The sequence below is a fragment of the Hevea brasiliensis genome, chromosome 18 (assembly GCF_030052815.1).
Source record: "Hevea brasiliensis isolate MT/VB/25A 57/8 chromosome 18, ASM3005281v1, whole genome shotgun sequence".
Classification (NCBI taxonomy): Eukaryota; Viridiplantae; Streptophyta; class Magnoliopsida; order Malpighiales; family Euphorbiaceae; genus Hevea; species Hevea brasiliensis.
The window spans coordinates 32,664,283-32,736,371 of record NC_079510.1 but is presented as its reverse complement, the minus strand read 5'-3'; the positions used below and the strand labels follow the sequence as shown (position 1 = coordinate 32,736,371).

Sequence of the window (72,089 nt, the reverse complement as noted above, 5' to 3'; positions counted from 1 at the left end):
TGAGCGTCCGACTCAGAGAGTAAAATATCAATTTTAACCATAATCTCTATAACTATCTGAAACTAATGCACCCTGTAGAGTGAAATGCAACATCAGCAATAAATTCACATCATAACAGCAAAAAGGTAATTTAGAGCACTCACGCACCCAGTAATATCAATCATAATATATATGGGAGCTGATCCCCTATACAGCTCTCTTAATTCCAACTGTGCCAGCGAAGAACTCAGCTTGGACTTCTACTTAATAACCAAATCGGGGTCCCAGCGAAGAACTCAAGCCGTGTCTACCCCGAAGGACCAGGTCCCAGCGAAGATCTCAAGCCGTGTCTACCCGTCCTATCCATAGTCCACACCACATCACACGCACGCCAACGCACGCACACTGCTCCAAATTACCACAACAACATACATGGCACTTTCACAGTTATGAATGCAACATAAATCGTGCCTAAAGTTTATCTACATAGATATATGCATATAAGTGATGCATGGACATGCTTGAACATATAATAATAGTGAAATTACAATTAAAATTAATATTTTACTCACAGACTTGACAACGGTCACTAGGGCCACTGGGCGGAGGAAGAAGGCTGTCCCGGCTCACCTGACAATTACATTACAATTATTTAATACAAATGACTCAATACAAATCAAGAAAAGACCAAATACGTCCTAAGTCGTGTCGAAAATCTGGCAGAGTCTCCCCTATACCTAGGACCTACCCAACCTGCAAAAGGGCTCAAAACACACTTCTATAGTCACAACTCATATATCCACAATTCAATAACATCACACAGCCCCTCCTGGGCCCATCAAATCAGTCATCCATCACAATATGTAAAATTTCAATTTAGTCCTTATAATTGATCGTTTTTGCAAAAACTACCCAAACAAGCTCTAAAAATTTTAAAACTTTGCCCCGCATCCTTAGCAATATTACTAGGCTATTGTAAAAAGAATCATAATTTTCTGAGCTACCACGAATATTTTATGAATTTTTAATCCTATTTAAGCATTAGAAAATTACGAAAAAGCAAGGTTCGAGCTTACCTTTGCCGATTCCGACTTCGAGAACGCGTTCGGGATGTCTGACAATGGGGGGGTAGCCAAAACCTCGGTCCAATTTGGAGACTTTTCCGGTAACGGGTCGGTCTGGCCGAAAATTCACAGACCCGGACAACTGTCGAATATCCGCGGGGGTTAGTACATAAATTTTTCAGAATTTTCTAAGCTCATTTAATGCTCGAAAAAATACTGCGAAGTTCCGTGGGACCCACCAAAAAACGGTGTTGGAAAATTTTGAAATTTATATCCCCGCGAAGCTCTCGACGAGTGGAATGCTTTGGTACTCTCGGTTTTCTCGTGGGGTTCACGGTTTGCGAGAAATCTAGCTCGAAAGTCAAAATGGGCTAAAACTTTCACGGCAAAAATTGGACAAACCGCTCGATGGATTTCGGTGTTCTTGGTGTCTATGAAAAGCTCTCGACGAGTATATGGGTTTAGACACGAGACCCGGTCTGATTGGTGGCCGGATCGGCCTGATTTTGGCCGAGAAGACGAAAGGTCGCGCGCGGGTTGCGCGTTGCTTCTGGAGCCGTTTTCCGGCGTTCCAAGCGGCGGCCGGCAGTGGGGGAGGGCTGAGGTGGCACGCCAGCGAAGTGGGGTGCTAGGGGAGGCGGCGGCGCGGCAAGGAGAGGAGGGAGGAGAGAGAAAAAGGAGAGAGAAGGGGAGAAGGAGAAACGCGCGCGGGAGAGGAAGAAAAGGAAGAAGAAGGCCGGTCCAATTCGACAGGTCCGATCCGATCCGGTTCGATTCAGAATACAAAATTTTGAATTTTTATTCTGCCTCGGGACCGAAAACGAGGTCCAAAAATTCGAAAAAATTCCAGAAAACTCAGAAAAATTCGTAGACTCCAAATATATTTTTAGTTTTGCCACGTGGTCTTTAAATTAATTTTTAAAAATCATCAAAGTTTATATTTTCGGAAAATCGAACTCGATTTTTAAAATCCGAAAAATCTCAAATAATTTCTTAAAATTTAAATAAAATAAAAATATTAATAATACTCATAAAATAATAAAATTTAAAATTTTGGGGTGTTACATTCTTCCCCCCTTACAGAAAATTCGTTCTCGAATTTTACACAAGGCAGAATAAAGTACATGATTACACATTGAACAGATAAGAGTACTTACTACGCATGTCCCATTCTGACTCCCAGGTGCACTCTTCCACTGACTGGCTCCTCCACAAAACCTTAACCATAGGGATCTGTTTTGATCTCAGCTGTCTCACTTGGTGGTCCACTATGGCTACAGGTTGCTCCTCAAATGTCAAGTTTTCCTTTAGCTCTATTACATTCGGCTGTAGTACATGAGAAGGATCTGGAATGTATTTCCTGAGCATGGAGATGTGAAGCACGGGATGAATGTGAGAAAGGTTGGGTGGTAGCTCCAACCGGTAGGCAACTGCTCCAACTCTATCAGTAACCTCAAAAGGTCCAATATACCGAGGTGCCAACTTGCCCTTCTTTCCAAATCTCATCACTCCCTTCATCGGAGAAACCTTCAGGAATACATAGTCGCCTACTGCAAACTCCACATCCCTCCGTCTAGGGTCTGCATAACTCTTCTGCCTACTGAAAGCTGTTTTCAATCGTTCCCTGATTAAGGGAACTATCTTTGAAGTGTACTGCACTAGGTCTACATCATGCACCTTTGCCTCTCCCATTTCCGTCCAACACAGAGGGGACCCACACTCTCTTCCATATAGTGCCTCATAGGGTGCTACTCCTATGCTAGAATGGTAACTATTGTTGTAGGCAAACTCCACCAAAGCTAGCTGATCATTCCATTGACCTCCAAAATCCAAAACACTCATGCAAAGCATGTCTTCCAGTGTTTGGATTGTCCTTTCAGATTGTCCGTCTGTCTGAGGGTGGAAAGCAGTACTAAAGTTCAACTGTGTACCCAGTGCCTCCTGCAACTTTCTCCAAAACTGAGAAGTGAACTGGGGCCCTCTATCAGATATTATGAAAGCCAGAATTCCATGCAATCTGACTATTTCTCGAATGTAGAGTCGGGCGTACTGTGCCACAGAATATGTAGTCTTCACAGGCAAGAAGTGAGCTGATTTGGTTAGACGGTCTACAATTACCCATATCGAATCATATCCTCGCGTGGTACAAGGCAACCCAGTCACAAAATCCATAGTAATCATTTCCCACTTCCATTCTGGGATAGGGAGCTCTTGCAGCTTTCCTGACGGTCTCTGATGTTCAAACTTCAACTTCTGACAAGTCAAGCACTTGGACACAAAGTCTGCTATGTCTCTCTTCATGCCATTCCACCAATAGCTATCCTTCACATCTCTTGGTGGAGCCTGGGTGAACATTGAACAGTGTATAATGTGCCTCTTGCATGATTTCATTTCTGAGATTGTCCATATCGAGCACACATATCCTAGAACCTTGCATAAGGGCGCCATCATTGGCAAACCCGAACTCACCACCTTCACCTTGCTGTACTCTTTCTATGATTTTCATCAATTGTTGGTCTCTGTGCTGGGAAACTCTAACTCTGTCTCGCAAGTCTGGCCTCACTGAAAAATGAGCTAATAATACCCCCTCATCTGAAAGATTTAGGATTAAACCTTGATCCATCAACTCATGTATTGCCTGAATCAACGGTCTCTTCTCTACTGAAATGTGCACCAAACTGCCAAAAGATTTTCTGCTTAAAGCATCTGCTGCCACATTGGCCTTTCCAGGGTGGTACTGGATAGTGTAATCATAGTCTTTCAGAAGCTCCATCCATCTCCTCTGTCTCAAGTTTAAGTTCCTCTGTTGGAAGATGTACTTTAAACTCTTGTGGTCGGTGTATATCTTGCACACTTCACCATATAGGTAGTGTCTCCAGATTTTTAGTGCAAAGACTACAGCCGCCATTTCCAAATCATGGGTGGGATAGTTCTGCTCATGCCTCTTCAGCTGCCTTGAAGCATAAGCCACTACTTTTCCATTCTGCATCAAAACACACCCTAGGCCAACTCTGGAGGCGTCACAATACACGGTGTATCCTTCACCACTCATAGGTAGTGTCAACACAGGGGCGGTGGTTAGACACTCCTTAAGTGTCTGGAAACTCTTCTCACAGTCATCTGTCCAAATGAATGGAACATTCTTCCGTGTTAACTTAGTTAGGGGAGCCGCTATCCTCGAAAAATCTTGCACAAATCACCTATAGTAGCCAGCTAGACCCAGAAAACATCGCACCTCAGTGACTGTTGTAGGCCTAAGCCAATCAGTTACAGCTTCAATTTTCTTGGGATCCACTTGAATACCGTCACTAGAAACCACGTGTCCCAAGAATGAGATGCTTTCTAGCCAAAATTCACATTTTGAAAATTTGGCATATAGCTGGTGCTCCCTCAAAGTCTGCAACACCATCCTCAAGTGCCACACGTGTTCTTCCTCGGTTCGAAAGTATACCAAAATGTCATCTATGAATACGATGACAAAACGGTCCAAAAATGGCTTGAACACCCTGTTCATCAAGTCCATGAAGGCTGCTAGTGCATTAGTGAGTCCAAAAGACATCACCAAGAACTCATAATGACCATATCTTGTCCTGAATGCCGTTTTGGACATGTCCTCATTCATGATTCTCAACTGATGGTAGCCTGATCGTAGGTCTATCTTGGAAAAGAATCTAGCCCCTTGAAGCTGATCAAACAGATCGTCGATCCGAGGAAGTGGATACTTGTTCTTCACAGTCACCTTGTTCAGCTGTCTATAGTCAATGCACAACCTCAATGACCCATCCTTTCTTCTCACAAATAGAACAGGAGTACCCCAGGGTGAAGTGCTCGGACGTATGAAACCTTTGTCCAACAGCTCCTGTAGTTGCTCCTTTAGCTCCTTCAATTCTGCTGGCGCCATCTTGCAAGGTGGCATTGATATGGGATTTGTACCCGGAATAACATCAATGCAGAACTCTATTCCCCTTTCTGGTGGCAACCCTAGAAGCTCTTCAGGGAAGACATCCATGAATTCTCTGACAACAGGAACATTTTCCATGTTGACACCTTCTACAGATGTATCTCTCACCAATGCCAAATACCCTTGGCATCCACGCCTCAACATTTTTCTAGCACTAATTGCTGACACCAAGTTATATGGAGCCACACTCCTATCACCATCAAAGCTAAACTCTTCCACACCCGGTATGTAGAAATGCACCTTTTTGTTCCTGCAGTCTAAAGTGGCATAATGAGTTGCCAACCAGTCCATCCCCAAAATTACATCAAAATCAATCACTGGTAGAGGAACCAAGTCTGCTGGGAGGATCTTTCCATCCACTACTACTGGGCTATCCGGAAAAACCATATCTACATCTATGTTGTCACTAAGTGGGGTAGCTACCGACAAAGGACATTCTAAGGTTATAGGGTTTCTACCCAACCTCATGGCAAACACAGGGGAGACAAATGAGTGCGTAGCACCCGGATCTATCAAAACACAAGCCTCATAGGAACAGACCAGAAGAATACCTGCCACAACTGCATTTGAAGCTTAAGCATCCTAGTGGTTCAGGGTGAAAACCCGAGCTTGACCCTACCGAGTGGCGTAACCACGATCGACTTCTACCTCCCGACCGCCTCCAAATCCACGCCCCCTTGTCCTCGGCCTGTTGGCTCTTGAGCGACTTCTGCCATCTTTGGAAGCACCCGGATACAACTAACGAGGAACATTTGCAACAGAACCCTGTGATCCCAACTGTAGCTCACTGAACACGGGGCATTCCCTAGCAAAGTGACCTGGTTGGCCACACCTGAAGCATACTCCTGAACCCATCATACAAGGTCCTGAATGTCCTCTTCCACACTGTGCACAAGGTGCTAAGGAAGATCTGAACTGGACCAGCCGCTATACCCGAGCGTGACCCTGCTGGATCCGTACCACAGTGCAGACCCTCGGGATTTGTGTCTAAAACCACTTCTCTTATTCCTGCTTCTTCCTCTGTAATTAGTTTGGCCACCACTATCCGTAGTACCCATGTGGGGAACACCTGAAGAACCCTCTACTCTGTTTTTCTTTGCTCTTCCGCTGTCATCCACAGCATAGCTAATCTCTATCTGTCTGGCTCGATCAACCACCACATCAAAAGACTGATCCGACATCATGGCCAGGTTTGCATACCTCCTGTCAAGCCCCTTTAGGAACCTCTTCACCTTCATAGTTTCTGTAGCAACTGCTGTAGGGGCATACCTGCTCAACTCAAGAAATTCTGTAGCATATTCATCTACAGACCTGCCATTCTGTCTTAAGGCCTCAAAGGCCCACTGCTTTTGATCCCTGAAGCTTTCTGGCACAAACCGATTGATGAACAGTTCCACAAACTGAGTCCACGACAAACCCTCCATCCGAGGTAATATGTAGTCATTCATCCATTGTCTAGGCATAGGCCCCATGACATGCTGCATACACTCTATTAGTCTTCTATCAGTCAACTGCAATTCTGTTCCTGCCTGTCTGCAGGAATCCAAAAATCGATATGCATCGTCTGACACATCATAAGTACCAGGCACCAACTTCTTGAAATTTATGATCTGTTTGTAAGGTTCTCCTCTTGGTGCGGTGGACTGCTGCTGCTGTGGAGGGTGGACCATATACTGCGCCATCATATCGATGGTCCTCTGCAAACTAACTAGAGTAGCTGCCATGGAGTCCATGGGACCCTGTGCCATGAAAGACTGATCCTAAACTGTTGGCAGCTGCTCTTCTACTTGAGCAGCTCTAGGCCTCCTACCCTGCCTCCTCGGGGCAGGCGCCTCATCCTGTGCTGACACCTCGTCAGGCACATCTGGTTCTGGTGCAGTGGCAGCTCTCCTGCTTCTACGCATTTTCCTGAAATTCAGCAGCATTAGCCCACAAAATTCAAAATTACTCATTACATAGCTCTATAGACTCATATTTACACACAATATATGAAGCAGAAACTAGAAGCAAAGATGACAATGCAAGACGAATGTGGACCCTATTTTTCCGCATGTGACTCCTAGTAGACTCTCCCCAACACTTAGACAATTTTTCCCTATGAATCTGGAGCTTAAGCTCTGATACCACATTTGTCACGACCCAACCTATGGGCCGGACCGGCACTAGAACCTGGGCCAGCCTAAAGCCCCCGAGGCCCGTAGTAAGCCTACTATTCATTAGCCCAACTCTAAGACCCATTTGGGCCCAATTTTAAGAAATCAACCGGACAGAGTCCGGCCATAAAGTGGACCTTTCAACGGGGAGTTTTTGACTCCCCCGACCTGTAAACAAAATATATCATCAATTGGGGAGCTCAGCTCACCCTCCACATACTCAAATCAACATAAAGATAAATGGGAGCTTAGCTCCCTCATCCAGTCCATCAAACATGCATATAATAATTTTACAGGTCCACATAACAGTTTATATTACAAACCTGAATCATTTAAATATTTCTAACACATGCGGAAATTCTATGAGTAAATAAAATTTCACAAATATTGATAAACAACCTGCGAAGGAGAAAAGCAGGTTAACCACAATAAAATCCTCCTGTAGCCTAAAAAAAATATTGAACAAGAGTGAGCGTTCGACTCAGAGAGTAAAATATCAATTTTAACCATAATCTCTATAACTATATGAAACTAATGCACCCTGTAGAGTGAAATGCAACATCAGCAATAAATTCACATCATAACAGCAAAAAGGTAATTTGGAGCACTCACGCACCCAGTAATATCAATCATAATATATATGGGAGCTGATCCCCTATACAGCTCTCTTAATTCCAACTGTGCCAGCGAAGAACTCAGCTCGGACTTCCACTTAATAACCAAATCGGGGTCCCAGCGAAGAACTCAAGCCGTGTCTACCCCGAAGGACCGGGTCCCAGCGAAGATCTCAAGCCGTGTCTACCCGTCCTATCCATAGTCCACACCACATCACACGCACGCCAACGCACGCACACTGCTCCAAATTACCACAACAACATACATGGCACTTTCACAGTTATGAATGCAACATAAATCGTGCCTAAAGTTTATCTACATAGATATATGCATATAAGTGATGCATAGACATGCTTGAACATATAATAATAGTGAAATTACAATTAAAATTAATATTTTACTCACAGACTTGACAACGGTCACTGGGGCGGCTGGGCGGAGGAAGAAGGCTATCCCGGCTCACCTGACAATTACATTACAATTATTTAATACAAATGACTCAATACAAATCAAGAAAATACCAAACACGTCCTAAGTCGTGCCGAAAATCCGGCAGAGTCTCCCCTATACCTAGGACCTACCCAACCTGCAAAAGGGCTCAAAACACACTTCTATATTCACAACTCATATATCCACAATTCAATAACATCACACAGCCCCTCCTGGGCCCATCAAATCAGTCATCCATCACAATATGTAAAATTTCAATTTAGTCCTTATAATTGATCATTTTTGTAAAAACTACCCAAACAAGCTCTAAAAATTCTAAAACTTTGCCCCGCGGTCCTTAGCAATATTACTATGCTATTGCAAAAAGAATCATAATTTTCTGAGCTACCACGAATATTTTATGAATTTTTAATCCTATTTAAGCACTAGAAAATTATGAAAAAGTAAGGTTCGGGCTTACCTTTGCCGATTCCGACTTCGGGAACACGCTCGGGATGTCTGACAATGGGGGGGAGGTAGCCAAAACCTCGGTCCAATTCAGAGACTTTCCCGGTAACGGGTCGGTCTGGCCGGAAATTCACAGACCCGGACAACTGTCGAATTTCCGCGAATTGAGGATACCTACAAGAAGCCCACAACACGGGGGTTAGTACATAAATTTTTCAGAATTTTCTAAGCTCATTTAATGCTCGGAAAAATACTGCGAAGTTCCGTGGGACCCACCGGAAAACGGTGTTGGAAAATTTTGAAATTTATATCCCCACAAGCTCTCGACGAGTGGAGCGCTTTAGTACTTTTGGTTTTCTCGTGGGGTTCACGGTTTGCGAGAAATCTAGCCCGAAAATCAAAATGGGCTAAAACTTCCCGGGCAAAAATTGGACAAACCGCTTGATGGATTTCAGTGTTTTTGGTGTCTATGGAAAGCTCTCGACGAGTAGATGGGTTTAGACACAAGACCTGGTCCGATTGGTGGCCGGATCGGCCGAATTTTGGCTGGGAAGACAAAAGGTCGTGCGCGCACTGCGCGTCGCTTCTGGAGCCGTTTTCTGGCGTTCCAGGCGGCGGCCGGCCGTGCGGGAGGGCTGAGGCGGCGCGCCGGCGAAGTGGGGTGGCAGGGGAGGCTGTGGCGCGACAAGGGGAGGAGTGAGGAGAGAGGAAAAGGAGAGAGAAGGGGAGGAGGAGAAACGCGCGCGGGAGAGGAAGAAAAGGAAGAAGAAGGCCGGTCTGATTCGACCGGTCTGATCCGGTCCGGTTCGATTAGGCCGGTTTGATTCAGAATACAAAATTTTGAATTTTTACTCTGCCTCGGGACCGAAACTGAGGTCCAAAAATTTCGAAAAAATTTCAGAAAACTCAGAAAAATTCGTAGACTCCAAATATATTTTTAGTTTTGCCACGTGGTCTTTAAATTAATTTTTAAAAATCATCAAAGTTTATATTTTCGAAAAATCGAACCCGATTTTTAAAATCTGAAAAATCTCAAATAATTTCTTAAAATTTAAATAAAATAAAAATATTAATAATACTCATAAAATAATAAAATTTAAAATTTTGGGGTGTTACAACTTTACTTTATAAAACTTTATTTTACTCTACCTCATCCCAAACGGAGGGTAAATTATTGGCTAATCTAATAGAATTACGGACTTAGACTATTTTAACATTTGATTCATTGATCAAATTATTATATACATTCTATTTTTGAATTGGCTTTAGCTAATATTTCTAATTATTCTTGCCTGTATTTAAATTTTCCATGTAATTCTATTTTTCATATATCTTTGACATTTTTCGGTTGCAAAAAAAATATCCTTATTTAACTAAAACAGGAAAATAATCTAATGTAAAAAATCAAATAACAAAGAAATGGGAAAATTAATCCCTTATAGTTGAAATAGTTTAGTCCCAAAAAACCAAATCTAATAGATTCAGTCAATCAAGCCCAGTTCCAAGTTATCATAGGTTTGAACCCAGTACCAGGATTAGTTAGAGGCAATCTCTAATAGGACAGCTATCTCTACAAGTTTGAAATAAAATACACCAATAAGGAGAACGACACCCTTGATTGGAGATCAGAATGACCAGAGATTACGCCGAAAATCACGGTTGAGATCAAACATGAAAATAATGTGCATGCCATTATATGCAAATAAGAGGCAAAGATGCAGCCGAGATTTTTGATAACTTTCCCTCATCTTTACATAAATAGGTTTCACAGGTTAACCCGGATATTCGACACTAACCAAGGATCCATAGTGAGGACTTCAAAGGTAGCTCTCAAGTTTTAGGAAAAATTTACATTAACTATATAAAAAGTTTAGATTGTGTATTTGGATAACTTTATATAGAAAATGTAGATTGACTTTATATTAATTGACTATGATATAACATTAATTTGATTTGATTTATTTTAATTTAATTCACAATTTGTGTCAATTTAGCTCTTTTTTCACAAATAAAAATTAATTTATTTTAATTCTGTTGTACCTAATGGAGTGAGAAAAGTAAAATAAGAAAAAATAATAACAAATTAAGCTATAAAATAATCTTATTATGAGATGTAATGGTATATTTTAAATTATGATTTGATTAGTAATTAATGAGTGAGTTATTGAATTATAAATAAAGAAGGAAAAGCATTAATAATTCAGTTAGAAAAAGAAATGGAGAAATTAATGGAGGCTCGAGGAAAGGAAAACTCAAATAAATAATATTAACATATTTAGTTGATTTTTGTTAATTTAATTCATAATTTGTGTCATTTCAAATCTTTTTAAAAATTAATTTATTTTGATTTTGTTTTCCTTACTTTTACATCCATGGTCAATAGTGGAGTAAGAATAGCAAAATAAAAACTAATAGTAATATAAATAAAGCTACAAAATAAAATTATTATGAGATGTGACCGTATATTTTTAAATTATTATTTAATTAATATTAATGAGCGAGTGATTGAATTATAAACTAAGTAAGAAAAGTATCGTTACTTCAATTATAAATAGAAAAAGAAATGGAGAAATTAGTGGAGGCTAAAGAGAATTAAATAGTACTAGAAAATAGTAGTAATAAAATAGTGGAAAATAAAATATTAGTTTGAGACATGATGATATTGTTTTAAGGATTTTTCTGACACAAGTCACTATTCTTTAAGATTCAGCCAACTCTTCTTACAACAATAACAGAAATATATATAAGATTTGTGAACCAAAATCAATAAACTCTTGAAAGAATCAATAAAAATAATAAAACAAATTAAAAGAAGATATAAGAGTAATTAGATAAAGAGAGAATACTTAGTGATAAGAAGAAGATTTGGTGTATATCAAACGATAGAAGGTATTAACTATTTATAAACAAAGATAGAGAAAATCCATATCAAAATTAATTAGGCTCTTAAATCATTGTTAATTAAACAAAAGTTATTCTTTAATTGATAGAATTTTGATTTTACTATTTAAAATATTAAAACCCTAAAATGTTAGTCATAAATTTTGAGCAAATAATTTAACAATTGGTCTCGAATTAATAGCCTTAATAGATATATATATTTTTTTAAATGCCCATAATTTATTCTTTGTTTATAATAATAATAATAATAAATAAATAAATAAATAAATGTGGTTTTGATTTTTCTTCAAGGTAAACATGGGTCTTAATAATGGATAATAATTATATTTAGTAATTAATAATTTTGTATTATTTAAATTTAAAAGATCAAATTAATTAAGAATTGTATTTAGAAAATTAAATTCTATAATAATTATATATTACAACTGTTTAGAAAATATTAAAAAAATTTTAATAAATTCAATTAAAATTATCATTTGATATAAATATGATAATTTTGTAATACTATATGACAGTATTAGGGAAAATATGTTTGTTTTAATTTAATTTAAAATTATCGCTTGGCATAAATATGATAATTTTAGAATCCTATCTCTCTTTTACTCCTTCTATCTCTCCCTCCCTCCCTCCCCCTCTCTCTCTTGTCTCTTTATCCTTTATTTTTTTTAACCTATTTCTCTTGTTCTTCTTTGCCTCTAAATTGAACACACATTTGAATTTCATTTTCATTGTAAACCTATAACGAAGAACAAAAATTTCAAAGCAATCCCTTAACCAAAAGAACAATACCCAAAAACAAAACAACAAATTGAGAATAAAAAAAAAAAAAAAAAGATAACAATCAAAACAACCTAATTCATAACAATTAGCAGTAATGAGGTCAATGAACAATCAATCAAAATCAACCAACTCTACAAATAAACCTATATAACTTATCTCATAAAAAATTAAAGAAATTAAATATAAAAGGAAAAAGAGGCATGCATCAAAAACCACAAAATCAACAAACCCCCCAAATATTTTTTTTAGAAAAAAGAAGCCCAAAATCAAGAAACTCAAATCCTCCTTTGTTCATCTAAGAGCTCTCTAATGAATAACTTGAGTTGAGTAGCAATGGTGATGACAACAATAACTTATGGCATGTGATAGCAGTATTCATATACCTTAAAAAATTTATTGGTGAGAATGGGATGTCGGCTTGTTGAGAATGGCGTTAAAACTCTGTTGGCTATGAAATGAAAATGTATTCATGCTAAAATTGATGTGTTTATTGATAAGTTATAGTAAAACAATTTGTTTATAAGTTACAATGAAACAAATGAAGTAGTGGATATATAATGAATAAAAAGAAGTAGAAATAATGAGGAAAATCCAAAATGAAATCAATAGCTAAAGTGGAGAGAACCAAAATAAACTTTCCATTGATAAGATAATTCCACAATATAGGATTATTCTAGCAAAATAATCTTGTAGAAGGCTCAAAAAGTAATTACTCTGTTTTGAATTTGCTATGATCCATGACTGAGTATAATGTAATCAATCTATATTGTAAAGTAAGCCAAATTTTCCCTAGAAGTTGTTATGTGGAACTTTTTATGGAGAGCTTGGCTTGCTAATTAACATTATTATATTAATGTTTTAATTTTTTAATCAATTAGGTCAAACTTATAATTTTAAAGAATAAAATAATAAATTTCATTAAATGACTATTGATTTGTAATTTATGGCTATTATTTTATAAAAGTGATAAAAATGTAATTTTATTAAAAAATTAAATTGGATATGTAAATATTAAAAATAAAGTATTAAATGAGAGTATTATAGTTATATGTTATAAATTTTAATGATCAAATTAAAAAAATAAAAATAATTTTAATAAAAAGAAAAATATTGAAATTTAAATTAATGTTATTATATTAATTTTTTAATTTTTTAATCAATTATGTTAAATTTATAATTTTAAAAAATAAATAATAAATTGTACAAATTACCATTGATTGTAATTTATAGCTATTATTTTACAGAAGTGATAAAAAAAATGCAATTTGATTAAAAAATTAAATTGGATATGTAAATATTAAAACCAAAATATTAAATGAGAGTATTATAGTTTTATGTTATAAATTTTAATGATCAAATTAAAAATTATATTGAAAATAAATTTAATAAAAAGTAAAATATTAAAATTTAAATTAAATATAAAAGTTAATTTTTATTAAATTTGTGCATAGCACAGACATTTAGCCAGTTCCTAAATAAACTTGAGCACAAATTAGTAGCAAATGTTCCCGAGGGAACTGTCATGCTCAATAGAAAATAATTAAGACTAATTACATAAACTTTTGCTGAAAAAATATAAAGAAAAACTTAGATAATGTTAATTACAATACAAAATGAATAAAAATATAATGGCTAAATTACTATTTAGTTTCTGCAATTTAACCAAACTAACTATTTTATTCTTATATTTTAAAAATGTACTATTTAGTTCCTATATTTTACTTCTATTAAATTGTTTAGTTCTTCTGTTAATTTTTTCATTAGTGATACCAATTAAATTACTATTTAGTCTCTATATTTTAATTAAACTAATTAGTTAGTCCTTGTATTTTGAAAAACACATTATTCAGTCCCTATAATTTGATTTCATTAACTATTTAGTGCCATTATTATTATTTTTATATATCTAAGCTATCCTAATTCTTTCCCCCTCATTTCCTTTTCTTCATGCTTCTTCTCCTCCGCATCCACACCCTTCTCCTCCTTATTCTCTATATGTTTTCACCTTTTGATAAAAATGGTACAAGTTGTCTACAGGATAAATTTTGACAACCGTCCCTGAACTTATCTATTATAACATTATAGTCGTTCAACTTAAAAATGTAACATAAAACCCCTTCAACTTTCAAATTTTGCACAGTAAAATCCCTCTAACCTCTAATTGTCGGTTTTTCAGTTAGACACTGACCTGAACAATTCTAGCATTGAGCTTAATCAATATTTCTCTTTTCTCTCTCAAGTTATGTGTAAATTGAATCATTTTTCTCACTGTAAGAAAAATAATTTTTCAGGTGCAGAGAGAACAATTTTACAATTTGAATAAGAGAGGAGAGAGAAATGTTAACTAAGGGCCATGTGGGAGCTGTTCACATCAGTTTTCAACTGAAAAATCAGTAATTGAAAGTTAGAGGGATTTTACTGTGCAAAATTTGAAAGTTTACGGGGTTTTATGTTACATTTTAAAGTTTAAGGACTGTAGTGTTACAACCATATAAGTTCAGAGATAGTTATTGAAATTTACCCGTTGTCTACACAAAAAGATTAATTAGTTTCCTTAGATTTCTAAGTAATCAAGGAAAATTATTTGCTAGTAGAGAAAACATAAAAATGATGTCTAAGGAATTAGATGAAAATATTTGAACAATTTAAAAAAAAAAATGTTAATTGAGATTTAGTCTTCACATAGAAAAATTTTCATTTTTATCCAATAATATGTTTTCAAAATATTATTTTTTTAAAATACAGGAACTAACTAATTAATTCTACTAAAATATAAGGACTAAATAGTAGTATTTTTCAAAATACAAGGATCAACTAATTGATTTCTTTAAAACATATGGACTAAATAGTAGTTAAAATAGTATTGACTTATAAAAAATTTGACGGATGATTAAATAGTTTAAATGAAACAAAATACAGAGAGTAAATAGTATATTTTTTGAAATACAAGGACTAAATAAATAGTTTTATTAAAATACAGGGACTAAATAGTAACTTTCTAAAACATAATTCTTGTATCATTTGACAACTTGTACTACTCTTAGGATATATTCATGCCAATCATATTAATTATCACTCTCTTGGTCCTTTTTACTACTTTGCCAATTTGTTGCTTCCTTCATAATTCAAGTTCCTCTTTGTGACATATGGCTTGCCTTCCCACTCCAATCTGAGAGCTTCAAATCCTAAATCAATTGGAGGATTGCCCATTGAGTCTTCTAAAGGAAAAAAATCACAATCTTTCTACTACCTGTTAGAATTGTCTTCTTTGAGTTTGAGCATTGGCTTGCACTTTGTTGACTTTGTGTTAAGTGTTACCATTTCCATCACATGTTACCTTCGTAGAGTTTTAATGGTTGCATATAGATGGTATGATTATTATTATTATTATTATTATTATTATTATCAATGGCAATATCTATGAACTTCTTAAATTTAACTGGTTTAAAATATAATATATATATATATCATTTTTCTTGTGGTCTCTTCATTATGGACCCCTGTTCCTCCTACTAGGGGTGTGCATTAAATGGTTTTAACAAAAGGCTAAATTGAACTGATTTAGTTCAATTTTTCAAATAACTCTGTTTGATTATGAATTTTAGAAAAGTTTGGTTTTAGTTTGATTTAGTTTTTTAGACAAAAAACCAATAATAAATTGAACCGATTAAAAAGGGTTGTTTTTAATCAAACCTCCTCCATTTAAGCCCACATGGAACCTGCATATCCTAAGCTCATGTTTGCCTGAGAGCCTAAGACATAAGCCTAGCCTAACATTTCATTTCAAGAAAAGCTTCAAACTTCAAAGGCTCAAAGCTTCAAACTCAATTGATCAAAGCTTCAAAATTCAAATAGAAATTTAGGGATGCCTTACTACTTGTGCCTTATTCTCCTTCCAACAACATCCCCCTTCCGCCGCCAAACCCCCCCCCCCCCCCCCAACATGCCTGTTCTCTCACCCATCTCACTCTTTCTCGCACCCATCGTATATTCCCCATTCCCTGCTCTTAATTCCTTCTCTCTCACCTAACCCATAACATTGACATTAGCTACAATTGTCTTGTGTCTCCTCTATTGTGCTTGCATGCTTGTTCTTCTCATCAATTCAAGATGATGCTTATTTTAGCGTGCTTTGCTGCAATTGCTTATGCCTCATCATTGATAACTTACTTAAGGTGTGAGTTGACTCACTCACATGGGTCATCGCCTCTGTGACAGAGCATTGACTTGCTTGAGCAATTAGCCTATGCCTCTTCTGTGATTTGCAAATTTGTAGATTATGATTCTGATTTGGTAATTTGTAATGTATTTTCCTTTTTATTTGGTATTTTGAGTTGTGATCCTGTGAAATGTGATTTGGTTTTTAAGTAAATGGACATTTTCCTTTTTATTTGGTGATTTTGTATTTGTTGATGATTTTAGTGATTTGGGGGAAGTATTATTTAGGATTTTGTGGACTTCTACTTTGCAATGGGGACACTTGAGAGAGTGCTCTGAAACCAATCAACTGAACCAAATCGATATTTTTTTTTGTACAGTTTGATACAATTTTACCATTAATTTGGTTTGATTTACAAAATTATACTATTTGGTTATTTAGTTTTTATAGTTTATTTCCATCTACATCATAATCCCTTGGCTTCATGTAGCAATTTCCATTTATACCTTTTGTAGAGCCCTCATTTGATCTCTAAAAAATAAAACATAATTAATTAACAACATTAAACATTCAAATAATAATAATAATAATAATAATAATAATAATAATAATAATAATAATAATAATAAGATTCTTCACAAAAAACCAATAATAATAAAATTGTTCCAATAAAACGCAAGTTATTTGATAATTGTTCTTGCTATATTGGTATGTGGGAGTGGTTGAGAGTTATCTGTACTTGATCCTTAAGTCTATGATCCTTGTGATCCATGAATCTCTGCAGAAGGTTTATTTAAGGATAAAGTTGCTCACTTTGGAGTGGTCTTATTATTGGTACTTTTGCCATGCATTGTTGTGACACAATTGTTGTGTTTGTATTTTGCTCTTAAGGGACTATTGATGGAGGACATTAACTAGATTAGCTTGTTACTTTTCACCCATAGGTTTATCATTTGGAGTTTTTATTGCCATCCACATACAAGTGCTCCAATGACCATCACAAAATGGGTTAACTATGTTGCAGCACCATGAGATAATCCTTGTTCAGTAAATCCTCTCGTTCATCTCAATTAATCTTCATCACACTGCTCGATTGAATTTCACAATTAAGTAAATCATCACTATAAAAAAACAATCAATTTTGCAATTGATTTTTACAACTAACTGAAATCGGTTGCTATTAAGTAAATTAGCAATTGAGTTTGCAAAGCGATTTGTGATTTCTATTTTTTTTAATGTCAAATAGTTAATTGTTAAAAATTTAGGCTAAATCAGTTGTTATTAGCAACCGATTTATAATGGGTTGCTAAATCGGCTGCTAATCCATATTAGAAAAACTTTAAATATATAATTAGTAATCCATTAAAAAATCAACTGCTATTAACAATTGATTTAGAGATTGATTACTAATTAAAGAATTATTTTAAGTGACTCTAAAATTTAGCAACTTATTTGCAATCAATTGCTAAATTTAGAGATTTTTCTTAAAATGCTCTAAATTTATAACTAATTCCTAGTCAGTTACTATTAACAACCGATTTTTGCAATAAATTATAAATTGATTGCTAAATTTTCTTCCAAAAAATTCCCACCCAATGTTTTTAAAATTTTATTTGTAATCGACTTATGAATCATTTGTTAACCGTAATCGATTTTTACAATCGAATGAAATCGTTTACTATTAACAACCGATTTTACAACTGATCAAGAATCATAATTTCTACCAAAAAATTCCCACCCAATTTTTGGTATTTTTTTATTTGTAACTAATTTGCGAATCATTTGCTAACAGTAATTGATTTTTACAAACTAGTTGAAATCGGTTTCTATTAATAATCAATCTTGCAACCAATTGAGAATTGGTTGCAAAAATTTATCCCAACAAATTTTTGCATTTTTTTTTATTTGCAACAAATTTGCGAATTGGTTACTAATAGTCATCAACTTTTGCAACTGATTACAATAGGTTGCAAAATTTTTCTCCAAAAATTCGTATCCAATTTTTAAAAGAAATTAGTAATCGACAATCGGTTGCTAAAATATGTTACTAATTTAGTTTTATAAACTACTAATTATTTTCTTTCCCTACTACTTTTTTTTTTCTTTCTTCTCTTTTCTTTCATTTTATTCATCATCTTTTCCATTCTTATCTATTTTATTTATCATCTTTTTTTTACTAATTTATTTTCTTCATCATTTTTTTCATCTATTTTATTCTTTTCATCTTTTTCTTTTTCATCATCTTTTTCTTTCTCATTTATTTTCTTTTTTACCATCTTTTTTTTTCTCATCTATTTTCTTCATTATCTTTTTCTTTTTCATCTTTTTTTTATTCGTCTTCATCTTTTTTTTCTTATCTTTTTATTCAACCTTTTTCTTTGGATTTTTTTTACAAATATATTTTTTTATTAATAAATTATTTGTAGTATTAATTTTTAGTAATTTTTTTTGTTATAATATGCATATGATAATTTTTTTAGTAATTTGTCATATAAATATCTTTTTATATATAATTTTTGTTAGTATTTTTGTTAATAGTTGTTATTAGTAATTGTTTTATAATATTTTTATAATAATTTTTTAGTACTAATTTTTCATTAATAATTTATTATTTTAGTAGTTTTTTGAAAAATTTATTTATTTGAATTATTTATTTTTTATTTGCAAATTTAATTTTTCATAATTTTTTTAAATTAACTACTAACTTTTTGGTTGCTAAATCAATTGCAAATAGTAACCGATTTATAAAATAGTTGTAAAATTATAAAATTAAATAAACTAAATTTTTTGCTACCAATTAATTATGTTTAGCAACTAATTTTGGTTGCTAAATCAGTTGCTAGTAGAAACCGATAGTATTTTATTAAAAGTTTTATTTTTTAAATTTAATTAATTTAGCAACTGATTAGATTGTTGGTTGCTATTTACAATCAGTCTCATTGCAATCGACTGAATTAGTTGCTAAATTGATTAGCAACCGATTCAGTCCGTTGCTACTCTATTTTTTTTTTAGTGCATAGAAACAAACCACAGAGGAAATGAATAATTTGAAGTTGGGAATTTCTATTTCACTCATAATTTAAATGCTTGTTACACTTTTTGTAGGAAATTCCCTTGTTTTAATTAATTTGTGGGCTAGTGTACGATTCTTAATATGAATGAGAAGTTAATGCTATCACAAATGTGCTAATAAGAAGCATTTTAAAAAATTATAAGTTTCTGTTTAACTATAAATTTATTTTAGGGATTAAATGATTTTTGAACCATACTTAAAAAGATCTTGTGCTATAAAAAAGGCTATTGAATAAAAAACTCGAATGTTTGTGCCAATTTATAATTTTATCCAAACAATTAAATTTTGATTTAATTATCCAAATCTTTCAATTTTAAATAAATTTTAACTAAAATTGAAAATCAAGTGATCAATTGACAACATTATACTTAGGTTATGTTTGGTAGAGTATAATGTAATGTAATATAATTAATTATGTAATAAAATCAAAGTTGTAATGTAATATAATATAATTGTCATTATATTTTCATGTTTGGTTCCAAAATAAAAATATAAGTAGCGTAATATAATAATAATTTTTATTTTAATATTTAATTTATTTATAGTATTATTAATAAGTGATAATGATTATAGTGATTAGTAGTCAAGTGGTAGTAGTAATGGTGGTGGCGATAGCGATAGTTAGATGGTGGTGTGGCGGTGGCAAGGTGAGGCAGTAGTGATGGTAGTGGCCAAGTGGTGTAGAGGTGATAGTGGCTAAATGGTGATAGCGGTGGTCAAGTGGTAGTGATGGTAGTTGTGGTGGTTGTGATAGTAATGGTAGTAATAGGATAATGATGGTGATGGTGGTCGTGGTGGTGGTAGGATGGAAGCTGACCTTTGCAATACTGCTTCATAGACAGATATCGGACGATCATTCCATTTTACTTCTGGTAAAAGATTAAGTCAGCCTCTTTCTAGTACCTTCAGATTGCTAGAGAAACCTCCAAGCCTGAAACCCCCAGCACCAAAACTACTGCTCACTTCTTCCTCATAATCTAAAGATAAGAGACCTATGGAAGACCTCGAGCCTCCTCCTTAAATGGCTTTCTAGCCAACATAAGGAGACTCTTTAGAATCCTCTTCTGACACTAATACCTTTGGCTTAGACTTAGAAGCCGATTTAGCAGATATCACAAATCTACTTATGATGGATTCTACAATGTAACACCCCCGTTTGCATAGCCTGGTAGATTTCACTGTTCCGGTGACCGGTGTCGGTCTGGACAATTAAGGGGATTAGAACCACACTTAAGACAACTAGATAAGCCACAAACACAAATAATTAGTAATGTTCAATTAGTTAAGTATAAATAAGAAAAACAGAACAAAAGAAGTTAAACGAGCCGAGAGTCACAGCGATGGGTGACCTTTTCGGGAATGACTGCGAAGTCGTTTTAAACTCAAATTTCAACCGCAGTAAAAGTGGCCATGGTCCTTAGGACCTTTATGAACACAGTGGAAAAGAGAAAATCATGAAAAAGAACTATTAAGCCAGTCAAATAATTAGGTCAGGGAGCCGAAAGAAATATGGAATTAATTGTAAACTGGGATGAACCGACGAGGGGCAATTTGGTCAATTGACCCCGAGAGATGACTCCTGACTTAACTGTCAAATAAAATCGAAGAAAAAAAAATTTCAGAGTCGAGAATTAAATTAAAGAAGTAATAGAAAAATAAATAGAAAAAAAAAAAGAAAATGGAAAAGTCAAAAGGTGATGACATCATGCATGACCTCATGCATGATGCCATAAAAAAATACTTAAAATATTTATTTAATTAGGATTTTTGAGTCTTCCATAAGGATAAATAAAAGAAAAGAAAAGAAAAAAAAAATCAAAAGTCCTTCTTCTTCTCAAAGGACGTCTCCCATTTCTCTCTCCCTCTCCATTGTTAAAACTCCATGGAAGCTTATTCTCAAGCTTCATATACCACAATTTAACCATAAATTCCCCTAAAATCCTTAAGTAAATCTTACCCCTAGACCTAGATAAACACTTTGGGAGCAAGAAGAAAAAGAAAACTCGGAGAATTGAAGAATTAGGAAATCTACAAATTGAGGTAAGTGCAATTTCAAGTTTAGATTTTTATTGAATTCATGAATTTAAGTTTATGTGTGATGAAATTGCATTAGAAATAAAAGAAATCATGCTTAAATAAGGGAAGAGAAAATGAGGCAGCCATGAAACCTTAAGGTTTTGATGGTATTTAGTTAGGTTAAACATGAAATTTTAGTGAGTAGATGTTAGATATGTGAATTGTGTAATTAGATTACATGAATTGTGAAGATTGGACAAACTCAGGGTTTTGGACATTAGGGTTTGGAGACCAAAAATGTGAAAAACTTGTAAATGGTGTTTTTGACCTAATGTAAAGTGAGAAATGGTCATTTGTGACCTAATTAAATGTGTTAGAAGTGTTGAAATCAAAAGCCAATTCGGATTGGCTATGAAGCATGACCAAAAATGAACTTTGAGGGATCAAAAATGAAATTTTACAAGTCCAATGGATATGGGACCAATTGGGGATGAAAATAGGCACTAAATGACACAATTTTCATTTGGGAAGCCTGCCCAAAAAGTGACTAAAACCTAGTGAACAAAGTGGCCGAAGTCGGAAAATCGCAGGCTGCCTCTGCACAAACTGACCAAATGAACAATGTTTGTTCATTTGGTCATAACTCGAGCTAGGCATGTAAAAATAACCTGAAATTTTACCAGGAGTTAGATGAGATATAGATCTAAAACTTTCATGAAGAACACCAACCCAAATTATGCCATTAACCCAATCAAATTACTGAGCAAAGTTGGTGACCTGAATCTGCAGAGCTGCAGATTGCCATATGAACAGTAAAGTTTCAATGGCTATAACTCTCTCTAGAAAACTCCGATTTAGGCGATTCTTGAACCGATGGAAACCTAAGACATAGTAGAACATTTCATATGAAGAAAATTAGACCAAATTATGGACTTAACTTGATCAAATTACTGAATGAAGTTAGATCAACAAATCTGCAGAACCAAATTCTGCAGCATGAACAGTAATAGTAATTTGCTTATAACTTGAGCTACAAAACTTCAATTGGGGTGATCCAAAAATGAGAATAAACTTAAGACAATAAGGAACATTTTCTATGAAGGAAGTTTTGTCAAATTCCAACAGTAAAATTACCAATAGAATAGTGTAACTAGGAGCACCAAAATTGAAAATTTGACAATTTTGCCAAAAGGACTTAAGCTTTGAGAAAATGACCAAAACCAACAAATTTAATGACCAAAATGTGGTATGTGGGTGAAGTTGGAATTCCCATACCTATTAAGCCTTAGAAAGTCAACAAATTGACTTGAATAGTGTAATGAATAGTAACCCGAAGCACAAAATTTCAAGAACGACGAGTTTAGCACATTAGGGCTAGGTAAAAATGAGGCTAAATTTATTTTGGATTTATGTTAAGTTCTAGTACTGAAACATTGTAAAATTGTGTGTTTCAGTTGAAAAGAATATCGGGAAGGAACCCGAGGAACCGAGTCGAGGCTAAGGGGCGACTCGTCTGAGGTTTGTGCACAACGTATACTTTTTGTAATCATCTTTTACATATTGTTTTGAATAATGTGAAATATTGGATTATGGCATTCTTATGATGTTTTGATTTAAATTGTTAAAAGTTATTATGTATATTGAAATGACAATGTTTAGCAAATTGTTAAGATAAGTTTTGAAACCACAGTGTCATGACCATATATTTGAACACCTCACTAGCACGACTAGTAGGGGTAATTAGTTTCGAATTTTGATTCCTTCTCTGGAGAAGTGTTGAGGTGTGCCAGTAGAAGAGGATGTGAATGGATATCCATGTATTTGAGCTAGCTAGCCTTGTGATGTGATTTCTCTTTAGCCTCTGGCTATTGAGATTCTATTTGTTTCGAATGGCATGATCTAACTGTGGGTTTTATGAAATGTGTTTTGATACTTTGAAATGAACTTGGTTTGCATTTAAAATCTCACAATGCATGATTTGTACTTAATTCTCATGTTCAGCCAAATTTTTGAATAAATGTGATTTAAGTTTTGCATAAAGATTATTTTAGTATGTTGTGCACCACTGAGTCCTAGTACTCAGTGATAGCTATTCTTTGTCGCATGAGATCTGAGAGACTAGAGGAGCAGCAGATTTCTTTGAGGTGTGAGGAGCTATCAGCTTAAAGTCTTCGGGTATAATTTATATCCTAATTGTAAATATTTCTTTTGATGTATATATTGCACATAAATGTATGGACATGTAAAAATGGGTCTTGAGCAGTTGTATAAAATTTATATAAAGTTGTAATATATATATTATAGTTTGAAATTCTCTTAATGTAAATTTTGTAATGATGTATCTAAATTATTTTGTTTCTAATAAAATATGAATGGAACTATTTTATTTAATTTGAATGAAATGGATTGCTAGTATTTTGATGATCATTGGATAGTGGATTTGAAATTTGAAAGTTGATAAATGTGTTGAGAAATTGATTGAGATTGAGTATGAAATTGAAGCAGTTGTTGAGAAAAATTTTTAGAAGTGCTTTTTACAGGTATTTGAAGAACTGGTTTCTCAAAATATAGACAGAACTCTGTCAAAATTTTTATAAAATTTGCGAAAAAATAAAATGGGCCAAAATTTCCAACTAGCTTTCCACTTAATTACATGTTTTAAATACTTATTAGAAATGCTCACCACTTATCAAAAATAAGAAAATTGTTTTAAAATCCCTTGTAGGGTACTTAATGAGTTATCGGTAAGTGAAGTTCGGTAGTTCATTAGGTATTCTACGGGATCATGTTATGCCTTACAGAGGGGTAAGGTGTGACACACAGGGACTACTCAGTTTGGTTAACTTAAGACTCTAATTTGGGTCAACCATTTTCTTTAGCCACATTCCAGCCTACCACAATAACAAAGATAGAAGAACCTGCTACTGAAGTTGAGATTATCCACCTAACTTGTAGCGAACCCTGGTTTACCCTTGATGATATCCCTCCTTCTCAATGGAGAGACAAGATACATCAGTTTGGCACCTGGATTGACACACAACAAATAAAAGAGGGCATGACTATGCCTTTAGTTCTTAGAGAATTTGTGACATGATTCAAAGGAACTCTTCATGCTTGGTTTACATCTTTGAGTGACTACCAGAAAGCCTGTTTCCTTTCTCATACAACAACCCAAGAAGTTCTTGGTGTCCTCCACATAGAATTTCTTAGAAATGTAGGCAACATTATGACAGACTGGAGGAGAGAATTTCATGAAAGAAAATGTTGAACGACATTATCAGAGGATGGCTTATCTCTTTCATATGCTTTGTGGCAGAGAAGATGTCAACCTTAAAACAAATTACATTTCTTCTCTACCAAAAGTGTTGATCCCTGAAATTAATGAGAAGACAAAAGGATGAGACTTTACTCAGGTTACTCTTGGAGAAATTTTATCAGTTCTTCTTAACTGCACTAGAAAAGCTTTGTGATTAAAAGTAAAATTGGAAATGTTTATGACCAATTCAAAGAAGCTTAGCAAGATGTGTAACAAATCACATTTGCAAATCAAGTGCAAAGAAAAGAATTGTGTTTGCAAGAATAAGAAGCAGCTTCATTAGGTACAAGTATAATAAAAGTAGTAAAAAGAAGAAAAGAAAATATCAATTTTTTTAAGAAATAATCCAAAACTAACAAACCATCCAAATTAGATAGATGTTACATTTGTGGAAAGAAAATAAATTTTGTAAAAAATTGTCCTCAAAATCCTAAGAAGGCTGCTAAATTAATTTAGCAGATATGTCAAAGCTCCCACATTGACCTGGAAGGTGTTGATATTAAATCATTATTTTCAGAAAAAAGTGAAGTAAACTAGGACACAGTCTTTACTTTTGAAGATTTTCCCCCTACAAATGATGTTAGCTCTGATTCAACCAGCACAGATGAAGAAGATGAACTACACTTCTTTAGCATCAATGCCTTGCAATTGTGCTCTTCAGTTCAACCTACAATTCCTAGCCCTCTTGTTCAGCTGCATGTTTTACCATCAAAATACGAAAGACTAGTCTCAGTAATTAGCTTCATGGATACTGTAGCACATCATAGTATGATGAATCCATCCATTCTTCCTAAAGAAGATTGGATCCCTCATCCTAAATATTTCAGAGCTGTAGATAGAAAAGTCTTCCGAACTGATCTGATTACCAGATGACATATTGAAATTCAGTTTTTTCCAGATTGTATTATTTGGACAAAAGTTATTGGCACTAATTTGCATGGCAAAGACCTCTTGATTGGTTTTGATGTCTATTAACAAGCTCAGAAGTTAAAAATCCTCCCAACTGGTCTCAAATTCAAGAGATTATTCAAACCCTATATAACCATTCCAAAGTTGTTTTCCCTATCAGAGGCTTCTAAGATTTTCAGAGATATAAAGATCTTCTCATGCCCTCGTGTGTTAACTCACATGCAGATTTTTAGCACCCTAAGCCATTATGGAAAAACCAAGATTTCTTTATTAAGCTTCCCTTTAAGCTTAATGAAGATATTAATCCTACAAAGGCCACCTATCTGGGCATGACTCCTTCAGACCTTCACCTGGCACAGTAAGAATGTCAACAACTCCTCCGATAAGGTCTCATTTAGCCTACTAATTCTGAATGAGCTTGCTAAGCCTTCTATGTAAAAAAGAGATTAGAAAGAATCCATGGAAAAAGGAGGTTCATAATTGACTATAAGCTTTTAAATTATTTTTTGAGGGATGATAAATTTCCATTATTAAATATTGGTTCTCTGTTCACCCATGTCCAAAAAGCCCACATCTTCTCTAAGTTTGATCTAAAAGTAAGATTTTGGCAATTAGGTATTGATCCAACAGATCGATACAAAACAACATTCTATATTCCAAATGCCCAATATCAGTGGACTTGCCTTTTGGCCTCAAAGTCGCTCCATCACTATTCTAAAAGGCCATGATCTAAATCTTTGAGCCTCTTCTACATTTAGTCCTAATCTACATAGATGACATCTTAAAAGATGTTGAAGCCCATAAATAATTGTTAGCCCAATTTCATTTCTTGGTCGAACAATATGGAATAATGCTTTCAGAAAAAAAGAGACACTTGGGTCAATCAGATATTGAATTTCTTGGGATGCAATTCAAGGATGGAAAGTACCAACCAGTTCACACATTGCTCAAGAATTGCTCAGGTTTCCTGACGAGAGTCTTACTATTAAGCAAATCTAACAATTCTTAGATATCATTAATTACCTGAGAAATTTCATCCCACATGTGTCCAAGTGCACTAGTCAACTGTCTAAGATGCTAAAAGAGCAGGCCCCTACTTGAGGCAATGCCTAGATAACAGTTGTTAGGACCTTAAAGCAAATCGCTTAGAATCCTCCACCACTCAAGATCTCCAGTACAGGAAAAAGGATTCTAAAGATAGATGCCAGTGATGAATTTTGAGGTTCAGTGTTGATAGAAGACCTAGATGGCTAAAAACACATCTGCGGACATGCAAGTGGACAATTCAAAGAATCTGAAAAGCAATACCACACAATCTACAAAGAGATTTTGGCCATCAAATATGGAATCAAAAAATGTGAATTCCACCTTGTTGGCCACTACTTTTTAATTATAATGGATAATTCGTCCTTTCCGAAGGTACTTGAATTTAGAAACAAGACTCTACCAGAACCACAACTTTTAATACTGAAGAGTTGGTTTGATAAGTATGACTACATTGTCCAGCATATAAAAGGAGACCAAAACCTTATCCCTAATCTCCTCACGAGACCCCAAACCTATCATTTAATTTTTCATAATCTCTCAATCCCACTTATTCTCATGGTAAGCTCCTTCAAACCATCAAGTTCCTAACCTCCTCAGTTATTTATTCCTAGACATGAGACTTTTCCTTTAGGGTGCACTCCTTCCATGACCTTATCACAAATTGTGACTTATGCCAAAAATCACCTCTTTCATTTCCAAAATCTTTTCAATGTTCTTCAACCAAAAGCGATAATTACATCTATTTCTAGCTTGATACCCCTTTCCTTATAGTTTTCTATCTAGATCCTAAGGAGGATATACTCCTTGAAGATAAGTGGTTCCTTTGATGCATAATCACTCTATATGCCACTACCATTGAAATTCCTATAGTGACAATGCACAATTTCCTAGAGGATAAAAATAACCAAAGACTCTTATCTGGAACTTCCTTGAATGGTTCCAATCCCTATCTCAATGGCATCAAGATCTCAAAAAAATCATGAATGACTACTGTCTCTAGCAGAGAATGCTCCAACAAGTAAAGGACGTCTATTCTATGTTCATTCCTCATTGACCTTTCTTTAGAAATTCAGAAGGGATGCTATGGACTCAGAATACAGTATATGAATGGAGGACTTATTCACAGACTATTAAGTCCAAGCCCATTAACTCATCATTCAGGAAATAAGTCTTTGCATACTTGTGTAAGCTCAACACTTACCAGCCCAACGCTCAAATGACAAACACCATTTCTGTCAGCCTAAAAACAAAGCCCAAAATAGTTCCTGATTATGATATCATGCGGCAAGATTTCCAAGACCCATATGCTCTGGAGAACTTTGAAGACTCGATAGATGTTCCTAAGTTTGAGGACCCAGATGACATCAACATGAGCCCTAGTCATGAGCCTATTATAAAGTAAAACACTATTCTAAAAGGAGTTGATAGTAAGAGCATCTGATGCTCTTCTGTGTGTCTTTATTTAAAATGTCACTATTTATATATTGAATAAATAGGTATCCAATGTCCATCATGTGTAATGTCTATACTAGACTAATATGCTGTTAACTTTACTTTTGTAAAAAAGTGATTCCTTCGTGAATCACGTGAGTCCTTTGTAAGTATAGTGACTGTACTAGACTAATAAGCAGTCGATTTTACTTTTGTAAAAGTGATTCCTTTGTGAATCACGTGTGTCCTTTGTATCCTTGCTCCATCTCTATATACCACTAATTATTAAGAATATAAATAAATTAAATATTAAAATCAAAATTATTATTTCATTACACTACTTATATTTTTATTTTGCAACCAAACATAGGAATGTAATGACAATTATATTGTATTACATTATGACTTTAATTGCATTACATTACGCTTTACCAAACATAACTTTGTTTTGACATATTTGATATGTAATGTTTGGTATGGTGTAATCAAAATTATAATATAATTATGATTACACTACATATTTGATTATATTATTTAGTAACATAAAAAAAATTAATGTAATGAAATAACTATTACATAATATATTCAATTATATTTTAACATAATGATCGTTACATACAAAAATGGATGTAATCATAATTACTTATTTTCATTTTTTTATTTATCATCAATACTACACTGCTACTACCCTTTTGAGCTCTGCATCCTTTTGAACAAATTTTTGACTAAAATTCTTCTATTGAATTAATTCATGGATACGTTTGTCAAGCTACTCAATTTTAAGGTAAAGGTTGGTATAAATTCTATTATTTTGCTCTTCAAGGGTATTGATTTTGAAATCCGTCTGCTGCATTTTATGGACTACAACATCAACTTTCCTATCAATATTTCTTAGAATGGAATTTTGAGCTTAAGCATTAAGAGTATGCTAATTGAGAACTTCTTCTGCCTGAGTGGGGGCTTTAGGCTGGCTATCAAGTTCAACTGCCAGAGTCTAGATAAATGGCTTGGAAGACATATTCTTTGTTGGATTAATACTATGTCTTAAAGGAGAAAAATCTTCATCATATTAGTTTTCAAAGGCTTGAGAAAGCATCATACAAGGTTGGACAAGAGGAACGGCTGGAGGAGGAACAGTCGGAAGAGACTAAGCCTATCTGCACCCTCTTTTTTATCATTTTTTTTTAAGATTTCTAAAGCCATCTCATAAATTGGTAAAGGATTCATTTTTTGAGTTTCTTTTCTATTGCCAATCCAAGGACCAGATTCTAGAGAATAATCTTAGATAAAGTGCCCATTGATCTTATCTATATAGACAGGTATTCCTTATTGTTGAAAGCAACAATAGGGATCTTCTTATAGGGCCCTAGTGCTGGTGAAATCATAATGGTTTAGAAGATGGGAGGAGTACTGGTAGAATTTATGGGAGGATTAAAAATGGTTTGGATAGTGCCATCAGCTTGTTTTTGGAAAGTTGGATCAGATGATTGGATGGGACAAGAATTATTGTGAAGCCTCTCATAATTTGTAATCCACACCCTTGGGATGATTCCTCAAGTTCATCTCTAGGGATTTTTTGAGGAATCTGAACAATGGTGGGAGTGGTATCAGTATCTGCTAGTATAAGTAGGGCCTCATTGGAAATACTAGGCTGGGAGAGATCAATAGCATGATCTTGTAGCCTATAGATTATCTGATGGTGCAGGGTGGCTACCATGGAGGATGTAGTCTGTTTGACTTCGGTAATTTGCACTTGGACTTTTAATGTTGTTGGCAAATCTGGATCTTACAAAGACATATTGTAATTTAGGAAAAAGGTAAGAACCACAATCCCAACATGGAGAGTGGTTATATAGGTTTCAATTGCAGCATGTTCATAGTGCAGAAACTAGGTGTCCAGTAAAGAGAGTCTAGCAGTGACTAGAAGTCCTCTCTTACCATGAAGAGTGAGAGTTATTCTGATGGCTCGAAAGTGAAAATGAGAGTATTCTTGTCTTCTCCAAATGGGAATCAAGGATGGAGGAACTTCTAGAGTTACATATTATTCTGCAGTTATAGATCTTAGGGTACATTGATCCCTTTAAGAGGTTTGGACATATTCTTTTGGTAGAGATCTTCTTGATGAAATGATAGATTGGATATTCCTGGTGAAAGATCCAGATCTTCAATAAATGTTATAAGGGTTAAGTAAAGGAAGAAGAGATCTTCAACCTGAGCTCCATTAGGGATATGGAAATTTTCCATAAGGTTTTCTATTTTATAGGATAAGGTTCTTTTACAAGAAGAGGATAGGGAAAGGGATGAGGTAAGATTTACTAGATCAGAGGGTACCGATTCAATAACTGTTACAGAGGCAGGTGTGGGTGTTTGGCAGCTCATGATGAAAATGTCTCTCTACTTCTCCTTGATTATATCATATTCATACTCCCTTCTTTGAAAAACTTTTGGCTCTGATACCATCGCTAGTTGGGAGCCCCTTAATCTAACTTTAACACCATAATGCTCATACAATTCTAAGGTCATAAAACGCCATCCATGGTTAACAACAGACCTCAGGTGGTGCCCTTTTGCATTATGATATTAAAATTAAATTAAGAGGATCATAGCACAATGAATCTTTGAACTTAATATTTTCTGATGCACAGGATCCTCTGTAAGAGGTAAGTGTAGAGTATACTCATGTCTTAGTAGAGGATTATCTGAACATGATATAAACGAGGATTTTCAAGAGAAGACAAAGGGTTTAGAAAGCCATAGAGATATATGAAGATCTGATAGTTTATTGAGTTCTGTTCAAACATTACAAACTAGCTCCTTATATATGGTTGCAGTGATTGATTGTCGAGAAGTAATGATGGCTAAGTGGTGGTAGTGGTGTGGTGGCAACAGTGGTTAAGAGGTGGTGATTGTGGCAAGGTGAGGTAGTGTTGATGGTAGTGGCCAGATGGAGGCAGAGATAGCAATGGCTAAATGGTGATAGCGGTAGTCAAGTAGTGGTAGTGGTGATAGTAATAGTGGCAATAGAATGGTGATGGTGGTGATAGCGGTGGTGGTGATAGTAGTGGCAACAAGGTGAGATAGTAGTGGTGGTAGTAGTGGTGACTAGGTAATGGTGGCAGTAGTCATAACAAAAAATAAAAAAAAATTAAAATAAATAATTATGCTTACATCTATTTTTGTATATAATAATTATTATGTTACTTTAAGAATGATTAATTATATTATGTAATTATCATTTTACTACATTAAATTTTTTTATATTACTAAACAATATAATTAAATATGTAATATAATTATAATTACACTACAACTTTGATTATATCATATCAAATATAGCCAAGTCATATGTTTAGAAATGCTTAACAAATACTTTTGGATATTATTTCACAAAATTTTATGTACAAAATTAATTTTTCCTAAATTAAAATTTAATTTTAGCTTTTTTTTTTTTAAATTGAAGGATTTAGATAATTTATTAAAATTAAAACGTTTGATTATAATCATAAGTTAATAAAAACATTTAGCATTTTTATCTAAAAAGCTTAAAAATAAAAAGGCAGAAACAACCATAAACTGATATGGGCCCAAATTTCAAATAGCCCATAGCCAGACCTTTTTGTTTTTGTCTTTTTCTTACAAGCATAGCCGGAGTCACCGCCGACGACATAACCGAGCAAATAAAAACTACTCTAAACCCTAAACCCTCGGCCAGAGCTCCTTCTTTCTCTTTGTCCCCCTCCTTTGGCACAGTTTCAATGGCGAAGACAGCGAAAGGAGCCGGCAGTGACAAGAAAGCCAAGAAGAAGAACAAGAAGAACAAAAAGTCTGGTCCAAGCACCGTGGCAATGAAGCTCAAGACTCCAAAAGACAACCCTTTCGAGACCATTTGGTCCCGCCGCAAATTCGATATCCTCGGCAAGAAAAGGGGCAAGGGCGAAGAACGCCGTATCGGCCTCGCACGATCCCTCGCTATCGACAAGGTACCTCTCTCTCACCCTCTCAAATTCCACAAATGTTGTATTTTGCTTGTATAAGTAAGCATAATGTTGATGTTTGGTGGTGGCAGAGGAAAAAGACGCTGCTGAAGGAGTTCGAGCAAAGCGGGAAGTCGTCGGTGTTCGTCGACAAACGAATCGGGGAGAAGAATGATGAGCTCGGAGAGTTTGATAAGGCAATTATGCGGTCCCAGCGCGAGCGTCAGGTTTGCCTTTGTTTTTCCATGCTTGTTTATTGGAAAGAGTGAAGGAATAATGGTGAATAAACTTTTCATTAATAAGACTTTTCTTTTTGGTGTATCTGAAAAATAATTGAGCGAGGCAATTGGGTAGCTCCCTCAATAGAGATCCCAAGCCCTTATGGTTGTGGGACTTTTGTAGGAAATCATTGTCAACTATAACCTTGCATTTCTATGGTTGTGGAACTACAAATGATTTTTATATATCTTCTTTGTTATACGTGTTCTTCTCTGGGCTTTAGAAATTCACAAGGTTAATTTTTGGAAACAATTTAGTTGCTGTTTTGTACAAGTCTATATATATATATGAATCAAAAGGGGGGAGGTTATGTATTACGGATTTCACCTCTACAAGTTATTATCTCTCTCTCTCTCTCTCTCTCTCTCTTGTTAATTGTATTTTTTTGTATTTCATTTTTTGTAGTTGAAATTAAGCAAGAAGAGCAAGTATAACTTATCAGACGGGGAAGAAGAGGATTTAGAAATTCAGGGCTTTGGTCCCCTTCTAGAGCGGGATGATTTTGACGATGAAATGCTGTCTGATGATGATAAAGATGATGCAGAAGCAGATGAAACAAGAAGTATGAGCTTCAATTTTTTTTTTTTTTAATTTTACAAAATTTTCTTTGTTTATCTAATAATGCTAGTGGCAAGCTGACTTTGGTTTAGCTTTTTGGTTCCTACTATTGATCATATGAACTAAAACCACAGGCACATTTTTTTTTCCTTATTTTTGTTTTGAGTGAACTTCCTGGGGGTGGATTCTGATTCAAATGGGGGGATACAAATTGTGAACCAGATGGCTTAGCTTCATGAGCATTAATTTTGCTTGATAAACTATTTTTCTGTTCTAAAATGTCTTTGTATCATTATCTAAATTAATTAGCTACTTTCTTCTGCTGCTTTGGTGAGGTTGTATACCGAAATTCTTGTTTTCTTTGCCATGTTGTGTGCTTTCTAAATGTTATAAGTTATGATTTCTCCATATTTTAGCATGCCTATGGATGCAAAGTTTTCATCTTTGGCTTTTGACATCTGCAGACCACAGCAGAATGTGTTAACTGTTCTAAATTTGGAAAAAACATGTCCCTTGATACTTTCCAATTTTCTCTCTATAAATGCCATCTCTTTATTGTTTTTGCTGCCTTCTTTTACTGTTTACGTATCTTAAAGGGTTTCATATTTGTTTTTCTCCTCTTTTTGTCTGCTAAACCATAGTTTCTCCTGCACTATATGTGTAATTTCGTTTGGTTGACATTTGATTCCTTTCTTTCTTTCTTCTTCTTCTTCTTCTTCTTTTAATAGACATCATACAGTTTGCTGCAATTTGTTTATGCGATGACTTTGATGCTTATCAGTCTAGTAGTCTCGTGACATGTGGTTAAACAATCATGCACTCTATTACTGGTTGTTATGGTATTATTTCAGACTTTTTATTTCATGAATAGCTTTGAGTTTCATTCATGACTTAAACCTCATTTTTCTTTTTCTTTGCAGGGAAGTCAGCCAACTTAAAGCAACTTAATGACCATGATACACCAAATCAAGTAGAGCAGGGCATGGTGGAAGGGGAAGAAAATGTGAGACCTACCCTGTTACTTCAGTTTTGGGTCTTCAATCATCATGTTCAAATTTGAGAAATTATATATTATTCCTATTACTAAAATTTTTGGCCTTAGAATTCAATGAGATATTTCTGCAAGTCTGTTTAACATAATTGTATTTAGCTGTTCTATTCAATTAAAATTTTGGTGGGAATGCCAAATGATGCCTTGTCCCTGATTTAATGTCCCTGATTTAAGGTATGAGTGTATGACTTTCCAATTGCAGAAGCACAAAACCAAGAAGGAAGTAATGGAGGAGGTTATTTTGAAGAGCAAGTTCTTCAAGGTGCAGAACTCTTTGTCTCACTGAAACTGCTTACAAAATGAGACTGTCTTTGTTCTGATGTTGTTACGTAATTTTTTTTTGGACATATTGTGCCAGGCTCAAAAAGCAAAAGACAAGGAAGAAAATGAAAAGTTGATGGAAGAATTGGATAAAAGCTTCACATCTTTAGTACAGTCTAAGGTCTTGTTATCTTTGACTGAACCTGGCAAGATGAATGCCTTGAAGGCGCTTGTGAATCAGAGCATTCCTAATGAGCATTTGAAGAAGGATGATTTATTAGTTACTCAAAAACCAGAAGCTTTTAGTCAGGTGTGGTTTGATGGTTTTGGGCTCTGAGTTTGCTACTTTTACCAGTCCTATTTTTATGTTCTAAAAGTTCCTGGATTTTTTTTTTCTATTGTTTAGATTTCAAGTGTGGCCAAATTATAGATATATTATCATGTGAAGACCTTTAATCCCCATTTTATTGAAGGGGATGGTTTCTATAACTTTGTCACCCTAGGAACTGCTATTCTTTGTTCATTTTATAAATGAGCTGAAGCTCTAAACTTAACGAATAAGAATTCCTGCCTAGTTTACCTAATTCTAAGCATGGAAATTTAGCCTGTTTGCTGTTTTCAGCAGGGAAAACCTGATTCTTATGATAAACTTGTCAAAGAGATGTCATTGGATATTCGTGCTTATCCATCAGACAGGACAAAGACACCAGAGGAGATTGCCCAGGAGGAGAGAGAACGACTAGAGCGATTAGAGGTATGTTTCTGCTATGTTGAAGCTAAGTGTTTCTAGTGCAGTGCTGCAGATATAAATATAGCTTACTAACTTGTATGGCTCGCCAGTTTCTGGTATAAACTACTTTTATTTTCCTTTTTTTATTGATCATAACTGTGAATCTATCTTTTGATCTACTGTTGCCTGCAGATTTAAACTTTTCTCACTAACTTGTATGGAAAACCACTTTTCAGGAAGAGCGACAGAAACGGATGCTTGCAACTAATGATTCAAGTGATGAGGAGAATGATGATATTGAAATGCCATTGACCCAGAGGCCAAGGTCAATATCTGGGGATGATCTAGGTGATTCCTTTTCTTTCCATGAAGAGCCTAAGGCTAGAAAGGGCTGGGTTGATGAGATTCTTGAACGAAGGGATGTGGATGGCTCTGACAACGAGGATGATAATTCTTCTGAAGATTCAGAAAGTGCTGAAGATGATGGTGATAATGAAGGATCTGATGAAAGTGATAATAGTGAAGACAAGGATGAAAGTGATAAAACTCTGTCGTTGAAGGACTGGGAGCAGAGTGATGATGATAATCTTGGAACAGATTTGGAAGGTGATGAAGAAGAGTACAATGACAAGCTTGATGATGAAGATGAAGCAATAGAGCCCAGAGGCTACAAGAAGTCAAAGAAAAATGACAATGTTGAGACTAGAGAAGGAAACGGCGAATCTTTGGCTGCAAAGAACATAAAGCAGTGTTCAACTGAAAAAGAAATTCCCTTTTTAATTGAAGCCCCAAAGAGCTTTGAAGAACTGTGTGCATTATTGGATAATTGTTCTAATGCTAATGTTATGGTAGTAATCAATCGAATTCGGGCAAGCAATGCTATAAAACTTGCTGCTGAAAATCGGAAGAAAATGCAAGTATGGAAGTTTTCTTCCACCTTTATTTGCCTTGTCTCTTATTCATTTATTTATTTATTTTTGCTGTCGGAGATAGACACATTCTGCATATCTTTACCAATCCAAGTGCTCCCTTAACTGACGGACATTTAATTAATTTATTTAAAACACTAGTTCTCAAGTTCATGTATTGGCATGACAACTGTCGGTTCCGCATCTAATTTATAATAGGATAATGAGCAAGGTTTGAGTGTTCTAGTAGAGTAGTTATGTTCTGGAAGTGCCATGGATGTTTTGTTTTTCCTATGTTGATTATGTGCTCCTAAAGTAATCAGTATAAATGTTATGGCTGTATCGCCATGGATGAGATTTGCTAGTTACCATAATGGTGATTTTGGTTAATATGCTTATCAGATTTATATTCATTATTTGTTGATTTCTTTTTCTGACCTTTTTCAGCATGTATATTTTATAAAATTTTATCAGATTATTCATTATTAAAAATGTTATCTGATTACTAATCAATATTTTGCTTACTTAAGCCATCCTGAGGATATTTATCAGAACACCTAAGGATAGTTTCTTAAACTATTGTTTGAGTCTCAATTCTCATGCATGATATGGTTATGCATTTGCAGGTATTTTATGGTGTATTATTGCAGTATTTTGCTGTCTTAGCAAATAGAAAGCCATTGAACTTTGAGTTGTTAAATTTTCTGGTTAAGCCACTGATAGAGATGAGCATGGAGATTCCATACTTTTCTGCAATATGTGCTCGTCAGCGGATCTTGCATACTCGAACACAATTTTGTGAATCTCTTAAGAATTCAGGTAGCTTCTAATAGAATGAGGGAGTTATTGGTTTTTCCAATTTGTTCTGAGTTTCTTAGTCCTCTGCAGCTTGCAAACAAAATAATCTAGCTTTTTTTTTTTTTATCTTAATGCAGAGAATGGTTGTTGGCCTTCCATGAAAACATTGTGTCTCTTGAGGTTGTGGTCAATGATTTTTCCATGCTCTGACTTACGTCATGTTGTCATGACCCCAGCAATATTATTGATGTGTGAATATCTGATGCGTTGCCCCATCATGTCGGGTCGTGATATTGCAGTTGGTTCTTTCTTATGCTCTATGGTTCTCTCTGTACGTACACTCTGGTCCAAAAATTTTCCCTCCATTTTTTTTCTAATGAACCTTGTGCAAAATGCTTCATTTTATTTTAACCTTGGGCACCTCTTCTTTAGGCCACAGGTTTTTTCATCTTGCAGTTGGTTTTGGGCACACTTAACAGTCATGACATCCGTGTCCTCCTCCTGCATTTATCTCTATGTTATTTCTTATTTAATATGAAGTATAAACTTTTCACTTTCAAGCATCCTGCTATCGTGATGCTTAATGTCATACAATTTTAGCTTGCATTATACTGTCTACTCAGCCATAATGACAGCAGCTTGGTTAAAATCATATGTTAGTACCACTTGCATGACCTTTTTTTCCCATTCTTGCAGTTTTAAGCTATTAATGTGATCCATTTGTTGCAGGTCGTTAAACAATCTAAGAAATTCTGTCCTGAAGCCATAATGTTTCTCCAATCACTGCTAATGGCAGCTATTGAAAGAAAACAAGCATCTTATCATGAATCTCAGGTATACGACATAATAATGGTTTGTTTCATGGTGTGGCTTACATTGTAGCATGGTTTTTGCTGTCTTATTTTCTTGTTTTCATTCAGCAAATGATTATCATCCAATCCCAACCCAAATGTAAATGGAAGGGCTAATAGGTTCATATATCAGAATTTTCTGTTTTATCCAATTCTTCTAATTTTATCAATTGTATATATACTAGACTTTATAATTGGTAGCAATTGAATTTTGGGTAGAAATCATACCTCAAAATATGTCCACTCAGAGCCACAGAATTGACATGCCAAAAGGCCAAAACAGTTGCTTTAACTGAATATGATTTCAACTGTTGACTATGGCCTACTTGAGCCTCTCTAACCCTGTCAATCCTCTGTTTTCTTTCTCTCTCTAGTAAGACGTAGCTTTTTTGATGGTTACACAACTTAAGAGTTAGATTCCTGTCAAATATTTCAAGTCAAACTCAGCCTGCTTAGCCTTGTTAACATATGAATCCAGCCTCTATTGCGATGATTGCTACCACTGAATATGTTTGCTACCAATTATCAAGAATGACTGAATGAGATAAAATTGATAATCGGAGTTGAAATTCTCATAAAGTTCAAGGTTTATGGCCATCAGCCCTAAAGGAAAATACAACTGATCATTGTAATTTTCAGTTGTGCGCTTGCTTTTGAACTGTGCCTTATGAAGGCCACACTACTTCAGTAGGTTAAAGAAATGACTGTTGATTATTCTTATTCTGGCAGTTTTATCATCTTGTGGAACTAAAAGCACTTGGGCCCGTGCTATTTATTCGCCATTGTGTAAATGAGATTAGTCCTCTGAATTTCTTTATGATAATGGACATGCCAGAGGACTCTGCCTTTTTAAGTTCAGATAATTTCAGGTAAGAGATTTTGTTTGTCTTTATTGATGCATAAGTCTTGTCATGTAGGACAACTTTGTTAGCTTCATTTGAAATCTATAAAAGCTTTTTTAGGTTCATTCGAAATCTGTAAAAGTTAAGTGTGTATGCAGAAAAATACGATATCCAAAGTTGAATAATTTGAGATAAACATAAGGTGAGAAATCTAGGTCTAGGGCTATTTTTCAGATGCAGGTCGGCATCATAAACTGTATCAGTGAGCAGTATTTCAGGGATTATATTTGAGAACAGATGCTAATTTATGTGATTTACAGTTGGGATTTTCAGTGCAAGATTCAGAAAGTTTGATGGAATGAAAATAGAGTCTGAATAGGAGTGGCATTACTTGCAGAACAAAGAAAAGAAAAGGGAAAAATTATTAGCATTACACCTAAAATTCCTTAAGCGCATAACATGTAAGATCTCACTGGCATCATAGTTAATGTTAGAACTGCATCACTCAATCCTAAAGAAGTACTACTGCTAGAGATCCTGGAGAGTAGTTCCCTAATTGATTGGTAAATGGAAGGTATATTACATGAATGAATGTATATATAGAGGTTTCAATTGTTATTAATCCAACTAGAACTTGGGCTCTAAATATATATATATATATATAATTCTGATCTATAAATAAGGGCCCAATAAAAATAGTATTCTCAAAAAATGAGACTCGAAATGCTATAGCACAGCCCATTCCAGCAAACCATCTTGTGAGCCAATGTGAAACATGTAAATATTTAAAATTTTGCTTGTTGCATCCAGTGTCATCTTGTCTTCATTTTTTTCATTCCTTTATTAGGATTTTATGAGGGTATCTTTTTCCCTTGGCCCCCAAAATTGCCCCCATGTAGTTAATTGTTTGTTTCCAAATGTGCTGCAATCCCTAGAACTGTAAGTTTTGTGGATTAAAGATTTACCTTGCTTTTTGATCATATGGTAAGGTTTCATCAAGATGCCATTCAGAATTACCTCACAATGATTGATGTTTTATTATATTGTGGCAATCGAACAGTAATTGGGACTCATCTTGGTACTATCTGCATATCAATGCCATTATTTCCCCTTTTGTGCTAATTACAAAAAATGAATTTCCATATGCAGGGCTAGTGTGCTAGTTACTGTGATAGAAACTCTACAGGGATACGTTGATGTTTATGAAGGGCTGAATTCCTTCCCTGAAATATTCTTGCCAATTTCGACATTGTTACTTCAAGTGGCAAAACAGGAACACTTGCCAGCAGCATTACAAGATAAATATAAAAATGTTGCTGAACTTATTAAGAAGAAAGCTGAACAATATACACAGCGGCTACCACTTCAAATGCGGAAGAAGAAGCCACTGCCCATCAAACTACTTACTCCAAAATTTGAGGAGAAGTAAATAACCATTTGCCTCACTTCTCCTTTCTTTCTTTTCTTCTTCTTTGATGTGTGTGTGCGTTGCATTTGTGATGGAGTGAGATGGATTTAACATTTACAATATTGTTCTGCAGCTTTGTTAAGGGTAGAGATTATGATCCAGATCGTGAACGGGCTGAAGGAAGAAAGTTAAAGAAACAACTAAAAAGAGAAGCTAAAGGGGCAGCTCGCGAACTGCGAAAGGACAATTATTTCTTATATGAAGTGAAGGAAAAAGAAAAAGCTTTAATGGAAGAAGAAAGAGCAGAGAAGTATGGACAGAGCAGGGCTTTCCTCCAAGAGCAAGAACATGCTTTCAAATCTGGACAGCTAGGAAAAGGCAGTAAGAGAAGAAGATGATTTTATATGTTTGTCCTACTTGCTTGTTTCCTTTGTAGTTTTTCTTATTACTGAAATCATATTTCCCACATGTTTTTTTTTTTTTTAGAATAGTCTCTGATCTATGACATAGTAGTTTATTGAGGACGGTTCTTGAAATAATGGTTGCTGCTTTGCTATGTATTTATCCTTTATTTTTTTTTGGTGCAAGGCAGTAATCTAGTCATAAAAAATTTGCCATGTGAAATATTTATGTATTTTCAAAATCAAAATTTTCATTCATTAGACGCTTAATTGGACTTGAATGCTCAATTACAATCCATCATTTTATTATTATTATTTTCAAATTCACAAGTTATTGGCTATCATGTATACATTCTGAATCCAAGCAAGTCACTCTGGGAAGCCAAAGCATTCCACAACCAGTTTGAGCTTCAATCATGCGTGGGGTTTTGACTTTGGGATTTAAACTGACAATTGTTGGCAGAAAAGCTTATGGAGAAATGGCAGTAACTTAGAATGATACCATTTCAAAGACAAAAATGTTTTTCTTATACAAGTTAAACTCGAACGGTCGATCGGATCCATTTATTAGGTTCGGTTTTATTTACTTGTATATCCTAATTTTATAAACTCATTATGAATCAATACGTACTGATTGGGATTAGACTGGTGATATATAGATATATACACACACACACGAAAGCTGCTTTTCTTAACATAAATGATATGATATTAAATATTAAATGACAATTACTATGAGACGATTTTAAATAAGTATGAAGGAGTTTTTGTTTTTCTTCGCTACTTTCTAATTTGATTAATTAATGATTTTAACAATTAATGTTTTTTGTGCAAACATGAATTACTAAATTATATATTTTTCTATCTTGTAAATTTTTGTATAAAAAAAAAATCTATTTATTGTTTTATAAATCTTTAATATATTAAATTTATTTTTCATCGGTATGAGTAAATTTATTAGAATGTAGAATTCTAACAAATATTTACATATTAAAATTTAATTAATTTTTTTTAATTAATAATTATTTACGAAATATATCAAATTATTTTTTTAAACAATTATAATATATTTAATAATAAATCGATTAAATTTAAATTAAATTTAAAATTTTAATTTTTTTTAATTATCTGTTGACTACAGAATTAAAATTATAATTATAAAAACATTTTTGAAATTCATAGTAAATTAGGGTTGGACTAGAACCCATCTCTTTGGCCAGACGCCGGTCACTGTTATCTAACAATTTTATTTTATTTTATTTTATTTTTTTATTGAGAAGTTGAATGCCTTATTTAATTAGCAAAAAGTGAGTCATGAAATTTCAAGTTATCAAGAAAGTAAAAAAATTTAATCCGTCTAGTCGTTTCTTTATTCGTAGTACTCAGTGTTCAAATTAGTGGGCCCTTGCCCTGTTTCTTTTTTTTCTTATCCAACAAGTGTTGAGTATAGAAATTAGATTTACTATTGAGCAGCCACAGTCTAGTTTCAAATTAGAATCGAATTAGAATCGGTTTAATCAAAATGAGATTAAATCAGACCGAAATTATTTTTTTATTATTTGATTTAAGTTTATATTTTTTAAAAATTATAAATCAGTAATTTCAAATTAGATTGAATGAATAGTTCTGAATCAAAGCAAATCAATAATTAAAATACAAAATAGCTCAACAAATACTTCACCTCACTTTTAATATATTTATATAAATCTCAAATTATCCTAACAATTATTTTCTATACTCTCTTTAATTTTTAATACTCATTCAATTTCTCTAAAATTCTTTAAATAATTATTTTCTATACTTTTTTTAATTTTCAATACTCTCTCAATTTTTCTACATTATTATTTTATAAATTCATTAAAATTCTCAATACTATCTCAATTACTCTATTATTATTTAATATATTCAATAAAATTATATTCAGTAAAATTTTCACTATCCTTTGTTATTATTTTCAATTATCAAATTTTACCATATGATTTTTAGAAGAAGGACAAGTAACAGAAATGAAAATTTTGATTTCTCTAATTATACACATTTTTAAATTTCTTTAAAAAAAATTAATTTTAACTCTAATTTTTAATCAAATCTAAGTTTATAATGTCCTAAATTATCTTCTAAATCATTTTAAATTATTATTTTTAAAATCACCCTTTAAATTATTTGAGACCAAAACTTAAATCAGAATTGATAATTTAAAAATTATCTTTAAAATCATCTTAGAATAATTCAATTTAAGTTCATAATTTTACTAAACTTAAATCAGTGATTTAAAAATCTAATCAGTAATTTTTAAATTGGAGCTATTCCTGCTTATGACGCTTTTAAAAAGAGAATTTAAATTTCAATCATTAAAAAAAAAAAATATTAAGATAATCAATACAAACCCTTAAAAAATTAATCTTTTATACATCGGGAAACGGATTTAAAGAATTCCCTGTCGTATTATATGTGTGAATGTGTGCGTTGTGTGGGTCGAGAATTGGAAGCCATAATCACATCACAGACCAAATCAATGATCTTACCGGTGACAATGACAACACTATATAAATATAAAGTAATGATTGGTCTATTAAAATTTTAAATACGTTCGAAAACATAAGGGGCTTTTTAAAGTAAGACTTTCAAAATTTTTTTTAAATATTTGTTAATTTATTAAATTAATCAATTATTAATATATATATTTTTAAATTTTTGCATATTTTTTTAAAAAATTTTCACTCTGAAACAATAAAATATTACAAAAATTAAAAAATGTAAAAAATTTTAACTTTAAAAGTGTAACAGCAATTAAAATATGAAATAGTACTTTCAATTATTGTGGAAGATGTTATTACGTGAGTCGGGATTTTGAAATTACATATAAGTTGAGTTAATTACACATTTAACGCTTTAACTAAAAAAAAATAATATTAAGGTATTTAAATTTTTTAAATTTTATTTATAATAAAAATTTCTTAATTTTTAATTTAAATAATATAAATTCTTTTTATAACTTTTAGCAGTAAATTTTCAAGTTATTTATATTAATGTAACATTTATCAAAATAAAAAAAAATTATATTTTTTTAAATTGATAATTTCGAGTAAACAAGTTTTGGATTGTTGTAACATCGATTTGTGCAATTTTGATCGTCAGGGCTATGAATAGAGAGAGTGAAGAAACCAAAGAGAAATAATTAGAAAATATTATTTTTAATTAAATTTTTTCTTGACAAATGTGAAATTAATAAAAAGAAATATAATTTTTTTTTTTAATTTAACAAGTGCCACATTAAAAAAAAAACCTAAAAATTGACTATTGATGCCATAACTTGATTTCATGGGGACTGGCATTAGAACTTGAGGTAGCTTAAAGCCTCTGAAATCCATAACAAGTCTCTCCTTTCCCAAACCCATAATCAGGCCCAACCTACAGAACAAGATAAAATAAAATAAATGGGCAAAGTATACTTTAGCATCTTATACTTTTGCCTTTTTAGCATTGAGGGGTATGTACTTTGTTTTGTGCCAATTAAGGATAGGAACTTGGCTCTATTTTTACCCAAAGGATAAATTGATAATGGTGTTAAATGATGCTAACGTGGCACCAATGTATAACATTGCATTGAGGTGGCATGATGACGTGGTGCCATGCATGATGCGGTGATACATGGCATGCCACGTCAGCATCGCGTCATACATTGGTGCTACGTTAGCATCATTTTTTATGCTATAATTCATTTTATCACCTAAGTGTAAAAATATGAAACTACATGTCCTAAATTATAAAAATATGAAAGTACAAGTCATAAATTATATATATATATAAAAAGCAAAACTCAAGCCCTAAATGCTAAAAGCGTAAAAATTTTGAAAGTACATAAAAAAATAAGGAGAGAGAGACAGAGAGAGAAAGGGAGAGAGAGAGAGAGAGAGAATGAAAGATAATGAGAGAGAAATAGGAAGAAAAAGAGGCATGGGGAAGAGAGAGAGAGAGAGAGAGAGAGAGAGAGAGAGAGAGAGAGAGAGAGAGATGGGGAGAGATAGAGATAGATTGACTCTCCCATGTCTCTCTCTTCATCTCTCCCTCTCCCTCTTTCTCTCACTATATCTCCCTTCTCTCTCTCTCTCTCTCTCTCTCTCTCTCTCCCCTTTTTTTTCATGTATGTTTAAAACCACAAAAGTTTTAAATAGAGAGAGAGAGAGAGAGAGAGAGAGAGAGAGAATGGGAGAGATATGAGAGAGAGTGAGACACAATAAGAGAAAGAGGGAGAGGGAGAGACGAAGAGAGACATATGGGAGAGTCATTCTGTCTTTATCTCTCTCCATATCTTTCATTCTCTCTCTCTCTCCTTATTTTTTCATGTACTTTTATCATTTAGGGCTTGAACTTTGCTCTTTTTTTTTTTTTCAATTTAGGACTTGTACTTTCACATTTTTATAATTTAAGACACGTACTCTCACCTTTTTACACTTAGGTGACCAAATGAATTATGGCATAAAATTTGATGATGTGGCATGCTAATGTGGCACCCATGTATGATGTGGCATAGACGAGGTATACCACATCATTCATGGAGCCACGTCATAGATAGGTGCCACATCAATGTCATTTAACACGGTTAGCAATTTGTCCTTATAGTGAAAATGAAGCCAAAGTTCTGCCCGTAATTAACACAAAACAAAATACATGCCCTCAGACCAAAGTATAGGGTAAAGTGTACTTTGCCTAAAATTAATATATTATAAGTCAATTTGAGCCAACTCAACCTAATAACTATCTGAAATACATAGATAGGAGAGTCCAGCTCAACCTTGATGCCCAACACGCATAACCACGTAATACCATTAATTTCCATTAATGTGTATGTGTGTGTGTATATATATATATATATATATATATATATATATATATATATATAAAATAGTGTCACAATAGAGTTCTAAGAATTAAATAAATAATTAAATAAACTAATAAATAAATAAAAAGTTCTAATTAACTATATTGTATCCTGCAGGAAAAAGTGCAAGTTAGATTCTAAAAAAAATTACTCCTCCTGCAACCTAGGGAAAAATTATTGAATAGGAGTGAGCGTTTGACTCAGTGAGTTTAGATGTTGATTACAGATGCAATTTCTACAACTACCTAAAACTAATGCAATTCTATCATGAAATGCACATTCAACACATATAACAAACAATTCACCCAATATTTGCATGATAAAATAATTTAGAGCTACTCATGCACCCAGCGTATCACATTAAGGCATAAATATAGAAGTTGATCTCTATAGAGGTCTCCAATCCAAATCCCGCCAGTGAGCTCAACTCAAGTCAGACTTACGCTTAAATCCAAGTGCAGGGACCAGCAAGGTCAACTTAAAGCTATGCCTCACCCCAACTTTCCATATCCATAAGGACAAGTTTCTGCAAGACTAGGGCGATTACCCATCCAATCCATATCCATCATATGCCATATATAGCACACACATAGCTCCAAATTATCCTTAGGGCGGTAAACGCAAGTATTTATCAACAAATAAATATGCAACAATAAGAATGCCCTTAATTTATTTAACTAAGTATGTAAATATATTTATAAAATGTATGAGCATGCCAAAAATATAAATAATATTAAAATTACAAAAATAATCAATATTCAACTCACAGACTGATTGATTCGATTGTAGCTAGTATGGCTAGAAGGATTGGGCAGCCGGCCTGATCACCTATGCAGACATACTGACCTTTATCAATTGACTGATAGAATTAATCAATTAATTTAAACTATAGAAGCAATAATTAATCTTAAGATCTTATCGAAATTTCGGCAGAGTCTCCCTTATAACCAGACATAATTCCTTGCAAGAAAAACTCAACCAAACATAGCATACAGAGCCTCAGGCCCATAACAACAATCACAATGCCTATTCGGGGCCTACAAAAAATATAATCTAGGTCCAATCGTCCAAACTTCAGCTCAGGTCCCTAACTCCTCTACAGTCCAAATAATTATTCCTAGCACTTTAAAAATTAAAAAAAAAAAAAAATTCTTGGAGGTCCTCTACATTGTCCTTATATTAATTAAATTCATTTTACTTAATTTTACTAAGTCAGGAATATTTTACAGATTATTCAACTAGCTTGACCAAGGTAAAAATTATACAACTTGATTTCAGAATTACTTTTGCAAATTTTGCTATCTGGAATGCATCCTTGAAAATACTGTAAACAACTATAAATATGACCGCCTTTTGGGTTGGCCCGTCGGGTATCTAAACCGGGCAAAAAACTTGGTTTCGAGCACTGATGAGCTATTGTTAATCCGATCACATCTAAATAAAGCCCAAATAATTTTTTAATTGTCATTTAATTATTTTTAATTTACGAAAATAAAAAAGGCTAAAAAATGTCACCAAGTGATCTAGATCGTCTAATGATTGCCTTTTCCAAATGATGTCCGATCTGAGAGGAGTTGGTCCCATCTCAAAGATTTCAGCCCGCTGAGTTAAACGGTGGTCTTAGATTGCTAGTTCAATGTCCGAATCATAGGGAAAATGGCAAAAAAAGCCACTACTTTCTCTCTCTTCTACCTCATTGGAAACACCACCATTCTAGGCATGGTTGGTTAGAAAAGAAAGATTGGAGGGAAAGGAATCGAGCACCGGTTTTTGATTTGCCATTCGATGTGTAGATCATCGAAAAAAAAGACACCAAAAGTCTCTCTCTCTCTCTCTCTCTCTTTCTCTCTCTCTTCAAAATCGCTGGAAAACACTAGCTTTTGCTGCCAACCCTGCCCCTACTGCATCGCTGGTCAGTGTTGAGCAGCTTGGGTTTTGTCTGTCTTCGTTAAATGGGAGGGTGGTCGTTGAAAAAAGGAAAAGAAAGGGAGAGAAGGGGGGTGGCGAAAATGGCGATAAAGGTTGGGGAGGGGGAGGGGGAGGGGGCTAGCTGGGTTTAAAAAAAAAAAATCTTTTTTCTTTTTACTTACTTATTAATCCCTAAACTTTTATAGTCCTTTCACTTAGGTTATTTTCTTCATCTTCAATTAGGTCCAAGCCTACCTTAATATATTTAAATTAAATAATAATAATAATAATAATAATAATAATAATAATAATAATAATAATAATAATAATAATAATATACTAAGGAAATTTAATTATATTTATATAATATAACTTAGTTTTAAAAAACTATAATTGAATTTAATAATAAAAATAATACAAATAATAATAATAATAATAAATTTCAAGGTTCTAAAACTAAATTTAAGGATTTAAAATAATCTCATAAAATTTTTTTAAACAATAAAATAATATTAGAATGATATTAGAATTATTTTATTTGAAAAATAATTGGGTTGTTACAACTGAATGTCAGATGGTTTTTTTTCTACTTAAATTAAATATTAGAGATTTTGTGTTATATATTAAAGTTTATATACTTTACTATTATATACTACTAAATTAAGATACTGTCTATATAATTTACCCCATATAAACTCCTATAATTTCTCTAATAATAGAACATGATGTTCCTTTTCAATCTCAAATCAATCCTCTTATACATATTTTTGCTTTGTTAAACAAATTTTCCTTACTATTTTTACTTTTTGAAGATTCATGATGATATGTATTTATGTTGTATTTAGATTAAATGAGTATGAAAGTCATTTCATTTCTAAATGAATATAAATATAATACTTATTTCCAAACTCAATTAGTTATAACTGATTTGAAGCCATGTTAAATTTAAATCTTATTAATTCAGAGTTGAGTAAGATTTGATTAAAGTGTAGTTAATTTCACAAAATTAATAATGTAAAATTTCAAATGAATTTTTTTACAAATTAAATAGTTTTTACAAAATTTGTTCATATCTGTTTGCACCAAAATAATTATTTCTAGCTCGTTAATTATTTTTAGGCATATGATTAATTAAATTAATTTTTTTGGAAGTTAATTAACTAATTTTGTTATATTAATTTAATTATGAGAAATGAATATTAAATGTTTATTAATTATTTTAAAGATAATAATTGGTGGGAAGTTATCTACTGGTGGCAGGTTGCCGAAATATCCGTTAGTGGGAAGTTAACAGGAAATGTAGGTGAGGAATGGTAACTACTTGTTATTTTTTATGTGGCTTGAATTTTGGATATGTCTTCATGAACTCAAATTGTGACCCGACATGAAAACTTCACGTTGCGACTCAATTGGGATAAAAAGTGTGATCTATGGTGGTAGTAGAGGGCACGGACCAGAGTTGTGATATATTTAAGAAACACAATAGGGTTAAGGTTTAAGAGTTCTGAGTGATTGTATCTTACTCTTTTCCATCATAGAGGGACTTTTTCTTTTGTCTTGCCCATGGACGTAGACCTTACGGTTGAACCACATTAAATCCTATTTTATTATTCTTCTTTTTTATACTGTGTGGTTGTGCGATTTGTGTGTGTGCCTTAGATTTGTGTGCCTATTAAAACAAACTAGTATCAGAGCTTTGTACATGAAATCTAGGGTTTACAAATGGCGTTGTCTTCAACGAAGTATGATTGTTGGTGAAAGCTCAACATCTGTAGCATGGAAGAAATTGGAGGAGTTGTGCTCTGTCAAATCGCTGACCAACTGCCTGTATTTGAAGAAAAGACTTTACAATGTGAGAATGAGCGATGGTACGCCCATTAAAGAATATCCGAATGAATTTAATTTAATCATTATGGACTTAAAGGATATTAATATTAATATTGACATTGACAGTGAGGATCGGTCCCTTATTATGCAATGTTCTTTGTGACCCTCCTATGAGGCTTTTGTTAATACTAGGTTGTATGGGAAAGATAGTATTTCACTAGACGATGTTAGTAATTCTCTAAAATTGAAGGAGTTGAAAAAGAAATTTCCAGATAATAGAGAAAAATTTGAGGGAGAATGTTTTGTGAGTAGGTGAAGAACACATTTAAGGGAGGGTTCTTCTAGCAGGAAGAAATCTAAGGCCAGATCTAAGTCAAGAATGAAAAAGGCTAATTGTTTTGAGTGTGGGGAGTAAGGTCACTGCAGGAGAGACTATCCCAAGTTGAAAAATAAAAAGGGAAAGCAACCAGAAAGTTCTATGAATGTGGTTAATAGGTTTATCGATGCTAATGGTGATGACAATGCTGGGCAAATTTTATCTGTGAGTTCAAATCATGGACAAAATTCTTGGAATCTTAATACTAGTGCTACTTATAACATATGTCCACACAGAAACTAGTTTGTCACTTACAAATAGATGAGTGGTAACGTGTTTTTGGGTAATGATCTTGCATTACCTGTGGAAAGAATTAGTAACATCAGATTGAGGATGTGTGATGGCATTGTCAAAACTATAGAGTGTTGGCATGTTCCAAGACTGAAGAGGAACTTGATTTCTCTTGGGATACTTGACTCTCATGGATTCAAATACCATATAGAGAATGGAGTTCTCAAAGTGTGCAAGGGCTCTATGGCACTCATGAAGATCAGTTTGGTTTTAGGATTGTATTTTCTTTAGGGCAGTACAATTTCAAGGAAAGCTGCAGTAGCATTCAGAAGCAATAATAAGAATCAGGCTCAATTGTGGCATCTGCATTTTGGTCATATGAGTGAAAGAGGATTAATCTGTGTTGAGCAAGCGGGATTTATTAGAAGGGCAGAAAATAAAATCTGTGGACTTTTGTGAATACTTTGTGTTCGGTAAATAGACCAGGGTGAAGTTCAATAAAAAGGCAGCTCACAAGACTAAAGGAATGGTGGATTATATCCACTCAAATCTATGGGGTCCTAACAAATCCCTTTCAAGAGCAGTGTTAGGTACTTCATGACTTTGATTGATAATTACTCTCAGATGGTGTGGGTGTATTTTCTAAAAACAAAAAATGAGGCATTTTCAACCTTTGTAAAATGGAAGATGATGATTGATAAGCAGACATAAAAAAAAGGTCAAGCATCTTAGAACTAATAACAGGTTAGAATTTTGCAATCGTGAGTTCGATGCATTCTGTAGTAATGAAGGTATAGTGAGACATCGCACTTATATAAGGACACCACAACAGATGGTATTGCAGAATACATGAATAGAATGCTTTGTGACAGAGCACAAATCATGCTCTCACATTCAGGATTGGGAAAGGATTTTTGGGTTAAAGTAATTAATACAGCCTGTTTCTTGGTTAATAGATCTCCATCTATAGCTATTGAGTGTAAAAATCCTTTTGAGATCTGGTTTGGTTCACATGCTGATTACTCTCAACTAAGAGTGTTTGGTTGCCTTGCTTATGCTCATGTGAGAGATGGTAAGCTTGAGCCGAGGGAAAGAAAATGCATATTTCTAGGGTATGCATCTAGAGTGAAAGGCTACAACTTGTGGTGCAATGATTCAAAGTCTCCAGGATTAATTATTAGCAGAGATGTGACATTTAATGAGTCTGCATCATTGGATAGTCAGAGAAAGAAGTCAATAGCAGAAGCAGATCATGGTGTCAGATAACAGGTGGAGCTTGAGATTGATACTTTAGTAGTTCAGTCCAGTGATTCAGAGGATGAGGTACAAGATCCTAATCAATAAGAGGATGCACTTGAGCAATAGTAATAGGAACCATATAGCATTACAACTCGTAGAGAGAGAAGACAGATTAGGCCTCCATAAGATATGCATATGCAAATTTAGTTGCATTTGCCTTATTAGTTACTGAGATAGTTGATGTGCATGAACTTAGCAATTATGGAGAAGCTATTTCTTGCTTAAATATAGATCAATAGGTCAGTGCTATAGGTGAAGAAATTGAATCTCATCACAAGAATTAGACTTAGGAGCTTGTAACATTGCCTAAGGGATAGAAAGTGATAGGCTGCAAATGGGTGTTTAAGAAAAAAGAAGGCACTCCAGGGGTTGAAGCACCTCGATATAAAACACGACTGGTAGCAAAAGGCTTTACTCAAAGGGAGGGAATTGACTTTAATAAATTGTTTTCTCTAATTGTGAAGCACAGTTTTATCAGGGTTTTACTTGCTATGGTTGCTTTTCATGATCTAGAGCCTGAGCAATTAGATGTGACGATAACATTTTTGCATGGTGAGCTAGAGGAGAAAATTTATATGAGTCAACCTAAGGGATTTGTCATTCCAAGTATGGAAAACCATGTTTGCTTGCTTAAGAAGTCTTTATATGGTTTGAAACAGTCCCCTAGGGAGTGGTACAAAAGATTTGATACAATCATAGTTCTTAATGGCTTTATTCATAGTTCAAATGATAGTTGTGAGTATCATAGGAAGCTTTTAGATGATTCTTTTGTTTATTTACTATTGTATATGGATGACATGCTTATTGCTACTAAAAGCATGTCACAAATTAACATTCTGAATAAGCAATTGAGTGATGAGTTTGAGATGAAGGATTTAGGTGCTGTAAAGAAAATTTTGGGAATGGAAATTACTAGGGATAGAAGTGTTGGGAAGCTTTTCTTGTCTCAGTAGGCCGTGTTGAGAAAGTGCTTAAGCATTTCAACATAAATAATGTTAAGCCAATGATTGTTCCATTCGCTGCCCATTTCAAGTTATCTGCATACATGTCACCAAAAACAGATGAGGATATGGAGCACATGTCCAGTGTTCCCTATTTGAGTGCTATTGGTAGCATCATGTATGCTATGGTTTGCACCCGACATAACATTTCACATGCAGTTAGTGTTGTGAGTAGATGCATGGCATGTCTTGGGAAAGAGCATTGGCAAGCAGTGAAATGGATTCTAAGGTATTTGAAGGGTACTACAGATATTGGTCTGACATTCGATAGGGCTAAGATGAGTCATTCAATTGTTGGCTATGTGGATTCAGATTTTGTAGGAGACTTAGACAAGAGGAGATCTCTAACAGGTTATTGGTTTAGTCTCTTTGAAAGTGCTATCAGTTAGAAGGCAATATTGTAAGCTACAGTTGCTTTGTCTACCATAGAGGTTGAATATATGGCTTTAGTAGAGGCAGTAAAGGAAGCTTTATGGTTACAAGGTTTGGTGGGTAATCTTGGGTTGATATAAAACAGTCAACAGTGTTTTGTAACAGCCAGAGTAAAATACATCTCATAAAGAATCAGATGTACCATGAGCGAACTAAGCACACTAATGTTAAATATCACTTCATTTAGGACATTATATCTCAGGGGATTGTAGTTGTGCAGAAAGTCTCTACACATGGTAATCCAGCATATATGATGACCAAAGGAGTCCCAGTTAGTAAGTTTAGGCATTACCTAGACTTGGTTGGTGTTTGAAGTACTCAGTAGTGCCTCTGTGATGGCATATGACAAGACAGAGTGTTTGTGGCTATTTTTGTTGATGATAGAGGAAATTCAAATCAAGAAGAAGAATTGTTATTTTTTATGTGGCTTGAATTTTGGATATGTCTTTATAGACCAAAATTGTGACCTAACCCAAAAGCTTCATGTTGTGACCCTACTGGGATAAAAAGTGAGATATGTGGTGGTAACGGAGGGCATGAGCTAGAGTTGTGAGATATTCAAGAAACACCTACGGTTAGGGTTTGAGAGTTCTGAGTGATTGTATTTTGCTCTTTTTCATCATAGTGAAACTTTTTCTTTTATCTTACTCGTAGATGTAGACCTTACAGTCAACCCACGTTAAATCTTGTATTATTATTTTTCTTTTTTATACTGTGTGATTGTGTGATTTATGTATATGCTTTAAATTTTCGTGCCTATTATAGCACTGCTAGACTTGCAGGAAGTGGAAATGTGCTAATTCCATATGCTTCTAGGTTCTACTAGGTGCAACTATAGATACTCATTGCAATGGTATGGGAAAACCCCAACCAATCCAACTAATCAATAAATGAAGAACAATCCAAAGACTCTAGCAGTCCAATCATTCCAAAAGTCCAGTAGTAATTTTCACTTTTCAAGTATTATCCATTCAATTTCTATTACAATTTCAATTTTCATTGTATATACTTTGAATAAAGCAATACACTTTCAATTCTAATTCCAATTCCAATTCCAATTTTAGAGAGACAACCTCTCAGTTTTTTTTCAATTTACTTTGCAATTAAAGGCAAAGCTATGTTGAGTGTAGCTGGTTCTTACAATCATCCGATTCAAAAGTTAGAAGCGTCTTTTAGTTGATACACTTAATATCTAACAGCTTCGCATTTTCAATCTATTTGCTAGTTAAATTATTTTTATAGTAAACAATGTCAAATAGTTTGTTTTCTTTATTAAATTCACACTTTTTTTCCCACTCCATGAAATGTAATGAAGTATATCCTTAAGCCAACGTTACTAGATCCTTATCTCCAATTTATAGTATATATTTTTGAGAAAATAAGAGAGTTTGCATTAAATGGAGACAATATACAAATTTAAAACACAAAATTTCATACAACTATAGTTTTACATAAGAACATTTAAGATAAAATACTTATACAAAAAAAATAATTATTATTATTTTGATTTCAATAAACTAATTGTATTATCAGAGCATTTGAGTTGACTATTTGATGGAAAACATATTCCACTAAGTGGTAATTGACTACTGTTCCAAGGCTTTTTTATGAGCCCAATCTGGTAACCATTACACTTTAATCAACCATTAGAGAGAAAATATGTATCTCATATCATTGCACTCCTACCTAAATAGTAAAGTATTACACTTAATAACTCCACAATATGGAAAAATAATAGATTATCATAAGGGAGGAAAGAACAAATCCTTACAAGGGAGGAAACAACTGATCCTCACAAAAGAAGAAACAAAAAACTCAAGGTATATCAATAAGAATATATCTGATTACAAATACAGATTTAGTTTAAAAGGATAATGATATGAAGATTATGAAAAACACAATATAAAATATTAAAAAATAATTAAAAAATGAAATAAAGAAAAAGTGGATAGTTAACCATAACTATTGCCTCAATCGTCCTAAAATGATTATTAAGTGTGTTTATTTATTTATTATTGCATATATATAAAAATATAGTTTCGCTAATATCCTTATTATCATTTATTGAGGCTAAGTGAATGACATATTTGCATTAAGGAAATAATCGTGAACCTATTTCATTTGATTTATATTCTCACTCAGTATTGAGAGTAGCTGTTTCACTGCTCATAGGTATGCTGGAAGAAGTCAAAGAAATTAACTTCTATATTTTTTTCACATTTTGGGTGCTTATAAGAGAGAAGAATCATTAAATAGAAAATATGATTTTATTTTGTTAGACTTGTAAAATAATATTTAATATATCATAATAATCATAAACATAATATGAATTATAAATATAAGATTTAACTATCACTCAAATAAAGGATCTTGAATAAATAAATTCTTGCAGATCTTGAAAGCATACTTCATACAGAGTTTAATTGAGCCATAGTAATAATTGAGAGAGACTTTTTGATTCAGTAAACTGATTTCTCTCTCTGAACCTTTCTTGATTCACATACAAAATTTTAGTGATGAAAGACTTTCTTGGGATGATCATAATATCTCAGACTTTATAAAAGAGAATGTGTGTAACCTTATGGGTAGAGAAATGACAAGCTTATATATATAATTTAATAAATAATGAATAATAGAAAAAAATATATAATATAAATAAAATATAAATATAAATAAATATAATATAATAAATAAAATTTATTAATATAATAAAATATATTAATATATTAAAAATATTTGATTGTCTTACTTTATAAAAGGTTCATTTATATATAATAATTGCATCGTAGTGGGTGTAGTTTAGTGGCAAAAGTGTGATTCATTATAAGAAATAGGATTTTGCTTGTTTATTTTATATTTCAATATAAATATATAATTTATTTTTTATTTAATTTAAATATATTAAATATATTAATTAGAAATTAAATATAAAAATTTAACACATATATAAATTAACATATTATATATTAAATATTAAATTAATATATCATTTATTTATATAATTTCTTTATTTATCCTTTATTTATATATTAATTTTATTTATATATTAATATAAAGACTTAATATGATACGTCCATCAAGTACCCTTATACAATTAGAATTAGGATTTGTTTTAATTAAATTAAATATCAATTAATATCTTAAAAAAATTGATTTTGGTCCATTTAATTTTTTTAAAGTCACGGGCAAAATCTTACATTCTCCCATTTAGCACGATAATTAAGTGATATAAACTTTAATAGTATAAATATTATGCACGCATAAAATAATAAATCTTTTTCATAATGTACTTCATAATTGCCTTCCTATAATAAATTACTAAGTGTGGATTGTGGTGGTTGTACATTATTTAATCACATACTCCTTTCCATATACTACAACACTATCAACTTACCATAGTAGGTTCATAATAGATATATGTACATCACATCATGGTACATAATAATGTCTTGAAAAGACTTTTTCTGTTATCATTCACTTAAAATATTATGTGTACACAATCACGAGAAATAAGAAATACTTTAATGTATATCAGAAAACATTGATGAGCTCAGAGTGTCAAAGTCAATATATTATACGTTAATACAATCAAGACTCATTATAAGAAAATGTTCTTTAAATATTTTAGGTTATGAACCCTTAATTAACGAATCTACTATCATGATATCAATACTATTATGCTCAATAGACACTCTTCATTTCTGAACTTCCTCCTTAATGATAAAATACTTTAATTTCATATGCTTAGTACCTTTGACGTATTTATCATTTATGGAGAAAATATTGCTATGAAATTATCACAATGAATTCTCAGCAGCCTGTTAATGATGCCGACTACTTCAAGTCCTAAGATAAAATTCCACATTCATAATGCATGAATTGTAATTTCAAAACATGCCATAAATTCTGCTTTCGTAATGGATGAAGCAAATGACAGATTATTTTTGATATTGTTCCATGATACTATTCCTTTAGTTAATAGGAATAGGTAGCTGAAATAAACTTTTACTGTCAATATATCTAGCAAAATCTAAATCTCAGTATCTAATCACTTCTAAATGATTAGATCTCCTATAAGTGAATATGAAATCTTTAGTTCACTGCAGGTACAATGAAACTTTTTTTGCAGCTTTCTAGTAATCAATTATAATATAAGGAATTGTACAGGTTTGAGAATAAATCAAATTGTCCATAACTAAAGAATAAGAAATTGATTCCATTTCTTAATATTCCACATCATTCTTTAGACATTGATTAGGACTAAATTTATCCCCTTTCTGTATGGAAACAATTCCTGCTGAACATTTACGCATAGTAAATCTCTTTAGAATTCTATCAATATAGGCTTTATGGGATAATCTTAACAGTCCTTATGATATCCCCTTTCTTCAAGTTCTCCATTTCAAAAGGTTGTTTTTACATCCATTTAGTATAACTCTAAATCATAATAAGCCACCAATGCCTTAATAATTCTTAATGAGTCCACTTCTTTAAAACTGTTGAGAAAGCCCCCTTATAGTTAACACCATACTTCTGAGTATAACCCTTAGTAACAAGTCTTACTTTATATCATTCGATTTTACCATTTGAGTTATGCTTGGTCTTAAAAACCCATTTACACCCAACTAGTTTAGATACTTTAGGCAATTCGATGAGATCTCATACTTTATTTTATTCCATGGATTTTAACTCATTTTTCATGGCTTTTAACCAATAGACTCTGTCTTTCTATGGCTTGTGAAAATGAAACTAGATCTTTATTGATTCCAATGTCAAAAATCTAGCTCTTATATGTAAATCACATAATCATGATTAATTGCCACTCTCTTTTCTCTTAAAGATCTTTTTAATGGCATTTCTTATGATTCACCTTCATAGGCTCTTTATAGGTTAGCTTATTTAGGGTGTGTTTCATCATTATATTGTGCATCATTATTAGGACTTTCAACAACTACTAGAACAACATATGGAGTAGGGGTGGATATAGGAACATTAATAGGCACAAGAAAACTAACTTTAATTTCCTGTATATCCACATTTTGTCTCTCAACACTCCTTTTAACTTCATCATTCTTTAAGGAAATTAGCACTGCTAGTTTCAACAATTCTCGAACTATGTTTTGGAACATAAAATCTATACCATTTTAGATTTCTCTGGATAACCAATAAAGTATTTATTTATCATTTGAAAATCTAATTAATTTCTTTTCATCTGGATTATAAATTATTGCTTTCGCTCAATAACCCAAACATACAGGTGCCTTAAACTAGGTTTCCTTCTAATCCACAATTCATAAGGTGTTTTTAAAACTAACTTACTAGGAACCCTATTTAACAAGTATAAAATGGTTTTTAGTACATACATCCACAAAGGTATAGGTAAAGAAGAGTTACTCATCATACTCCTAACCATATACATTAAAGTCCAATTTCGCCTCTTAGCCAGCTCATTTCATTGAGGAATACTTGGTATTATATATTGTACATATATGCTACGACTTTTTAAGAACTTTATAAATGGACTAAGACATATTGTCCCAATTCATTATGTTTCTGTAACGGTCGAGCTCCAACCACTAGAGAAATTGTCCGCTTTGGCCATAAGCCTCACGGTTTTGTCCCATAGGTAGAATGGAGAACTTCCCAGGAAGTCATCCATCCTAGGATTTCTCTCAAGAGAGCACGTTTAACCCTAGAGTTCTTCCAACTCTCCAGGCCATTCCACCAAAAGGCGCCTCTTGTGATTAGTTTCTCCATTTTATATATCATTACTTTTTGAACCCAATACCATCTCCGTGCTTTACCGATGTGGGATTTGCCTAAGGGACCTTTCTCCCCCCCTTTCGAGACTTAGCGTCCTCACTGAGGTTTGCCCCACCATCACCCAAAAGGACACGCGAGTGGCTCTGATACCAATTATAACGGTCGGGCTCCAACCACTAGAGGAATTGTCCGCTTTGGCCGTAAGCCTCACGGTTTTATCCCATAGGTGGAATGGAGAACTTTCCAGGAGGTCACCCATTTTAGGATTTCTCTCAAGTGAGCACACTTAACCCTGGAGTTCTTCCAACTCTCCAGGCCATTCCACCAAAAGGCTCCTCTTGTGATTAGTTCCTCTATTTTATATATCATTACTTTTTGAACCTAAGATCATCTCTATGCTTTGCCGATGTGAGATTAAGGTCCCTTGGGCAAATCCCACATTGGCAAAGGACGGGAGAGATCCTAGACTTAAATTGGGTGGTCTTGGAATACTGGTTAGCGCCCTTTTGGGTGTAAAAGCCCAAGGGATAAATCTATAAGGCCTAGTATGAGTTAGGCCAAAGCGGACAATACTAGCCGGTGGGCCTGGCTGTAACACCCCCGTTTGCATAGCCTGATAGATTTCACTGTTCCGGTGACCGGTGTTGGTCCAGACAATTAAGGAGATTAGAACCACACTTAAGACAACTAGAGAAGCCATAAACACAAATAATTAGTAATGTTTAATTAGTTAAGTATAAATAAGAAAAACAGAACAGAAGAAGTTAAACGAGCCGAGAGTCACAGCGATGGGTGACCTTCTCGGGAATGACTGCGAAGTCATTTTAAACTCAAATTTCGAACTGTAAAAAGTGACGCTGCAGTCCTTAGGACCCTTATGAACACAGTGGAAAAGAGAAAATCACGAAAAAAAAACTGTTAAGCCAGTCAAATAATTAGGTCAGGGAGCCGGAAGAAATATTGGAATATTTACAAACTGGGATGAACCGGCGAGGGGCAATTTGGTCAATTGACCCCGAGAGCTGACTCCTGACCTAACTGTCAAATAAAATCAGAGAAAAGAAAATTTCGGGATCAAGAATTAAATTAAAGAACTATTGAAGAATTAAAGAAAAAAGAAAAAGAATAAAAATGATACTTATTACATCATGATGATGACATCATACAAGATGTCAAAATTAATTTTAATTTTCCAACCTTTTTTGATCAAGTCAATTATGGGCATAAAAACAAAAATTGAAAAACCAAATTTTATCTCTTCTTCTTCTTCTTCTTCTTTTTTTTTTTCTCTCTTTCCCGTAGCTCCTCATCCCTCCCCCTTTTCTCACTAAATTCTCCATGGCTACTTAATTTCAAGCTTTTAAAGCTTGAATCAACCCCATAAATCCCATAATTTTCCTAAATAAAACTTGTTCTTAGATCTTGGCAAGCCTATTCAGAAGGAAATTTGAAGGAAAATAAAAGGGAAATTGAAGCTTGGGGAAACTTCACAAGAGGTTAGTGACAAATTCTTCAAATTGTCTATTGAATTTTTGTTTAAGTAATTGATATAAGTTAGAAATTAACTTTAAATGGAAAGAAAACAATTATTGAGGGATTATATATGAGTTCAACCAGCTAGGGTTTATGTTTGAAATGGGTGATTTGATGCAAATTAGAAAGTAGTTAAGTGAGAATAAGTGAATGAGAACTAAATATGCATTTATAATTCAATAAATGAACTAAACATGGAAGTTAGGGTTTTGCACTTAAGGTTTGTGAACCAAAATGCAAGAAATGAGTAAATGGCATGTTTGACCTATTGTGAAGTGAAAAATGGTCAATAATGACCAAAGGAGATGTGTGGGAATTGTTAGAATGGAAGTCAAATTCGTAGGTTGAATGGTCATGCTGCCAGCAGCATGACCAAGCCAACTTTGAAGGACCAAAACGGAAATTTTACAAGTCCAATTTATATGCCACCAATTGGGGATGAAAATAGACATAAAATGACACAATTTTCATTAAGGAACCATGCCCAAAAAGTGACCAAAACTTAGTGAACCAATTGACCAAAGTTGGTTAAGAGCAATCTGCCACTGCGCAAACTGACCAAATGAACAGTATTTGTTCATTTGGTCATAACTGGAGCTAGGAAGGTCAAAATGACCTGAAATTTTACCAGTAATTAGATAAGATATAGATCTAAAACTTTCATGAAGAACACCAACCCAAATTATGCCATTAACCTAATTAAATTATTGATCAAAGTTGAGTTACTGAACCTGCAAAACTGCAGAATTGCCATTTGAACAGTAAAGTTTCAATGGCTATAACTCTCTCTAGAAAACTCCGATTTTGGTGAATCTTGAACCGATGGAAACCTAAGACATAGTAGAACATTTCGTATGAAGGAAATTAGACCAAATTATGGACCTAACTTGATCAAATTATTGAATGAAGTTGGATCAAAAATCTACTAGAACCAAAATCTGCAGCATGAACAGTGCACATGAACAGTAACTATATTTTGGCTATAACTTGAGCTACAAAACTCCAATTGGGGTGATTCAAAAATGAGAATAAACTTAAGACAATAAGGAACATTTTCTATGAAGAAAGTTTTGCCAAATTCCAACAATAAAGTGACTAATGGAACAGTGCAACTTAGGACTCCAAAACTGAAATTTACCAAATTTGCCTAAAACACTTAGGATTTGAGTAAACAACCAAAACCAACAAGTTTAGTGACCAAAATGTGGTATGTGGGTGAAGTTGGAGTTCCCATACCTATTAAGCCTTAGAAAGTCAACTATTTGACTTGAATAGTATAATGAATAGTAACCCGAGACACAAAATTTCAATAACGTCGAATTTAGCACGTTAGAACTAGGTAAAAGTGAAGCTAAATTTATTTTGGATTTATATTAAGTTCTAGTACTGAAACATTGTAAAATTGTGTATTTCAGTTGAAAAGAATACCGGGAAAAAACCCGAGGAACTGAGTCAAGGCCAAGAGGCGACTCGCTTGAGGTTTGTGCACAACGTATACTTTTTGTAATCATCATTTGTATACTGTTTTGAATAATGTGAAATATTGAATTATGGCATTCTTATGATGTTTGATTTAAATTGTGAAAGTTATTGTGTATATTTGAAATGAAAATGTTTAGCAAATTGTTAAGATAAGTTTTGAAACCACAGTATCATGACCATATATTTGAACACCTCACTAGCACGACTAGTGGAGGTAATTAGTTTCGAATTTTGATTCCTTCTCTGGAGAAGTGTTGAGGTGTGCCAGTAGAAGAGGATGTGAATGGATATCCATATATTTGAGCTAGCTAACATTGTGATGTGATTTCTCTTTAGCCTCTGGCTATTGAGATTCTATTTGTTTCGAATGACATGATCTAACTATGGGTTTTATGAAATGTGTTTTAATACTTTGAAATGAACTTGGTTTGCATTTAAAATCTCATAATGCATGATTTGTACTTAATTCTCATGTTCAGCCAAATTTTTAAATAAATGTGATTTAAGTTTTGCATAAAGATTATTTTAGTATGTTATGCACCACTGAGTCCTAGTACTCAGTGATGGCTTCTATTGCTGTCGCAGATACAGAGACTAGAGGAGCAGCAGACTGAGCTGCTGGGGTGTGAGGAGTTAATTTATACCCTAATTGTAAATATTTCTTTTGATGTATGTATTGCACATAAATGTATGGACATGTGAAAATGGGTCTTGAGCAGCTTATACAAATTTTGTATAAATTTTGTAATAAATTTTAGTTTGGATTTCCTTAATGTAAATTTTGTAAAAATGTATCTAAATTGTTTTGTCTTTAATGAAATATGAATGGAACTATTTTATTTAATTTGAATGAAATGGATTGCTAGTATTTTGATGATCATTGGATAGTGGACTTGAAATTTTAAAGTTGATAAATGTGTTGAGAAATTGATTGAGATTGACTATGAAATTGAAGCAGTTGTTGAGAAAAATTTTTAGAAGTGCTTTTTACAGGTATTTGAAGAACTGGTTTCTCAAAATACAGAGGGAACTCTGTCAAAATTTTTATAAAATTTGCGTAAAAATAAAATAGGCCAAAAATATTAACTAGTTTTAATTTTAACTAAATGTTTTAAGTACTTATTAGAAAATGCTCACCACTTGTCAAAAATAAGAAAATTGTTTTAAAATCCCTTGTAGGGTACTTAATGAGTTATCGGTAGGTGAAGTTCGGTAGTTCATTAGGTATTCTACGGGATCAAATTATGCCTTACAGAGAGGTAAGGTGTGACACTGGCTGCTACAATTGGTATCAGAGCACTTTGCATGGCTTCTTAAGCGATGGTAGGGCAAACCTTAGCAAGAACACTGAGTTCCAAAAGCGGGGAGAAAGGTCCCTTAGGCAAATCCCATATCGGCAAAGCACGGGAAAGATCCTAGACTTAAATTGGGTGGTCTTGGAACACTGGTTAGCGCGCTTTTGGGTGTAAAAGCCCAAGGGACAAATCCATGAGGCCTAGTGTGGGCTGGGCCAAAGCGGACAATACTAGCCAGTGGGCCAGGCCGTTACAGTTTCTCATAGTATTCACCACCTTTATCTAAACTTACTATTTTTGCCTTTCTATCTAATTATCTTTCAACCTCATTAATATACATTTCAAGTGCATCTATTGATTGAGATTTTTCATTAAATATATCCATAACATGAAAAATCATCAATAAAGGTTATAAAGAAATTTTTTCCACCAAAAGATGGAGCATCAAAAGGCCCTTATATATTAATGTGTATTATTTCAAAAAGCTGACTGCTTCTTGTGGCTCCTTTCTTATTGTGTTTAGCTTGCTTTCCTTTAATGCGATCCACACATATATTAAGATTAGTAAAATCTAGACTTCATAGAATCTCATTCTTTATTGACCTTTTTAATATTTCTTTGGAGATGTGATCCAAATGCTTATGCCCTAAGAAAATAGAATTCTCATTCGGCCTACTATACTTAATTCTAATATTGTTATAAGTGACAGGCAAGGATTCAACGAAATTATCATCAAGTTTTAGTTTATACAAACTATCAGTAAGAATTCCAGAACCAATAATGAAATTATTATTTATTATTATATAAACTGAAACATTCATATTCAAACTTAACATTAAACCTAGATTCATCAAGTTTTTCAAATAAAATGACATTCTTAGAAATTGAAGGGACATAGAGGTTTGTAATAAGTCTAAGTGATAGTCATTAAGTCCTTATACCTTAAATTAGAGCCTTCATATAGTTCCCTATAGGAAGTCTTAGTTGGGTTTGCGGTTTGGATTGTAAGGAATCCTTTTATCACATTGGATATAAAAATTGTAGTACTAAAATCAAAGCATCAAGTATTATTAAAAACTTCAAATAGTTTTATTTGAAACATACATAAGCATAAAGATTGCCTTTCTTTTCAAACCAAGCTTTATCTTTCAAGTAATCTTTCTGATAGTTTCCTACTTTCGTACAGAAGCAATACTTATTTACCATTTGTTCATTTTTCTCAGCTTAAGTAACATTTAAAGATCCTTTCTTTTTCTTCTTAAACTTGTAGGCTTTAACTTTAAGTCCTTTTTCAGCTTTTTGACCCATAATGTTGATGGAACAAGTCCCTTGATTTTTCAGTCTTGTTTCCTCCTATACTAACTTACTGGCCAATTCATTACTATTCCACTTATCCTTAATAGTGTTGTAGTTAATTTGAAATTATCCATATTCGGGAAGTAATGAGTTCAGAATGAACTACAGTAAGAAGGAATCATCAACCATCATCCTTAAGATTTCTAGTTTTGATGCAATATCACTCGTTCCAATAATGTGCTCTTGCATACTCTTTGACCCATCATATTTCATGGTCGTGAGTTATGCCATTAGAGTACTAGTGAGTAACTTAACCTCAAAATGGAACATATCTTTAATAAGTTTAAAGTATTATTTTGCACATTTAGTTTGGAGAATTGTAATCCTAACGTTGTTGGCAATATTCATTTGCAAAATATAAAGCTTAATCTATTTAATCATTCCCATTGCTTATAGTATAACTTTTCTTCCTTACTGCTTGTATCCATAATAGCAGCAAGTTAGTCTTCCAATAATGCAAAGTCCAGGTCCAAGACACCTAAATGAAACTTAATTTGCTCACACCATTCAAAGAAGTTTAACCCATTAAAACAATAACAGATTATGCTTGTGAATGAATAGAACTAGGTGCAATATGATATTCATATGCTCAAAATAGATTTAGGTAACTTTAAATAATTAGAGTATACTACAGTTCTCCTTTGGGTAGATATTATAATATACTTTTCAAAATTAAATGCCTTTAAACTTAATTGGACAATAATTAACTTGTATCAAATACACATGTTGTCTTTGGACATTCAATATATATTTGATAAAGTATTATTGTCCTCATAATTCTCAGTATTCATAGAATAATTGATTTATTTTTGGGTAAAATCATTAAGTTCTAAATACTAGTGGGTATCAATTAATCTATATTTCATCATAGATATCTATTAGTATGGATAATTGATAATTTTTATACGCATGTAAACATCATTCATAGTTTAGCCACTTTAGCGACTAACAAACTCTTAATTTTATTTTAGTTTGGCCATTTTGGTGACTAATAAACCAAAATAAATAACATAAGTCGTGCATATAAATTTTATATATTAATAAACCTAATATTTGTTTAATCATTAGGTTTAATTACAAATCTTAATTAGATTTAGTAGAAAATATAATTTTAATTTTTTCCTCGCTTTCAGGAGAACATGTTCCCAAAAAATCTTCTTTCTAATACGTTTTCTTTATCGTATTGAACTTTTATAGCCTAATTAAATTTGGGCCAAAACTTTAGTTTATTAAGTAATTTATTTATTTATTTTAAACATCTTCCATCATAAATACATTTTCACGTATTTTGAAATTTATGGCCGAAACAATTCAACCACTTGGATATATTTATTTTTATTTTTTTATTTCTTTTTAATTTATTTCTTTTGAGAGAACTTGATCCTAAACTTAAATATCTGTATAACACGATTTTTTATCGTGTTAATAAACCTCATGCCTAGAACTTAATTTGGTTAAATTTTTTTATTATTATTTTAATAATTAACCTTAATCATTAAACTTTCATGATCTACACTTTAATTCTATTCGGATTTAATGACAAGCTAGAACATCAAAATCATATTCATCATCATAAATTTAATGAAAAAATTTTATTGTTCAAAACCTAGGGCTCTGATATTACATGTAAAATAATACTTAATAGATCATAACAATCATAAACATAATGTAAATCATAAATATAAGATTCAACTATTGCCCAAAAATGGATCTTGAATAAATAAATTCTCAAAGATTTAGAAAGTGTACCTGATGCGGAGTTTAATTAAGCCATGATAATAATTGAGAGAGACCCTTTGATTCAATAAACTGATTTTTTCTCTTAACCTTTCTTGATTCACACACAAGAGTTTAGTGATGGAAGACACTCTAATATCTCCAACTTTATAAAAGAGAATGTGTGCAACTTTATGGATAGAGAGATGACAAGTTATATATATATATATATATATATATATATATATATATATATATATATCAAAATCTTCATCTGATACATTCATCAAGTATTCTTATATAATTAAATTAGGATTTATTTTAATTAAAGTAAATATCTTAATATTAGGCCACATTAAAGGAATTGATTTTGGCCCATTTAATTTTTTTAAAGTCACAGGCAAAATCTTACAGGACTCGGGTCATGTATATGAGATAAGCATATGTTATAGATACATTATGTAATTCTTTTGAATTATTTTATGTTGTCAATAATAAAATTAAATTAGCCGATGTATAAGTCTCAAGTTTTCTACTGTCTCATGAATATTCAAAGATTAAATTTAGAACATTGAACTAAAGGAATTGTGTTGAATGATTGAGTTGATTATTGATATTATCCACTAAGTCTATTTCTATAAATGTGGGAACATAGTAAGTTGATGGCGATGACCAATTTGATGGGAAATTGCAAAGTATTGAATGGAGATAATTAAATAGGAGTAACCACAGAATACTAATAAGGAACTTGATTAAGTAATGGTGAGGAAGCCTATGGTGGAGGTATATATGATTAGATAGGTTTTGCAAGTTATCTTAGAAAGATGACTATTTTAGGAAAAATTCTAAAATACAACTGTTATATGTATAATAGTATATTTATGATTATTAATCATGGTTGAACTAAAGGAATTGTGTTGAATGATTGAGTTAATTATGATATTATCCACCAAGTCTATTTCTATAAATGTGGGAACATAGTAAGTTGATGGCGATGACCAATTTGATGTGAAATTGTAAAGTATTGAATGCTTAATGAGATAATTAAATAGAAGTAACCACAGAATACTAATAAGGAACTTGATTAAGTAATGGTGAGGAAGCCTATGGTGGAGGTATATATGATTAGAGAGGTATATATGACAAAATATCCAAAAGTAGCACAACAGTCCTTAGCAGCTTACTTAGCTACTCTACCAGTCTCTTTACCTGCGACAGCAATAAAAAGCTATCGCTGAGTACTATGACTCAGTGATGCACAACATACTAAAATAACATTTTATGCATAAATCAAATCACATTTATTCAAATATGGTACTGAACATGAAAAACAAATATAAAACATAATTTATAAATTTTTAGTCCAAACAGTCTCATTTAGGAAGTCTCAAAACAAATTTCATAAAAACACACAGTTATATCATGCCATCAGAACAATGTTAATCTCAATAGCAGGAGGCTTATGAGGAATCTCAAGGCTAGCTAGCTCAAACTATGGGTACCCATTCAAATCTTCCTCTACTGGCACACACCTCAATATTTCAGCCAGAGAGGGAATTCAAAATTCAAAACTAATTCCTCCCACTAGTCATTCTAGTGAGGCATTCAAATATATGGTCATGACACTGTGGTTTAAAAACTATCTTAATAATTTACCAAACATTTACTGACAATTAAAACACATACCATTAAATTTCCAACAATTTAGATCAAAAGCATAGTGTACATTTCAATCACCATTTTGCAATATAAATAAATCACAATTCATTTCATGTACTTTGCAAAAAGAAATTTAAAGAACATTTTATGTTGTGCACAAACCTCATACGAGTTGCCTCTAGGCCTTGACTCGGTGATTCAGATTCTTTCCCAGTATTCTTTTCAACTGAAACACACAATTTTACAGTGTTTCAGTATCATAAATTATAATAAATCCAATAAATAAATTTACGTCTCTCTAATATGCTTAATTTGTTAATTTTGGTTGCCCCCTTCAATTTTTTTTAGGTCTCCTAGGCACAATTTCAAATTTTCAGTTTTAATGTCCTATTTTGCACTCTTCCATTGGTCATGTTACTGTGGGAATTTGGCTAAGTGTTCTTCATGGAAGTTGTTCCTTATTGTCTTAGCTTTAATACCCTTTTTGAATCACTCCATTCAGAATTTTGTAGCCCAAGATATGGCCATTTGAACATAGCTGCCCAAATTGGTCTAACCCAGATTTCTGAGCACCTAATTTGGTTCTGGTAGTTTTGGACCATTAATTTTAGGTGGCAAAATGACTGGGTTATGGGCAGCATTTGGGTTGGTGTTCTTCATGAAAGTTGTAGTGCTATATCATACCTTTCCAATGCCACAAAAATCAGGTCATTTGGAAATGTATAGCCCAAGTTATGGCCAAATGAACAAATACTATTCATTTAGTCATTTTGGTACTGTGCCAGTGCACTACACCTGGCTTTGACCTAATTGTTCACTATTCTAATGTCATTTTCTGGGCATGGTATCTAAATGAAAAATGTGTTTTTATGTGTCTAATTTCATTCCCAATTTTCCTCACACCAATTGGGTTAGTAAATTTTCAATTTTAGTCCCTGAAAAGGACCTAGGTCAAGCTGCCAGAATATAAACCCTAACCAATCCGAATTGAAATCTCATTCTACCAATTCACACACACTACAAATGGTCCCAATTGACCATTTTCAACCTCCATTAAGGCCATTTATATCATTTGACCATTTTCTCAAATTTTCTCAATTTTCAAGAGGTTAAGAACCCTAATTTCTCAATTCCTTTAAAAATTACAATTTAAGTTCATAATCAATCTTTATGCACCTAATTCAACTTAACTACCACTTCACTTCCATCAAATTCATGCAATTTATCCACCCTCATAAGCTGGCCAAAATCATAACTAATCCCCCAACAATTGTTTTTGTTAGAATTTAAGTTAAAATCTAAGTTAAATTAACTCAAAACATATATTTTAAAACTAAAAATTTCAATTTAAATTCTTACCTCAACTTTAGAGTTCACTCAACCAATTTCTTCTCTCTTTATTCTTTCTTTCTTCTTTAATCTCCTTCTTAAGTTGAGATAATAAGCTTTTATGAAGTAATTAGGGGAAAAATTAAGGTTAAGTGAGGGATTTCAAGCTTGAGTTCAAGCTTTCATGGAGGTTGGCAATAGAGAAGTTATGGGAAAGGGTTCAGCCGAAGTCAGTGGGGAGAGAAGATAGGTGATTTTTTGTTTCTTTTTTGTTATTTTATATGTAATTAACTTTAATTAACTTGGTCAAAAAATGTGGAAAAATTAAAATGAGTTTTGACATCATGATGATGCAATAATTCACTTTTCATTTCTTTTCTCTTTTTTTTTTCTTTAATTTTCCATTCTTTTTTAATTTAATTCTATATTCTGAAATTTTTATTTCTTCGATTTTATTAGACAGTTAGGTCAGGAGTCACCTCTGGGGGTGAATTGACCAATTTGCCCCTTAACGGTCTGACCCAGTTTGTTAGTTATTCAATATTTCGTCCAGATCCCTGACCTAATTATTTGACCTGCTTAACAATTCTTTTCTGTGATTTTCTCTTTTCCACTAGGTTCGCAATAGTCCTAAGGACAGCGGAGTCACATTTTTCAATTCAAAATTCGAGTTACAATGGCCTTCGTAGTCATTTCCAGTGAAGGTCACCCATCGCTGTGACTCCCGGCTCTTTTAACCTTTTATGTTCTGTTTTTTTTTATTTGTATTTAACTATCTAGCAATCACTAATTATTTGCATTCAGGGCTTATCTAGGTGTCTTAACTGTGGTTCTAATCCCCTTAATTGTCCAGACCGACACCGGTCACTGAAACAGTGAAATATACCAGGCTATACATATAGGGCTGTTACAATTCTCCTCCCCTTAAAATAAATTTCGTCTCGAAATTTTTACCTGGTATTATTCTCTGAACAGCTGTAGGTGCTGCCTCCTCATGTCCTCCTCACATTACCAAGTAGCTTCTTGGCCCGAATGATGGTTCCACAGCACTTTTACCAACGGTATTTGCTTGTTCCGTAGCTGTTTCACCTCATAAGCCAGAATCTCTATAGGTTCTTTCGCATATGTGAGGTCTGGATTTACTTCAATCTCTTTTACTAGTGGTACATGAGATGGGTCTGATCTGTACTTCTTCAATATAGACACATAGAAGATGTTATGTATTTTCTCTAACTCTGGAGGTAGTGCCAAACGATATGCTAAAGGACCCACTCTTTCCAGAACCTCATATGGTCCGATAAAATAAGGACTCAATTTACCCTTTTTGTCAAATCTCATAATTTTCTTCCAAGGGGAAATCTTGAGGAATACTTTCTCACCCACTGTATATTCAATATCCCTTCTCTTTAGATCAATATAGGACTTCTGACGGTCTGATGCAGCTTTGAGTCGATCTCTGATTAATCTGATTTTCTCCTCAGTCTGCTGAATAATTTTGGGCCCAATCATCTTTCTTTCACCCACTTCATCCCAACACAGGGGAGTTTTGCACTTTCTGCCATACAAAACTTCATATGGAGGCATCCTAATGCTTGATTGGTAGCTGTTGTTATATGCAAACTCAATCAGAGGTAAGTATGTGTCCCAACTACCCTTAAACTCAATCACACAAGCCCTTAGCATGTCCTCCAAAATCTGAATTACCCTATCAGACTGGCCATCTGTTTGTGGGTGGAATGCTGTGCTGAAGTTCAATCTAATTCCTAGGGCTCTTTGAAGACTACCCTAGAATCTAGAAGTAAACCTAGGATCTCTGTCAGATACAATGGATACTGGCACTCCATGCAGTCTCACAATCTCATCTATGTATAACTTGGCCAATCTTTCCATACTATAGTCCATCTGGACAGGCAGAAAGTGAGCAGACTTGGTTAGTCCGTCAACAATGACCCATACTATGTCATGACTCTTCTGTGTCTTTGGAAGTCCCTTCATAAAATGCATAGTTATTCTCTCCCATTTCCATTTTGGCATTGATAGTGGATGTAACAAACCCGCTGGTACTTGATGCTCTGCCTTTACTTGCTGACAAGTTAGGCATTTGGAAACAAATTCTACTATATCTCTTTTCATTTCCATCCACCAGTAATGTTCTTTAAGTCCTCTGTACATTTTAGTACCACCAGGGTGCATAGCAAAAGGAGACTCATGTGCTTCCTTCATAATGATCTGTCTCAAGTCAACGTCATTAGGAATGCACATTCTACCCTGGTGTAGCAGTAGGTCGTCATCTCTCATTGAGAATTCTGGTTTCTTGCCCTATCTGACTTCTTCTAATAGCTTCTGATATTTCTGGTCATTCTGAGCAGCCATTCTGATCTGATCAATCAACACTAGCTGTACATGCCATGCAACTGTTGTCTGCCCCTTATCATTAATCTCTAAGCTGGCATGTAATGCTCTCAACTCATGTACCATAGACAAAGGAGAAACTCTCAGACTTGCCATAGTCTTACGACTTAAGGCGTCAGCCACCACATTAGCTTTCCCTGGCTGATAGTTTATCTGACAATCATAGTCTTTTATTAACTCTAACCATCTCCTCTGTCTCAAATTCAACTCCTTCTGAGTACCAAAATACTTCAAACTCTTATGATCTGTATAGATATAACACTTCTCCCCATATAAGTAGTGTCTCCAAATCTTAAGAGCAAAAATAATAGCTGTTAGCTCTAAGCCGTGTGTTGGATAGTTCCTCTCATGCGGTTTTAGCTGGCGTGATGCATATGCAATAACATTTCGATCTTGCATCAGTACACAGCCTAACCCATTGTGAGAGGCATCACTATAAACTATATACTCTTTGCCCGGGGTAGGTAGAGTCAGGACTGGAGCCTCAGTCAAACATCTCTTCAACTCATCAAAACTCTGTTGGCATTTATCCGTCCACTGAAATTTCACATCTTTCTGAAGTAGTTTGGTCAATGGAGTTGCCAACATAGAAAACCCCTTCACAAAACAGTGGTAGTATCCAGCTAAACCCAGAAAACTGTGAATCTCTGTGACATTTCTGGGTGCTTCCAATTAAGGACAACTTCTATCTTGTTGGGATCTATCTTAATGCCCTCTGATGATACTAAATGCCCCAAGAAGGATATTTTTTTAGCCAAAATTCACACTTTAACAATTTTGCATATAGCTGTTTCTCCCTCAAAGTTTGCAGTACAATCTGTAGATGTCGATCATGCTCCTCTACACTCCTCGAATAAACCAATATGTCATCGATGAATACCACCACAAACTAATCGAGGTATGGTCTCAAAATATCAGATCCATAAAAGCAGCTGGAGCATTGGTTAATCCAAATAGCATGACCAAGAACTCATAATGGCTATAGTGGGTTCTAAAGGCAATTTTAGGGATACTCTGCTCTTGTACTTTCAGCTGATAATAACCCGATCTCAGGTCAATTTTGGAGAACACAGCTACACCCCTCAAATGATCAAACAAGTTATCAATGTGGGGCAATGGATATCTGTTCTTTATTGTCACATTATTCAACTGCCGGTAGTCAATACATAAGCGGAGAGTGCCATCTTTCTTCTTAACAAACAACACTGGTGCTCCCCAAGGCAACA

The 72,089-nt window shown here is 33.5% G+C and overlaps 1 protein-coding gene across 2 annotated transcripts; it reads left to right on the top strand.

The window, feature by feature from the left end:
- Positions 1 to 31,926: 31,926 nt before the first annotated feature.
- On the top strand, positions 31,927 to 40,539 carry LOC110645812 (uncharacterized). Of its 2 annotated transcripts, none has more exons than XM_021799064.2 (14): positions 31,927 to 32,281; positions 32,368 to 32,502; positions 32,960 to 33,116; positions 34,033 to 34,115; positions 34,366 to 34,425; positions 34,522 to 34,734; positions 35,050 to 35,178; positions 35,391 to 36,071; positions 36,689 to 36,881; positions 36,998 to 37,191; positions 37,590 to 37,694; positions 38,441 to 38,580; positions 39,703 to 39,978; positions 40,095 to 40,539. In XM_021799064.2, the coding sequence occupies exons 1-14, from the start codon at positions 32,057 to 32,059 to the stop codon at positions 40,357 to 40,359; spliced, it is 2,856 nt and encodes a 951-aa protein (XP_021654756.2). In that variant the 5' UTR covers positions 31,927 to 32,056; the 3' UTR covers positions 40,360 to 40,539. The 2 variants fall into 2 exon arrangements, with proteins under 2 accessions (XP_021654756.2, XP_021654755.2); XM_021799063.2 differs by having other exon boundaries at positions 31,928 to 32,281; positions 35,047 to 35,178.
- The last annotated feature ends 31,550 nt before the right edge of the window (positions 40,540 to 72,089 follow it).

Coding starts and splice junctions, on each gene's coding strand:
- LOC110645812 (XM_021799063.2), top strand. CDS start 32,057: ATGGCGAAGACAGCGAAAGGAGCCGGCAGTGACAAGAAAGCCAAGAAG. Junction 32,282..32,367: donor GATCCCTCGCTATCGACAAG/GTACCTCTCTCT, acceptor TGGTGGTGGCAG/AGGAAAAAGACGCTGCTGAA. Junction 34,116..34,365: donor TGGTGGAAGGGGAAGAAAAT/GTGAGACCTACC, acceptor TTCCAATTGCAG/AAGCACAAAACCAAGAAGGA.